Source organism: Gobius niger, assembly GCF_951799975.1.
Source record: "Gobius niger genome assembly, chromosome: 9".
NCBI lineage: Eukaryota > Metazoa > Chordata > Actinopteri > Gobiiformes > Gobiidae > Gobius > Gobius niger.
The window spans coordinates 27,127,915-27,200,003 of NC_136860.1; the positions used below are offsets into that span (position 1 = coordinate 27,127,915).

A 72,089-nucleotide genomic window follows, 5' to 3' on the forward strand; every position below is an offset into this window, starting at 1 on the left:
TCAGGTGGTTTTCAGATTTTCTTGGTTAAAGCTGAGATACCTGACTTTTTGTTGTTGTAAAGTAAATGTTTTTTTGCCGCCATTTTTATTGAGCGATAGAAGATAGAAGTAGAATCTAAATTATTAAATATATTATAATTCTATAATTTTTTTTAAAGGGGGGGTATTATGCAAAATCGACTTTTTCAAGCTTTACATTATGTTATTATGTCATTCCCTCAATAAAAACATGCCTGAAGTGTTGCCTTGGCACATTCACGTCTTTTTGAGTAATCTGTAAAAACTCTGATGGCGGCCATTTTAGGGATAGGTTTGCCTGAGTCCTCCTAGGAACGCCCCCACCTCCTGGAGACGCCTCCAGGTTGGTGACGACCTTTCGTCACCAGCCGAGTAACCAACCACTGCTCCTCAGCAGAACCCCCTCCCCACTGATGCCACAGACAGCGTGTGGAGGGGGCGTGTCAGAAAGTGTCAGAGGTTCTTAAAGAGACAGAGGCCTATTTCAAGACTTTCGCTACAGCCATTTTGAGAGAGCAATTTTATACAAGGCAGTTATTCTAATTTACTGCATTTACAGACCAACAGAAGGTTTCGTCATCATTCTAGTGTGCTATAGACTGGTGCTATGTGATTGAAAAAAGCATAATACCCCCTCTTTAAAGCCACACAGTGTAGAATTTTACTCCAAAAATAAAATAGAAATACAAGCGTTTATTTTATGACAGATATTTTCATCATTGAAAAATACCTCATAAATGTACAAACAAACATTTATGAGGCTCACCTCTCCTAAAACTTGAGTGGGTACATCTCTAGCTCATCTCTATAGAGATGTGACTAAAGCCAAGGCAGCAGAATTTGTGATTTAAACAGGTTATGTCCTCATCCAAATCTATTCTTTGATTACCCACTGCAGTTATAGCATTTTCTGTGTTGAGCTGGTCATTAGGAGCATGTTCTGTTTTGCCAGTAATGGTATCGTCCACAATGTTATGCAATGTACCTTTAATTTGGTTGGTTTCCCCTTCTTCACTTTGCCACCACCCAAAGCTGTACAATTTGGACATGCAGGAGGGATTGTGAGAGCTGTGCAGGAAAAATCAGGTCTTTTCAGTCTTCTGTCTTCTCTTGACGGGTCCTTGTTTAGAACTTGACCTCGGGTAGTATTAGTAGTATTATACCTGGGATAGATCTGGAAGTGCTGGAGGTTCTTGTGGACCTTGGTATGAAATGTTTGAAAACTACTAGATTGTGGCAAAACCCCATTTTTACTGTATTGAAATCCATCTTGAAAATAAACCCAAAGTCTGGTATGATTTTACAACAGTCCTAAAAATGTTGTTGCTGTAAGGTTACCAGTGATGCGTGTGCTGGCCGGGCAACTGAGAGAGTTTGGACGTTTTGCGGTGGGCTGTGACCAAAGGTCTTTGGCTGTGGCACTTTTGGATCAATAATTGACTCTCAGTTTGGCTATAGGTCCACAAGCATTTGGGTTTCCATCTATCCATCCATCCATCCATCCATCCATCCATCCATCCATCCATCCATCCATCCATCCATCCATCCATCCATCCATCCATCCATCCATCCATCTACCTTCTTCAACCTTTCCTTTCCGGGGGCGTGGGGGCAGCCGTTGGAGCTGCCCAAATCACATTGATTTGATTGATCACCCACATCACCCCCTCCTCCTGCAGGTGGTGGATCCACGGGAGGACGGCCTCACGATTAGCCGGGCCTGTTGGTCTCTCATAAGGGGCTTCTGAACCGCTCTTCACCTAGGACCTGTGTGCCCTGAGAAACCCTCCACCACGTTAAGGTGGCGGTTCCAGGAGGAGGCATTTGGGTTTGTAGGCCTAACAGCAGAGAGATGGTTAAAATTACAGAAACGTTGTTTTGTGTTAAAATAATAACTGAGGTATTGAAAGAACATCACGTTTCTCTTTTATTGGCCTGCAAATTCAAGACACCATTTGTCTCTGAACCCTCTGAACTCGTTTAAGTTAGAGTCCAATATGTATTCTTCAGGGAGAAGAACCTGCATGAGTAAAAAGCTGGATTGAAAAAGACCTTGTTAGTTTCCTTTATTAACGTCCCAGAGGAGAAATGTGTATTGGAACAGGGCAGCAGCTCAAAGTTACATCTACACAATGACCATACAACACCATTGTCACAAGTGCACATTAGTGAAAGCACAGAAAGTCATTTCCTTTGTCTCCTCTCCAACTCCCTATTTCGGAGGTTTACAGCGGTAGGAATGAAAGAATTCTTATACCTGTTACGTTTGCACAGCAATGTCTTGTACCTTCTTCCTGAGTGCATAAGTACAAAATCAGAATTTAGGATGTGTGTAGGGCTGGAAAAAAAAAGCTTGTGCAAAAAGTGGATGAATAAAATATATTTTATTTGTCTAACACGGTCTGCTGTCAGGCCCAGATTATTCGCGGGGCTGCTCCTGTGTAAAGAGAACATGTCATCAAGTGGATGCGACCTCAAAGCCAAGGATAAACAGCAGCTGCTAAGGTGAGCTAAACCTCCATCTGTGAAAAGGATTGGTCCAAATGATAAAACTGATGATGAAACGAGGTGCTAGCCACTGAATGATACAAGAACAGTTTACACATTTGTGTCCAAGACAGAAGGAAGGAGACACACACACTTTGAGTTAAATCCAAAATAGTCTTTATTATCACCAGGAGAAATTAGAATTCCACTCCTTTCCCACCTCCTAGACATTGACATATAGAAAACAGTAAAAAGTGAACCGCATCAGGTCTTCAAAGTGAGTTTGTCTGGTTCTCACAGACTGGGCATAATGAGGAACCGGCAACGACACACACATTATAAAGTTTATAGAAGAAAATAACACCCGTTGCGCCCCTGACAGACTCTGACCTTCCTCCGCCATGTTTCACCAATGTTCGTGATCAGATCTAGTTTACCGGTTTAGGGTTTTCAGTGTAAAAGTGTCCAGCAGGTTTTGGCTTCCCATTTTATGGCGTGTAGTAAAAACAAAAGAGGAAGAAAAAAAACCCAACACAGACTGGGAATGCGCACAGAGCCTCATATACTGGGCTTCGTGAAGTGGAGCATGACGCATAAAAGGCCACATCTGCTGCAGCAGTTTGTCGGCTCTCACCTCTGGATCCTGTCTACGCTCTGTCTACACTTAAACCCAATTTAAATCAGTGACATCAGAGGCACAGTTTAATCCACTGATCCTTTGTATTTGATGGGCTCCGCTCACATGAAATCATTACAAAGATACTGAAATTGAGGACAGCTCTGAATTTTGTCACAGAATTCGCCTCATTAGGAACAAGGCCACAATGTACCAGATTTTACTCTTGTAAAGGATTGAAATGTGTTTTGTCTATCAGTATGTTGTAAATGCTGACGTGACATAGAAAAGACCACTGCATGTTGCACGTTTCATTATAAAGCCTTTTTATAGATCGTGAATGAAAATGCATAGTTGTGGTTTACATTACTGTGACAGTAAAGCACTGAACGTTATGAAACATATTCATGAACTCAAGCCTGTGAAGAATTGGGATGTCAGAAATTATAAAGTAAGAAATTAGCTCCGACCACAACCAGGCCTAACAAACTAGCTCACTGCCTCTTTTGTTGTTTACTCAGGTACAGGACCTTATACTACATATGTAGATATGTTTTGACCTGGATAATATCTTTAGAATTACTGAGCCTACTCACATGAAACAAAAGCTTGTTGTCATGTCAAAAGGACTTTAAAGGAACAGGCCACCGTTTTTACACACTGAGATATGTTCTTACCTTAGCTTAGATGAGTTCATTTGTACCTGTCTGGTCTCCATGTGTGCCCTCAGTCACGTAAACCCAGCACAGACGCCTCTCCTCCTCTCCTCTATAGGTCCAAACGAGGTGAAGATAGAAGCTACCTTTAAGAAGAAGAAGCTACCTTTAAGAAGAAGAAGCTACCTTTAAGAAGAAGAAGCTACCTTTAAGAAGCTACTACTTTAAATATGGTTATGTGAAGTGTTACACGATAAAGTATAGTTACACATGTGGTTTTTCTAAGCAGATAAAAAGGGGAACTATTTTGCAAGGCGTACTAATACCAGGAGTAGTTCGACATTTACTGTGTGGATGCCTAGCTTCTATCTTCACCTCGTTTGGAGCTATAGAGGAGGAGAGGCTAAATGCTAACACTGTCTGTGCTGTGTCTACGTGACTGAGGGCACGCATGAAGACCAGACAGGTACAAATGAACTTGTCTAAGCTAAGGTAAGCTAATTTTACACCTGAGTTTTGGACACCGAATGTGCTTTAATCATTCCAATGTTTTACTATATTTGACTTGTTGAACCAACATCCGTGAGGCAAACAAGGTGGGATGTCCTGGGTCGTTTTTAGCTTACAGCGATCCCATTCACAAAGACCCATATTGTGTGTGTGCGAAAACCGAACACTCTGCTTTTGTAAGCCAACCTCATGTCGTGACCCGAGCTGCCGATTCTCTGGAGAAATAGTCCCATAAAAAAGTGCACTCTGCCTTTGGAAACAACACGATCTGCTTCTCTCCGGCGGCTCCGGGCCAGCCTCTCTTTGTGTGGTGCCGCAGCCAGGCCACAGACACACAGCGAGGGCAGAGCTGTGGTGAGACTGACCACAATGTCGTGAGGAGAGCTCCGACCAAACGCTCACTAAAACCCTACAAACACACGCCTCCCAAGAGTCAAGAGAAAATGCACATACCAGGTTGTGTGAGTAGTACATATTTTCATAATGGATCAGTTGGAAATGATTGGCTTGAATTACTGTGGTTTTATGTTGCATACAGCTAATAGGGAATAAAATCAGTCATTCTTCATCCATTGTTGAGTTTTTCTTTTCATGGTTTCCACGGCAAATCTGCAAGGGGTCATTGATTGCTAAATTCATTTGGCAAAGTTTCTCTGGCACTTGATATATCCAAACATTTTCTTCAGTAAAAAAGATAGAGCGTCATGTTTTGTTTCATTAATATAGCCTTGAGAAATGCTACATATTCAGCCCTGACTTCACAAGTGTACAAAACCCGGCAGCATGTTCCAATGGCTGAAGTCAAATAGTCGCTCAATAGGTCCTAAATCGTGACCTGGACTCGAATCAGACCCTAATAACGACTTGATTTGAGACTTGACTTAATAAAGTTGATGAAGACGTGAGAAGAGTTGATGCACATCCTCGTTAACAAATGTTATACAATAAACAATGAATATTTCTATAACTGCACTTCTCATTACCAATGTTACCTGCGCTATCAACAAAATTGTTGCATTAGCAGCAAGGCAAATTTAATGCTTTCTAATGCCATTTTAATGCCTTAATACAAGATTTCTAATGCCAAAAACGGCACAAACCTGTGCATATTTCATTTCTCAAGATTTTAGAGGGTAAATTTTGACACACCTTTGGAGCACAACACTGTGTTCAATTTCAGCTAAAATTGCAGCTATATGTAAATGGGACAGTGCCACCTCTGGTGATAAAATAAGAAGCTTGAGGGCCACCAAAAATTGGTCTGAGGGCCTGCATGGGACTGTAGAGGAGCTGAACAGCTCTCTCAGTGGCAGACTGAGGCACCTGCAGTGCAAGAAGCACTACCACAATGCCTTCATCCCCACTGCTGTCAGACTGTATAACAAGACTATAAGGTAACATGTGCAATAACCCCTTTGCAGAAAACATGCAATAATCCCTGTATTTAAATCACTTACCAGCGTCACTTTATCAACCACTTGCACTATAATGTAAACCTGCACTGCTAATACTGTCTTTAACACTTTTTGTTACAGTCTGTTTACTTAATTATTTACTGTTTATACATTTGTCCCCACAAAGTCCTTGGTAGTCTTTGTACATAAGATACCACTATTTTACTATTTAATACATTTCTGTTTATTTCTCACATTTTCTGCCTATTTACACACCCTGAGTGTTTCTAAGAGCTGAATGTAACATTTCTCCATTGTGAGATCAATGAAGACTATCTTATCTTATCTTATTTGGCCCCCGGGCCGCACCTTTGGGAACCCCAGATTAAGAGCAAACATGTTTAGTAAGAGGGAAAAGGATACACATCTTATTACATTTGCTATGTTTATAAAAACTTGACAAGACTTCAAAGCAAAGGACTTAGGACTTGAGTTGGACGAGTAAAACAAAGATCTGTTCCCACCTGAAGGCTGTTCGATGAGACACCACTTGGTCATTTATGTGCTCAAATAATAATAAGGGTAAATTATTTTTAGCGGTTTTCCCCACATGTACCTACACCTTTTAAAATGATAACCTGCAAAATACCAACAAATGATAGTCACAAATGAAGTCTGAGTGTCTCACCAGGGACACATTGCATTCCGGTGAAGCCACTGGAGGTCAGCAGAGAGTGAATCTCCTGGGGCAGTGGTTAACGCAACATTAGCATACAAAGAAAAGCTATCATGGCCGGCATAATTGCCTCCTACTTAAGTGCTCTGCCCTCCTTTTCGATCAGTACTTTTCCTCTAACAGGGAGTAGAGTGACACGGCCTGCAGGTTTGAGGAGTTCAATCAGTTGGGACCTCCCGGGGTTTCCTGCATCACAAAAACCATCATGGGACCAACAGGCATTACTGATGTGCTGCTGCTGGGGTGGCCTTCAAAGGCACCTAAGGGAACAGTCACATCAAGATTGTGTTATGCAGACAACAAGGGAGTAAAGAAGCAGCTAACTTTTAAGTCCAACATCTTCATTCAACTGGTTGTAAAAAATGCCACATATAACCCAGGAAGGAAGGAAGGAAGGAGGGAAAGAAGGAATGTAGGGAGGAAGGAAAAAAGGAATGAAGGGAAGAAGGAAGGAAAGAAAGAAGGGAAGAAGGAAAGAAGGGAAGTAGGAAGGAAAGAAGGAATGTAGGGGGGAAGGAAAAAGGGAATGAAGGGAAGAAGGAAGGAAAGAAAGAAAGTATGAAAGAAAGAAAGAAAGAAAGAAAGAAAGAAGGAAAGAAGGGAAAGAAAGGAGGAATGAAAGGAAGAAGGAAGGAAAGAGGGAGGAATAAAAGGAAGGAAGGAGGGAAAGAGGGAAGGAAAGAGGGAAGGAAAGAGGAAGAAAGAAAGAAAGAAAGAAAGAAAGAAAGAAAGAAAGAAAGAAAGAAAGAAAGAAAGAAAGAAAGAAAGAAAGAAAGAAAGAAAGAAAGAAAGAAAGAAAGAAAGAAAGAAAGAAAGAAGCCTATAAAGACAATGAAGCGGGGTAATTCAGATTAGCTTAAACTCTTGCCACTAAAAACAATAAGTTCCTGCATATCAAAGTTGTTACTGAGATGCCACATCAAACGCCGTCATGGAATGTTTCATCTCAGGACGCCACACATTTTACTGATGTGTCTTATTACGATCAATATTCATATTGTGAGGCCACATTGCCAGTGCTGAGTGCATTGTCATCTGAAGGAGACATAACCTCACTCGCCCTTGTCCTTAAGACTTGGGTGGAGTTTGACTTTACTATCAGACTCTGGCACTCGCAGTAATCTGTGTGCACTGTATTTAAAGTATATTGGAAACACATGTCGGCGGGCTAATAAAAACATTTTAGGCACTGGCTTATTTGGCGATATCTTTGCATAGACACGCACATGCTGCTGCTGCTGCTGGGTGGAGGAAGTCAGCAACCCTGGGAAAACATCTCTGAGAAGTACACCTTCCCTGAAATAACAAGTTAGGCTTAAGGACAAAGGGGAAAATTGGTCTAAAATTGAGTTGACTTTGTTAGTCTCGTTCACACTCCACTGCAAGACTTGCTGTCCTCCAGAGCGTATTGTAAAAGCGCAACGTGGAAGTGTGAAAAACACTTGTGTGCGTGGGCCCGGCCTGACAGAAACGTCCTAAAAGCAGGAGAGAGGGCCGCAGTGGCGACCATCTGGCCCGGGTCAATCCCCCGCTGAGAGGGATGATCACAGGGCAGCGCTGGTGTGCGTCGGTTTAGGCTGTAGTGTGTGTGAGTGTGTGAGTGAGTGTGGCAGAGCTAAAGGTGAGGACCACAGCTGTGAGACTGACCTCAGATCCACAGGACGCCTCCCTCCCTCCTCAAACCTCTTCCTTCTCCATGTTTTCATGTCTAACACATTTTTCTGGTCATATGCTCTTCCTCCTGGTTGTTTACAATAAAGGCCAGTGGTTCTCAACAGGTGGGTCTGGGCTGTTTTCAGTAGATCAGGCGCTTTTGCAAAAAATGTTGAGTTGTTTTGATGTTTTGGTTTTAATCATCAGATAAGATGCAATAAAAAAAACTTACTGGGGATATTGGGTTGTTGCGACAAGTAGCAAATGAGTAAACATCTTTAAAGGGACTATACAGAGTTTAAAATGTTAAAACTAAATCTTTTCCTCCCCCTACATGTTCCAGTAAGGTATAGAATGAGCTCAGACCTGTTCACCACAACTGCCTCTAAAATCCTGCACTGTCACTCAAAAAGTTGTTAATTTGGGTCTGAAGTGCCGTCATGCATGAGCGTAATATAGAAGCTGCAGTTACGCGTAAGACCTGAGGTGGCACTAGTGAGTACAAAATGGCCAACTTGTATCTAGTCTCTTCAACCCTTTAATAGTTTGCTCCACCGTTTGGTAGAGCACACTTTATCAAATCATGTGTTGTTTCTGATTCTGCCTATCGCTACCATTTGGTTTAAGTTTGTAATACTAAAAAAATCCAGTTTGGACTAGCATAGGTTGGGGTCGGACTAGTTTGGACTGGTTTATGCTGGTTTAGAGCAGATTTGGGCAGGTTGCCACCTAGTTTGGACTGAATTAGAGCCATTTTGGACTGGTTTGAACCGGTAAAGAGCAGTTTTGGATTGGTTTAGAGCAGTTTTAGACTGATTTAGACCTGGTTTGGACCAGTTTAGTCCAGGTTTGGACTGGTTTATGCTGGTTTAGAGCAGATTTGGGCAGGTTGCCACCTAGTTTGGACTGAATTAGAGCAGTTTAGACCTGGTTTGGACCAGTTTAGTCCAGGTTTGGACTGCTTTAGACCAGGTTTGGACTCGTTTATGCTGCTTTTGACAGGTTTTTACTGGTTTAGAGGAGGTTTTGGTTGGTTTCGACCAGGTTTAGATCAGGTCTGGCTGGACTGGTTTGTGCTGTTTTAGATCAGGTTTGGACTGGTTTAAGCAGGTAACTCAGAGGTCTATCAAAAAAAATAAAAATAAACATTAACTAATAACATTGATGTTTGTCCTCCAAATGCCTTGAAAATACAAAAAAAAGGTGCAGGGAGTATTACAGGGTTAAAGAAGTAACAAAAATATCAGATATTAAAATGAAAATCTGGATTGAAAACATAAAATAAGCTTTTGCTACTTTTCTAACTGTTTCAAACAATCAAGAAAATTATTTTGTTATAGGCTGAAAATGATATAGTATACTTGGTGGAAAGCATGAGACAATAATATTGGCATTAATCGACATCCGACCTGCACAACAGTAGCATTTCCCCGTTATAGTGTAATTATTGTACTTTTTACAGTGTCAGTATAAGTATAGCTGAGAGCTAACACAAACATACACAAACTTCTTATTTATTTGTTCTCGACTTTGAAAACTGCCTTTCCAGATATATTTCCAACATCCCTGAAAACAAATGAGATAAAGTTAAGCATCTGAGGCGAGGAAGAATAGACCTGGCAGCGCTGACACAAAGCCCGTGTTGGAAGCCACTGGCGGGGGCTCGCATTGTGACTTCACCCCCTCCATTACTTTGCATCAATTAGCACATCACTTCCAACTCCGGGGCGCGAGTGTGTGCCTTGGGGGAGGGTCTATGAAAGTGGGAACGCTCTATTGTGTGTGTGGTCGGAAGACAGCAAAACTATTTTCTTGATGAAGATTTATTGCTTCTGTTGGCGTCCTCTCATCAGAAGCATTAGTCGGTATTTAGCTAAAGCGAGAGCTACACCTGTCAGGCCAGGGCCAACAAAAATGTGCTTTAGAGAAGAACAACTTGTGCAATGTGAGGTCCTTAGAGACACATAATATTAAAGTTCACATTGAGGCATTAGTGTTACAGAGCCAGGAACCTGGGAGGAATTAATGAAGAGGTGAAGAAAAGGGCAGTTGTGTTGAAAATGGAAATAATAACTAAAATATTAACGCTACACACCCTTGAACTCACTGTAATTGTTTTCAGTTCTCTACACTGACACCATTTATTCCCAACCCTACTTTAACTCAAAGGAGAAAACACCCAGTTCAAGGATTAATTGATTCTGTGGGTGTTGATACAACTGACTGAAGACATAACCATTTAATATGTGAATTTCTCCATTGTGAGATCAATGAAGGATTATCTTATCTTAGCTTTTCAACATTCATCATCCTACAATCAGCCATTTTTCCATTATTATCTGCTTTCGACAAACTGCCGCAATAAAAGTCCTTTGGAAGTCCTCACAAAAGCACTTTTCCCCAAACTCTTTTGGCTCAGACAATTCAACCAACACTCCATTGTGCTGACTTTCACTGGGAAAGTTGAAGTCAGTGCTGCCCCTTATGACCAGAGGTGTCTGCAGTGAGATTCTCAAGAACTTGGGCAAACTCGTGTTCTGCTTTGATGTGGGGAATTGAAGTGGCCAAGAAGTATCCGACCTCACTCAGCCACTGCGCAGCTACTCGAGTGACGTAACTTGAGAATACTGGCGCTCAAGAACTGCGTTTGGTCGATGTAATCAGCGTAAAAACTATGCACCCTGATCTGGGCTGGCTGAAGGTGAAAGATCAAGCTTTAGCGTCACTGTTATTCTCTACTTGAAAATATTAAAACTCAATAATCCTTTGTTTTTATTGAGTCAATTTAAAAACAACAGAGTCACACGGCTATACCACTAGACATGCATCAGAAGGACGGTTTTTAATTCTCAAAGTAAATACACATTTTCTCAAAATCACTTTTGTCTATAGAGCTATGAAGGGATGGAACGTCTTGCCACCAAACCTGGTTCAAATAGACCACAAATCTGAAGAAGTAAATTACTGTTGATTATCTTTGAGGATTCAGAATGATGTCAAGTTTACATTGTACTCTGTGTTTTCTTTTGTTCAGATATCCATCCATCCATCCATTTTCTTCCACTTGTCCATTGCCGAGTCGTGGGGGCAGCTGTTGGAGCTGCCCAAATCACATTACACCAGCCCCTAATGGCTCCTCCTGCAGGTGGTGGGTCCACAGAAGGACGGCCTCATGGTTCTAACCGGGCCTGTTGGTCTCTCATAAGGGGCTTCTGAACCGCTCTTTGTCTGACCCGTCACCTAGGACCAGTTTGCCCTGGGAGACCCTACCAGGGGCTCGAAGTCCCCGACAACAGAGCTCCTAGGATCATTCGGGTGCTCAAACCCCTCCACCACGTTAAGGTGGCGGTTCCAGGAGGGGATTTTGTTCAGATAATTGAACTGTATTCATAATGTACTTATGGTAAATGGACTCTACTTATATAGAGCTTTTCTACCTTTATCAGGCCTAAAGGGCTTTACAGTAAGGAACCAGTCACCCATTCACTCTCTCATTCACACACCAATGACATTTTTTTTTATTAGACAAAACAAAAAACACAACAACCTATCACCACATAAGTGGATATATACAAAGCATAAAATAAATAAATAAAAGACAAAATAAAATGAAATACTTAAAGTAAAAAAGAAAAGAGACAAAAAACAAAAAGAGAGATAACTGTACACGTTAGAGTCAACTCAATTCCATTCATAGATCTAGATCATAAACATGCAGGTAAATGAGGATTAAGACAAACGGGTGATGAGAGAGTGTATTCAATTTTATATGTAAAAACACAGTCTTTCACAGCAGCAAACACACAAATGACATGTGTCAATATGACCTTGTTATAACACTGACAGAAGAACTGAATGTAATTCATAGGCAAGTGCACACGTGTTACTATGTGTCTACTTGCGTATGGAAACAAAACAAATTCCAAATTGATAGGCTGTTGAAGGACCTTCCGATCTAACAAGGACCCCTGGAAGACTAGCTGGCTGTAAAGCACATGTGAATTCTAATAATAACCTAAACTGAACTAAACTATACTAAGGACTCAGACGGCTCGTTGTCATTACAGTATGGTTCCACTGCAAAAAAAAAAATCTTGATAAATTCAGATCAATCAGCATAAGCGTAATCACTATAATATGATTACTTTTATGGCAGTTGTTAATTTCCCTTAAGATTTACTGACGTCTTGAGACAATCTATTAACAGTCAAATTAATCAAAGGGTTCTGTAACTGATAGTCTATATCCAGGGCCATAAACAGACTTGCTGGGGCCCGGGGCAAGAGGGTTTCTCATGGGCCCCCTCTGTAAAATGGATTCCTCGATGATGTAAAATACATGATTTATCAGACTTTTTTCTTCTTTTCTTCTTCTTCTTTTCATCTGTGTCTGGATTTGTATTGATAACGTAGCAAACCATACCACTTCTACAAAGATCACAATCAAGCAACGATCTGCATATAAATTAATGTTTAAATTATGCAGCCTACACCACTGGATTCTGCATTTAAAGCACTGAGCCTCAAGCCTGTTCTAGTGCGTCCTCATAAATGTACTTCTCAGTATGTCAGTAATGTATCTAGTTACTTTCCACATCTTGCATGTTTTGCTCCAGAGTTTTTCCCACCCTAAAGGGCTGGGTCCCCACATACCTCACGGGCAGATAAGGGAAAAGCGATGACCTAAAGTTTGGAGTTAGTCAGCTCAGAGGGAAATGGCCCATTGGAAATGTTTGATTTCGCCAATGCCGCCATAAATATGTACAGAGAGAGCATAAACACATTTTTGACAAGTGTACAAGAAACCGCACCCTGCCTTTGGGAAAGCAGATCGCATCACCTTTCGGAGATTCTTATCCACAAAACGCAAACTCGATACCAGACTCATCCAGTCACCCTAGAGCAGAAATTCCTTTCACTGTATACAATGTATCCGCTGCTCTACATTTATGTGTTGATGGAGGAAGAAAGTACAGAATGACCATGACAAACAAAGTGGAAGTGTACTGTAAAGAAACCTATGCGGTACAAAAGGTTCTCGGGTTCATTGATTCCTAATGAGATTGTTAGATAACTCTGGAGTTGTGCAGTCAAGTAGAAAATGGCCATTAAGTTAGATTAAAGATAGCGTAATGACATACCACAGCTTTCCGTTTGCTCTCGGGTAACTTCATAATCGTTAGCTCAATTACGTTTTGGAGAAAAGCAACAACGATATGTAAGAAATGGGCGGTGTACCTTGTTTATTTTAATTGCACATGCAAAGGTTAAAAAATTTACTTCAGCGCTGAGAATGTTTGACATTCTGGCAACGTGTAAACAAGCAGCAAACTTTCCTCACTCTTGATACTTAAGTGCTTTTTGCCTCTTTCTGCATTTGTAGTTTCTGTGTTCCACATTGTTTTACTGGATACTTTTGTATATCTTTGCAGTGTTTTTGTGAGGCTCAGTGGATTCAAACAGCTAGCTTATGAGCTACACATTTCTTCTGGAACACTGAAGAGGCACAAAGAGCCCCCCCACACCTGCAGCACAGTGGAGGCGCTACAGGAAACAAAAAAGGAGCAAACATGGAGGTATCCAGGTGTGGTGGATGCCTCACCACCATTTTGTGTTAGTATTGTTTGTTTTTTCATAATTTACCTTACTTACAAATGACACAACACATTATGTTAACTTGATTCATTTCTTTATTTTGAGGCTTCAGTTAATTTGGGTTGAATTGTTTACTTACACTTTTGTTGTTTTGAGGTGCTGCAGACAAAGACTGGCTGGAGGGGTTGGAGGCCATCTTGAAACCTTGGAGTGTACCAAGTCAATGATCTGAGGGGGAACACCAATTGTCACACATGTTATTTTTTTGGCTGAACTTACTTTATATGCACTTATCATTTTGAGCTAAGTTGTAGCTATGTTTGCTTTACTTGGTTGTTATGATAAGTTTGGATAAGTTTAGTATTTTGTGTTTCTTTGTGTTATACCTCCTTCTTATGATGATAATATGGTTTACTCCATCCCTTTTTAAGCACTGTGGTCCTTTGTTGCAGTCAGTTGGTTTTGAGTTCAGTTACTGTTAAGTTGGGCCCAAATTTTTGTAAGTTATGGTTTTGACTTATTTTTGTAAGCCTTTGTTAATGAATATTTTGAGTATTAAAGTAAATCTCCTATTTTTAAACACCTTTGTCCCTGCCTTTTACTTGGTCCATTACACCAGGCTAGACCCCCACACTCAAGCTTTCAATCCCTATTGTTGTTCTGGCTAATGTTTGTTCACTAGAGAATAAAATGGATTATATTGGTCTGCTACGCTCTTCCCAGCAGATGGAAGACTAGACTAGTTTTGGAGGGAGGGAGCTACTCAGGAGGAAGAGGAAGGAGGGGCAGGAGGAGCTGACCAGTGCAGGACACCATGCCCTGAAACAGGGACAAGCCCAGGAGACACTGCCCCGTTTCAGAGGAGCACTGAAGGCAGCCAACTGGGTTTCCTTTGGGTGCTATTGTTTCCTCTACAATCAAAAACATGCTGGTCCGGTTGGCCCACAATGGCGTCGAAGCAGCTTAATCCAACACCTGAATGAAATTTCGTCGTAGAATTGTACAATGGCAAACAAAGCATTTATTTACTTTCTTACTTACTTATATCATCAAATAATTGGGTTTGGCTGCATAGGGAACTTACGTGAAACACATTGCACTTAAAGGTACTTCAGAATGAACCTTTAAAAGTCCATTAAAGATGGTATTGTTTGCCCATGGAACCAAAGGTCGGTGGTTTGACTCCAACACTCTGTTGTGTCCTTGGACGAGACACTTCTTTACTCACCTTGCGTCTGTGTGCACTGGTGCCTGAACGTATGAGTGAATGGCTGAGTGCTTCCATGATGGAAAAGCACTATGACTGCCTATTGAAGGGGGAAAAGTGCTATATTAATTAAGACTACCTACCTTTTATCCAAGCTAAACATGTTCTGACTATTATGCGCCATGGGGAATAACGAATTACACTCACATACTTGCACTAAAAGTTGTTTTGGATGATTTCCATGTTAAATTGCTCATTTTACAGACTGAATTAAAATAGTTTTCTCTGCCATTGCTCCCATTTACTTCAGTGGTTCTCAACTTTGAGAACCACCTTCAACCTATGGACAAGTCATAATCCAAAAACAAATATTAATTTAAACTTTACTAACATAAACATTTATGAGTCTCATCTTTCATAGAGCACAATATCCAAACTCAGCATTTGTTCATGAATGTTTGTTTTTTTCAGGCATTATTTATTCATTTTAGTCAGAGATACTTTCATTTATGCTTTAGTGATGCATTTAAGTTTAATATTTTTGTTTCAGACATGGTTAGACCCGGTTCGGTCCTAATTTGATCTTGATCCAGCCCTGATACCTGCAAGCTGAAACATTTTTTGTGCTCGGTGTGAAAAGTTTAAAAGCCACTGATTTACAACAGTGGCTTCCATCATTTTTTCTCTCACATACCCTTGAGTCATTGATACTATATACTCCGAGTACCCCTTTCCTCGAGGATCTTGCCAATATTATGACAAAGTGACCAACTAAACTAAGATTATTCAGTATTTAATAGTATGTTGTGTTCAAAATGAAGCTAAAACACTCTTTTTAAACTAAAAAGCACAATTAAAACTAACTTTCCTTTGAAATAAATGCTCGGTTTTCTCTTTTTCCCCTCCGGCCCACTGTTATGTCCCGACCCAGCAGCTGAGAACCATTTTGCAATCCATTATGACCATTTTTCTTTCCCAAACAATGAGCCGCTCCTATAGAGACTCTTTCACAGCAATCCTGGACTTTCCCATAAACAAAAAGGCGCATTCACACTCACACATTGCTTGACTTAAAAGGCCAAAATGATCTTGTCTGAAGCCCTGCACCATCTGTCACTGCAGCCACAATCGTAGCTTACTTTAGCAACATTAACGCTTACATTACACACCCCATACCACTTGATGTATGTCCACTAACCTAAATATTATACTCTCCGACCTATAGGCCTGGGTTTACATGTCTGCGACGTCTTTTGATTAACCATTCAATTAGCTGTCTGTTATTTACCACCACGGACTCGCATCGTGACACTTTCTCCCTAAATTGTTGACATGTTACCCTTCACGTTTCCTGTTGCTCGCCCAAATAAATGTCCTTTTCTCCATCTGAGAGTTGCTCGGTTGTGTGTGTGTGTGTGTGTGTGTGTGTGTGTGTGCGTGCTTTTCGGGAGGCTAGCACTGTAGAGGCTCTGTGTTGGACTGACAGACACAAGCCAGCTGCCTGCATTCCTCTGCCTCTCCGCTGACTTCTTAAGGTCCGCCGCGCCCCTCCCCCCCTCCTCCCCAAAAAACAGGCCAGTGTCCGCGCATACTTTTTTTTTAATGCCATACATAACACAGAAGCCTGCGTCGGTGCCGCTCAAAGCCCGGAGACATTGTTTAAACAGGAGGTAGTGTTACAATGTAGGACAAGCTAATGTATTGTCACAGCTTGTAATGGTAAGGCTGCCGGAGGTGGGCAGAGTGTAGGATGTAATGTTGCTTTAAAGTGTTTTTTTTTTGTGTGAAAAGCAGTCATTCAGATATGCTTCATTTCTCAGATAAGAGCAAATAGGTATTTGGTGAGTATAAGCCCAACGTTTTTTAGCTTAAAACGGATTTATGTTGATGTGACCGAATACAGTATCCGTCAAAGGTTTGGAAACACTTTTTATGCATTGGCTTTTCTTTATTTACATTGTGTGATTCTCATTGAAGACATTAAACTATGAATGAACATGTGGGATTATGTCGGCTGAAATAACTCAAAATGTGTTTTATATTTTAAATTCTTTTTTCTTGGCATATTCTCAATGGGCTTCGTAAGGTCGTCTCCCGAAATGGTTCCAACAGTGTGTGAAGTCAAAACCATTTCTGGTGACAATGTTGTGAGAAAATGTCAAAAGTGTGCAAAGCAGTAATCAAAGCAAAAGGCGAAGAATTTATGTCCGCTTTTTTTTTTTTGTTTAAAACATAATTCCATATTCCACACAGTGAGAATCTACAATGTAAATAGTCTTGAAATAAAAGAAAAAACAATACATAAAAAAAGCGTTTCCAAACTTTTGACGATTACTGTGATATAATGTAAAAATTCCAGACATGATGACAATGTGTTTTATAATAAAAAATACCCCCAAAAAATGATAGTTATAGCAATAGCAAGAGCAACAAAAGGTTTTACTTCCATTACTTTTAAATGGTACCTCGAGGGTACCATTTGATGGCTATTACATTGTATTGTGTTTTATGTGTTATAAGGACTTACAGCCATGCACTCCATATATTTTCAGCACTTTAAAACATTGCACACAAATTGGTAATTTGCACTCCGTATTTGTATATTGCACTTTATTTGTAAACTGCCTTTTTATACTGTATTAACTGTCTTTTGTTATGTAACCTTTATATGTAATACCTTTATATTATTATTTTTTTACTTCTGTACTACAGATGGAAAATAGCATAGTGTTAAATCTGGTGCAGCCATCTTTTCAATGTAACTGCACATTGTCCTGACATAAATAAACTAAACTAAACTAAACTAAACATTAGGCCTTACAGTTAAATCAATCCTCCGTACAGCGTTCTGAGTGTCTTGAAAAGTGCTGTATAAATCAAATGTACTAGAAGTAAAACATCCGTTCATAAAATTAGTCTACAAGTACAATTTCTTAAGAAAAGAAGAAGATATTTGTGCTTATTTGACCTTGTAGTGACCCAGCAGCTGTATGACTTCTCAACGTGGCACCTTTACTGTCGATCACGGTGGCCTCTACAACGCTCCAGGATCAATTGTTTTGTAGGTTTTCTGGTGAGAGGGTCCGTCCGCAGTGAAAACCTTCCAAACAATTGATCCTGGAGCGTCCTAGAGACCAGTGTGACGGAAAGTAAAGGCGCCATGCTGACCACTCATACAGGCGGTCACTACAAGGTCAAATATTCCACATTACAACCCACACCTGAGGACTATAGATCTGTAGCTGCGATAAAGAGGCCACTGAGATGTATTTAAAAAGCTATAGCCAGCAGTCCTCCACATGACACTGTATCACTGCATTAGGTCGAATACAGCACAATGGAGTTCTTCCAGAGGACTGCCAGAAACAAGAGTCACAATCCAACAGGGAAATGTACGGGGAAAGAATGCGTTGAAAGATATGTAGGCGTGCTAGTTATCACAAAAGTCAATGCTCCAATAGTTACAAACGTTCAGGACGTGGCAAATTACGGTCGCTGTTGAGGGTGTAAGCTAGTTATGTTACGAATGAATCCAAAGGTGTGTCGACAAACTGTGGAAAAATCATGAAACTAAATGAAAAAAAAGATTTAAGTGTATTTTCACAACTACTACTATGCTAAAGCTGACAGAAAAAACAAAAAGGTAACTAAATGAGAAACCAGTCCATCCCCAGACCTCACCCTGTGCTCGGAGCGGGGCATCACCAGCTCGTCTCCATGGAGATGTTCCTGTTTTGCTTTAGCCGGAGTCAGCCAAACATGTGATTTAAAGCACTTATTTCAAATGCTTTAGTTTGAAGCAGAAAATACCATTGTCTTTGTCCAGCTGACCATTAGGAGCATGGTTGGTTTGGCTTGCATTCTTGTTTTGTCATCATTGTTATATAGCAACACATGCAGCTGTAAGGATCTAAATCAGGGGTAGGCAACATCAGGCCCGGGAGCACAAATCCGGCCCTCGAGCACAGAACCTCTGGCCCCCAAGATGATTATGTGAAATATTATTGTGCAAATAAGAGATCAAATACCTTAAAGTACTCTAAAAATGCGAGAAATAGTGTCAGTATTTTAAAAATGTCCTGTCAGAACATCCTACTTGGTCATAATGTTAAACCGTGATTCTCCAAAGTGGGTCACGGAACCATTTTCAGTGGGTCGGGAGAGTCTATAGGGAACTTTTCTACAATATTTTCCATCTGTATGGAAACACTGTGTCTGTTAAAATGAATGTTGTGATCATAATTCTAGTCTAAGTCTCAATGAGTATATACTGCTTGTTCAACAAAAACTTGTGTGGAAAATACAATATTTTATACAATATATGACAAATTACAGTTTTATTTGGCTTGTCATCCGAGAGTAATGGTGAGTCCCAAAGCCCTGCCATTTGGGAACCACTGATATAAAACATTGGCATTTGCAGAACTACTTCTTTAATACTTTACTTTAGGCTATAATGTTGAGGTTCGGCCCCTGGGTGTTTTGGCAATGATGAAAATCGGCCCTCCGCGACGCAAACTTGCCTACCCCCGATCTAAATAATACATTTAAATAAAATGCCTGTGTTAAGCCATGTGTGAAATGAGTATTAGAAAACATCCAAGTCGTCCCAAAAGAAATATGGTTTTCTTAATAAACTTAAGGTTAAGGTAGGCCAGTACATTTTAGTTTTTTTGGTTTGTATAAAAAAAAACTGCTTCAATGCCGCTGGGGGAATCTACTTTAGTGTCTTTACATTAATTCAAAACTTCTCTTAAGGCAAGTAGTGCTTTCGTTCCAACAACAAATAGTTGTTCAGTTTTGGCTTTCACACGAGGCTCACATATTTTGCATGTTGGTCACGCATTTGTCTGGCGTTAAACCGAGCGCGCCCAGTCTAAACCCATGAAAATAGTGTCTGATTTGTTTATTTCATCTCAGCCTACTGTAAATCTCCTTGTTGTTTGCCCAGGGCTTTTTCCTACAGCTGATGTGTAGTTGGGAGCCGACCGCAGAGCAAACAGTGACTGGCTGTCTGAGAGGGACCCGCCGCTGGCCTGCCTCCGAGGGCCTGACCAGTGCAGCCTCTGTCCACATAAATACAGTGGAGCACAAACAAACAGCTTCAGTTACACAGGCGGCCGCGGCGCATGGGGCCGGCTGCTGCGGTCACTAAGCGCTGCGTCTCGCACCACACACGAGGGGAACAGAGCTCCGGAGACAGACAGAGGAGCGCTACTGTCTGGATACACTCGCACCGTGCGCCGAAAAGATTTGGAGGAGAATATTCATTGACAAAGTATTACGTACACGCTGAATGTCCAGGAGCGCTCACATTTGAGAAAACACGGACAGACTTGTGGACAATATTGAAAATGTCACATTATATTGTAACAACACACTAAGGTCACCACCTGGATTTAACTGTTATGATCTGGGGTGAGCGCAGTTGGTCAGGTCTCGGCTTTGTGCCCAAAGAATGAGATCAGCTGACTACCTGAACATCCTGAATGACCAGGTTGTTCCATCAATGGATTCTTCTTCCCTGGTGGCACGGGTATTTTCCAAGATGACAATGCCAGGATTTATTGTGTAAAAGTGGTTCATGAGACATCATTTCCACACATGGATTGGCCACCACAGAGTCCAGATCTAAACCCCATTGAGAATCTTAGGGATGTGCTGGAGAAGATCTTGGTGAAACATCTATGAAACGCTGGTTCTTTTGACATTGCAGAAGCTTATTGAAACAACGCCACAGTTAATGTGTGCTGTAATCAAAGCTAAAGGTGATCCAATGAAATTATTTTTTATGTGGAAACTTTTCCACTCCCATAGTCAATATTTATTTAGGGTTCAGGCTCATTCGGCGGGATTTCACTTTTTAAAACCACTAGGATCTTTGTACCATCCATCCATCCATTTTTTTCCACTTTTCCATTGCTGGGTCGTAAGGGCCACCGTTGGAGCTGCCCAAATCCCATTGCACCAGCCCTTATGGCTCCTCCTTGCAGGTTGTGGGTCCACAGAAGGACGGCCTCACGATTCTAACCGGGCCTGTTGGTCTCTCATAGGGGGCTTCTGAAACGCTCTTTGTCTGACCTGTCACCTAGGACCTGTTTGCAATGGGAGACCCTACCAGGGGCACGAAGCCCCCGACAACAGAGCTCCCAGGATCATTCGTACATAATTTGTTAGGATTTTCTATTTGATGATTCATGTTTTCCATTTGTAAATAAACCTTACACTGTATGTGCAATTGCTTTGTCCCGTCACACAGTCTTTATAATCCACTGTTATACACTCGGAGCCTGTAGAGAAATCTAACGTTTAACTCCATCAAAGGTTAGGTCAACAATCGGGAGGTTTCGGACATAAAAATAGACTACACAATGGCCAGTCAAGGTCCTCACCAAGTCTAAACAAAGACCGCACGTGTGACATCGTCTGGCACCACAACTTGAAATAGACAACTACATACACGTGCATTTCTATCAATGGGAACAAGAACAAGAAAGAGGGGAAAATAATGAATGTGACAGGGGATTTTGGCATGAAATGAGGTGAGTGTCCAGACATGTCTCCATGGGTTGTCCAGAGGGGGCACTTTTATCCTATTGCGGCACCAGGGCAGTGTTTGTAAGAGCTTAAACTATAGTTGAATTGAACATGACACATTTTATTTCAGAATTCTGTTGAAATAAATCCTAATATTGGGTTTATGTGCAATTCCTCCATAAACGTTATTGATGTAAAATTGAATCAAACTTGTTACTGACTCCTACACTGTTTCAATCCCTCTGAGTGTGGTGGAAAATGAGGGTGGCCAATTAGTTTCCTGGGGTGGCCATGTGCTACCAGAGGCCACCCGCTGCTCGCCTCTGCAAGAAGTAAAGCACCGACATTGCCATCAGTCGCCACTTGACTGAACATATGGCGGACATCTCCGACTTTTCAACTTTCCGCCTCAAGAGTTGATCCAAAAACATTGATCAATATTTGATGAAAGAGCGAGTTTGACCTTCACATGCTGCGTCTGGACGGTTCTGGTTTCACACTTGGACCAACTGTTACATCAGCCGACAACTGCGGAGGAAACTGTTTGATATGATTTGTTTCATTCTCAACCTTTAGCCCAGCACCTCCATATGCACCCAGTTAAAATAACACAGAGCACCTGGCACAATGCACAATGGGGAGAACGGCCTTCGACAGCTTTTGTTTCAAGTTGGAGCCAAGCTTTGCGGAGATGGTCATCTTTTATTGTTTTTCTGGAGACAACCCCAAACAATTACAGTTTCTTTTTTCTCTATCATGGGGTTGGCGTTTCAAATGATGTTTCAATATATCCGTTTAATAGCCCATCTGCAACATGATAAAATACAACAAATTGAAAGGGGGCTGAAAACTTTCTGAAGTTGCAGTGGTAGCTTTCAGTGCATTGAACAACAAGCGGGACAAAAAAAAAGATTGTTTAAGTAGCTTGTTAACTTTAATAAATCCTCTGGGAGAAAGACAAGTGTTAATGGGATGATTGGGGAGTCTTTCATCTCCCCCTGGTGTCTGTGGCCTGAAAACCACAATTGCAACTTTCCCAGCACCGGGTTGGAGCCACCAATACACACTAATAGAATCATGAAGAAGAAGCAAACAGGCTAACGGGCAAAGCTAACTGCGGACTAGCGCCACTTAAACAGTATTTACAGACAAGTTTGAGTGACGATAATTGTCTCCATTGTGTAATTGGATGTACAATATCCCTTTCTCCCTATGTCTTTTCTGTCAGTGTAGTATTTACTCTCACGGACAATTAATGAGTAAAAAACCGTAACATGCTACGACACCTGCATCGGCGCTTATGGCCTCTAGAGGCATGAGTTACTTCGTTCTGCTTTCAAATTTGGGGTCAATGCTCTGACTGTAAAGCCACAAAACCCATTTAGTCTGAAAGGCACAAGCTTCTCTGACTAAACCTCTGACCACCCGCCTTAACCAAGCACATTTTCTCTAGAGTTCAGCTGTACTCAAATCTAAAAGCTTCTCGACTGGGGCTTACAGCCTATGAGCCAGTGTTACACCTCATCATTAGAAAACTAATTCAGTTGTCTTGTCTTTGTCTGTTTTCTTTTGTCGCTTTTTAGTCATGTTTTTGTCACTTTTTCATTGTCTTTTGTAGCATTTTTTCGTCTCCATTTTGACGCTTTTTTCAAGAACCCATTTGGACAATGTGCTTGGTTCAGATGGGGGTTAAGAGGTTTATAATATAAATGTCAGGAAGATACTTATATTTGTGGATACTTATGGGAAGTGTAGGCAGAGTACACCCTGGACAGTAAAGACTTCGGTTTCCTCTCAAAAACGCTTTCTAGTGACTCAAGCATTTGCGGCGCAGTGTGTTTATATGGGTCTGTGCCATACTATTGTCATACCATTAAACAAATGAATGAACAAATAAGAAAATAGACATAGCACAAAACTAAAGTGTTTCTAAAATGTGTATCCTCAAGCGAGACGTAGAAATTACAAATGTTTTAGAGAGATATATACTTTCTGCTATGTCACAACAAATCAATAATAACAATTCTTGGCCACTGTAAAGGATAAAATGGCCAGATCAAGATCAGGGGATGTGGCTGATCAAATGGACATTTTTTTGGGAAAAATCACAGTGTCAAGACTTATCAATAGTGTTAATGTAATCAGTACAATCAATAGTGTTCATATAATGGGCCTTTAATTAAGGAAAGACTCATAATAACCCCTAATCTTGAGAAGCACTGATTTCAGATAGGCTTAATGTCATCTCCCTTCTTTTTGCAAAAGTAAACCCTGCGACGATGCATGCTCTTCTGAACAGACTGCGAAGACAAGCTCTACTGATAGAAGAATTAATGAGGAGATAGCTCTAAATAGTGTAGATAACACACGCCAAAAGGTTGTTTTAAAGTTTCTTTTCGTGTGCCTGCGTTAAGATAAACATGCAGCTGAACTGATTAAGATAAGATAGACTGGGCTTTAACTTTGTAATAACATTTACAAAAGATATCGCATGTGGACCGGCCTCTCGGTGCTTTTAATCAATATCTTGCATTTGTAGTCGATGGGAACAAAACGATCAATCACACTGGGCAATTAGCTTCACTTCAAAGGATTGCGCCTTGTAGCTTGCGCGCAATAGTTTGAAACATTGACCTGTTTTTTTGGCACACTCAGAAAGAGACTTACGTGTGCATTTTACAGGCCAAACTAGCAGGGAACTCTACCCTCACACCCCCCACACGTACACACTTTGGTTCAGTTTCCCGTCCTGTTCTCTCTCCTTGTGTTTCTGCCTCTGCCCTCTTCGACCTTCTTACTTCTTCCTCTCCCTTCCCCCACTTAAAATGAAACCACCCCCACCCACACCCCCCATTCAGGCAAGAAACGCACCAAATGCAGCAAAAGAAGACCACCAAGAACAGCTAACACCTTCCACAGTTGGCCCAGACTGAAGTCATACCAATAATTACATTGACAGCTCCTTCCAGTTTAGCATTTTGAATAACCAATAAGTGGAGTTGGTGGGTGTGTGGCCCGGGCTTTTTAAGTTGGTATTTTTGGAAACTAAACCAAGACCTTCTAAAGAGGTAATAGTGGCCTGGTTAGATTCAAAATCACTTATTCTCTAATCCTCTTATCTGAATTATGCATGAATAGTTACTATTTTGGCAGATAAATTCGTGGACTTTGTTAGGACATTTTCTCCCCATTTCTCCCACTAACTATATAGTTTGAAATGCTCTACTTTTAAGCCACTTTTCCGAGAAACGTAACATGATAAATGTATTCAAGCTATGGGAACTAAGGCCACCGAGATCTGCTGCTCTTTCTCAGTTGGCCTGGCTAATATCTGACATCTAGTTCACCTGAAATTTGACCCCTTACGAACCAGAGTGTAGGGGGAAAATTGTGAATCCTCCTATAGAAAATAAAAAAAACATGGGGCTTTTAACTCAAAACTAAAACTAAAATGCTTCAATTAAGTATTTTCCTCCCCCTACATGTTCCAGCAATGTCCTAAGGTGTAGAATGAGCTCAGGCCTATTTACCACAACTGCTTCTAAAATCCTGAACTGTCACTCAAAGAGGTGTTAATTCGGGTCCGAGCTTAATATAGAACCTGCAGTTATGTGTAAGACCTGAGGTGGCAGTAGTGAGTATAAAATGACCAACTTGCATCTAGTCCCTTTAAATGATCTGATAGCTTTGGATACAGAACACCACATGACTTTTCTAAATCACTTTTGTTTACTTTAAATATGAGTCCAGGAACAAATTATAAATCAGATAATAGATTTACATTTACATTTAGATACTATCAGAATACTTAAATTTACTATTTTGCTTTGTCTCATCGCCATTAGTATTGGAGGTAATGTATTACAAAAGTAAGGAGTTACACAAATATATGACTTTTTTCAGTAACTAAGGAATATATAACATATTACTTACACAAAATACAGGACTATATTTGTCAGTTTAGTTAATACATTTCAAGTAGCTCGAGTTACAAGAGCATTTAAATGCAGGAACGAAAAAAAGCCAAACTCCCCCCAAATAAAATGCAGCACCAATTCAAGATGGGCACTGGTGTATACGATCTGCAGTCTGTAGTTAATGTCCTCAAAACAAAACATAGAATGGGGAAAGTGAAGGAAAAGGAAATCTCTGACTGCACTTCTGCTCCGTGGTGCTATTAGTATATTCAGTTTATGTTTTGCCAAAAGGAACTCAAAGTAGCTACATTTTTGAAACAGTGATATGCAATATAAACATATTATATTTTTAGAGCCGTACTCACTAATATAGAATACATTACCATTTTTAAGTAACTTGCCAAACACTGTTTGTTTAACATTATGCTAACTGAGAATATGATGTGGTTTTGACGACACAAACCCAATCTCTCTGTGCTCAAAAAGATTTGATAAATGTACTTTGACCTCAAAATACTGTCTGGTCTCGAAGCCCTGCTCTGACTGTCTGTATAGGAAATGGCTTTATAGACAGAGCATGTTTGGAATGAGATCCTCTAAGTAGTCGGCAGCAGCAGGCACTTGCCGTGGATGAGTGATCAAGGAGCAGGAATCCAGTGGGGCTTCATGAGGTTATTTTCATGATGTGCCCACATACTGCTCTGTTCGTACACACTGAGAGGCTGTGTGTGTACAGATCCTCAGAGGAGATAGAAATAACTTTACAGCTGCTAACCGAGATGGAGAGCATGAAGAAAGATTTGAACTAGCCCACTGTGTACAGAAGCAAACTCAACTAAGTGGGTTTTTGATGTTGCAAGTGGGCTGTGTCGAATGTGCCATTTCTGGTCTCGTAAAAGAAGAAATAGTTTGTTTCAAAAATACAGAATAAGTTTGATTTTTTTTCCCCTTTATGTGATATTATTCTGTTGGGTTGCTGCCCTTGTGTAAATAAGCGAAATACTCCCAGTGACACAATACATCGGCAGTAAATGGGGTGAAGATCTTGAACACCTTTTTGGTTGATTTTTAATTAAAGATCTTAGTGTTGTCTATAGCTTACCCAGACAAAGGCCCAATAGGGCTGAAATGCATAGGCAATGTTTTAATCAAATAGCCATCCTGCAAAAAAGGCCTTTTACCATAGTTTTTCTTTGAGTGCCTCAGTTTTGTATCTTTTTTGTTTGTAGCTCTGTTTTTATTATATCTTTTAAACCAATTACCCCTTAACCGAGCACATTTTCTCCAGTTCTTTACCCAAATCTTAAAGCTTTTCAACTGGAGCTTACAGCCTATAGCCCACTATATTACTATTTCATTGTTTTTTGTTTATTTTCTCACATTTTCATCCTATTTGCACACCCTGCGTGTTTCTAAGAGCTGTAACAAGTACATTTCTCCATTGTGAGATCAATAAAGGCTATCTTATCCTATCTTAACGCCTCATTTGAAAGCTAAGTAAAACCAATGACTTTTTTTTGTCGTGTTGTCGTCTCTTTGTATGTGACGTTTTTGTCATTTTTGTTCCTTTGCTCTTTTTCCTCGCTTTTAGACGCTTTTCTACAGTGTTTTCGTCACTTTTTAGTCGCTTTTTCATTGTGTTGTTGTCGCTTTTCTGGCACGATTTTGTTGCTCTTTTGTGGCTCTATTTTCGCTTTTTCATCACTTGTTAATTGAGTCCATGTTGCGTGTTTATTGTCTTTTTGTCGCTCTTTTATTGATCTTATTGTGGAGAAAACTGTGGAAAATGTGCTTGGTTCAGGTGGATGTTAAGAGGTTCAAATTCCCTAGTTGAAACATGACTTTGTAACTTTGCAGAAGCCGATTTGTCCGACTCTGAAAGTTTACAAAAAGTTGCAGTTTTAGCATTTTTTTTTTTTTCCTCTCCAATATCTGCCTTTAAATCTGCAATAAAAAAAACCCGGCATGACTCAGAAAACATCGGACACATTTTTACACACTCCGACGTCTGATGAATTAAAATCGCTGTAGCATATTTTCCAGCTACGTGGAGTCGGGGCCAATCAAAATGGAGTCCCGTAGGAAAACAAAGGCTGCGATTGGCTGAGACGCGGCCCCTGTTTTTAGGCCCCCCGCTCCGTCGGAGGGGCTGCTGAATGGACGGGGGCGCCTGGAAACCGCTGCCCATTGCACAGACGGAGAGAGAGAGAAGACCGCTCTGCGTGCGCTACAACGACGCTCCGCGAAGTCAAGCCTCGAAACGTGGATATATCGCCCCCCCGAACTGTTACAAAGTAGCCGTAAACTCAACGTCGCTTTTGCCGAGGGAGCACTTTCGAAAACGCGCTGGAAGTTTTTTTTCTTTTTCTATCTCGGAAAGGGGGGAGAAGAAGATCGCCGAGTCGCCCTATCACCGCTGCATTGGGATTTTTGGAGTGAGAGTGGACTGTGCTTCGGAGTCACTTACAAAGACCCATCAAGAAGAAGAAGAAGTCATGGCACGACGGAGGTTTCGCTTGGATTAATCCCCCCCTCCGGAAAGCGTGGAAAAAGTCGCCCGTTGTCGCGTGAGTACTGTTTCGTGCAAACTCTCGAGACATTTTGGAAAGAAGTGCGCTCACTTACACGCTTTTGCATCGTTTTCCAGTTGCCCTACTTGGATCAAAGTTTTTTTTCCTTCCCTCCCCCCCTCCTCCTCCTCCTCCTCGTCCTCAACTATGGCGGCCACTGCCTCTCACTATGCGCGGATCATGTGGCTGCTGTGCGGACTGAGCCCTGTGATTTTAGCCCAGCACTACAACAGCGAGTCGGGCATTTCCATCCCGGAGCACGGATTCTGCCAGCCCATCTCCATCCCCCTGTGCACCGACATCGCCTACAACCAGACCATCATGCCGAACCTTTTGGGGCACACGAACCAGGAGGACGCCGGGCTGGAGGTGCACCAGTTCTACCCTCTGGTGAAAGTCCAGTGCTCCGCGGATTTGAAGTTTTTCCTGTGCTCCATGTACGCGCCCGTCTGCACCGTCCTGGAGCAGGCGATCCCCCCGTGTCGGTCCCTGTGCGAGCGCGCCCGCCAGGGATGCGAGGCGCTCATGAACAAATTCGGCTTCCAGTGGCCGGAGAGGCTTCGCTGCGAGGCTTTCCCGGTCCACGGCGCGGGGGAGATCTGCGTGGGGCAGAACACGTCGGAGCCCAGCGGACCCCCCTCGTCTTCCTCCTCGCCCTACATGCCCGAGCCGGTCACCCTGCCCCCCAACATGGGCCGCCCGAACCAGCGTCCCGCGCCGCCCAACCAGTATCACCCGTTCGCCTGTCCCAACCAACTGGAGGTGCCGACCTACCTGGGGTACCGCTTCATGGGGGTGAAGGACTGCGGGGCGCCCTGTGAGCCCAACAAACCGGCCGGGATTATGTATTTCCGAGACGATGAGGTGAAGTTCGGCCGCCTCTGGGTCGGCATCTGGTCCATCCTGTGCTGTGTGAGCACTTTGTTCACAGTGCTCACGTATTTGGTGGATATGAGGCGCTTTCGTTACCCAGAGCGCCCCATCATCTTCCTGTCCGGGTGCTACTTCATGGTGGCTCTGGCCTACGCCGCCGGCTTCTTTCTGGAGGACCAAGTCGTCTGCGTGGATAAGTTCAAGGACGACGGCTACAGAACCGTGGCCCAGGGCACCAAGAAGGAGGGCTGCACCATCCTCTTCATGGTGCTGTACTTCTTTGGGATGGCCAGCTCCATTTGGTGGGTCATCCTGTCCCTCACCTGGTTCCTGTCCGCCGGCATGAAGTGGGGACACGAAGCCATCGAAGCCAACTCCCAGTATTTCCACCTAGCCGCTTGGGCAGTGCCGGCCATCAAGACCATCACCATCCTCGCCATGGGGCAGGTCGACGGAGACGTTTTGACGGGCGTGTGCTTCGTGGGCATCTTCAACGTCGACGCCCTCCGCGGGTTCGTCCTCGCCCCGCTGTTCGTCTACCTGTTCATCGGCACCTCCTTCCTCCTGGCCGGATTCGTGTCCCTCTTCCGGATCCGAACCATCATGAAGCACGACGGCACCAAGACGGAGAAGCTGGAGAAGCTCATGGTCCGGATCGGGGTCTTCAGCGTCCTCTACACCGTCCCGGCCACCATCGTGATCGCCTGCTACTTCTACGAGCAGGCCTTCCGGGAGCACTGGGAGCGCACGTGGCACATGCAGAACTGCAAGCGCTTCGCCGTGCAGTGTCCCACGCACAACTTCGCCAACATGACGCCCGACTTCACGGTTTTCATGATCAAGTACCTGATGACCATGATAGTCGGCATCACCTCCGGATTCTGGGTTTGGTCCGGGAAAACCCTCCAGTCTTGGCGGAGATTCTACAAGCGCCTAAGCAATAGCAATCACGGCGAAACAACAGTCTGAGCGACAAGGAGATACTTTTTCTTTTCTTTTTAAATTGTTTTTTGGTGGTTTCAGAAGGAGGTCAAATAGCTTTCATTTAAAATCTTGAACTTATTTTCGTTGTGTTTTGTCTGTTACCAGCAGTTTAGGGCGTTCGAACAAACCCAAACTTGATCATTGTTACAAGCAGGAGAAGTGGAAGCCTTTTTTTTTTATTGTGTACTTTAGGCCAATCAACAAATGCTGAGTCCGTGGACTGTTTCAAAAGCCGGACTTGTCAGGTTACTATGAAGCCAATTAGGTATTCTTATTTTTCTATGACACGATATTGTTGAATGTTCTTTCTTTTATATATATATATTCCAAGCAAGAGATTTTTCTGGCTCAAAAAAAGCAATAGGTCAAAGAACGTAACCTTAACTCGGAGCAATAAGGTCAGAGAGCCACCAGCCACACTCCTTTGAACTGTGAATGCACACTTTTAAGTCCACCAGCTGGCTGCTTTAATCGCAACTAAATCGCAAGTTACAGCTCTCTTCCCCCCGCCCCGTCCCCTCCCAACGCAGCCCAAAGCAACAAATATTGACTCTCGCCATGTTGTGCCAAGCGCAGGACAAACGATTTTCTGTCCCCCGTGTATCTTAGCCGTCACTCCTGTTTCGTTTTTTGATTGTTCACTCCAAAAGGTGAATGAAGTTTTGTATCGGTTTGCACAGCTACGCCAACAGTTTTTAAGTGTTACAAATGACCGACCTGGATCTAGCACGCAGGGACCACACACTCGCCCGGCCCTTTCCCTCCATCCCCTCCCCTCCCTCCCGCCCTTCCTCACTCACTCTCTCTCTCTCTCTTACTTTGCCTTTTATTCTTTGTAACTGAGACATAGCAGTTCATTGTTTATCCCGTGCGCGCGCGTGTGTGGTCCTCGGATCTCCATCTTAAAAGCAGCCTTTTAAGGTTTCGGGGTCTAATCTGCAAGGCGCAGCGAGCATCTATTTAATCTTTTTTTTTTTTTTTCCTTTCACGGTTGATTGTACTACACTACATGTGATCGCCAAAGCGTTTAAGTCCAAGTGTTCGCGATGGTTCGAAATGTTTTTTTTTATGTACATTTTAATCGGCGTTCTTCCTCTCACACAACGTCCGAATCTCTGTCTGCGATCTGTACTTTTGGAGACAGCAGCCACTTGTTGTGCGCGACATTTAAATTACAAAAACACCAGACAAGAAGGGTCAGAAGTCAGCACCTTGAGGAATGTAGCTATTTGAAGCGAGACAGACGCGTTTTTTTGTGTTGTTTTTTATCTGGGACTCGACCCTTTGGAGACAGTAGGAGCGAGTTATCAGCAGAGGCCTTGTTGCGCTCTACAGTCCTTGCATTTCAAACTGGAAAGAAAATCATTTAGGATTGCGCTATTGAAGTAAACTACCAAAATAAGCGACTGCAGTTATTTAGGTAGTACAATATCCTTCGCAAACGACAAAATGCTCCGTCTCCTTGCAGTCTGGCTACGTTTAAAACCTACTGACCCTGTAGTTTAGACTTAAAATTCTCTCTTCTCGCAAGGACCGACGCCCCTGGCCATGTTTAAGAAAAGAAACAAATCTAATTGCCAAATCCTTCTCATGCAAAATTATATCAACACTCAAACAGGGGAAGCGTATATTTCATTCGCCGCACGCCTCATGTACTTTAGTGTAACCAGGATTGTTTTGAGCGTAAGAGCTGGTTCTTTCAGCCCATTTTTACCCGTGTCATTGATGGATGAAGTGGCGACAGAAGCGCGTATGTTAAAATAGTCTTTACTACATGTTAAGGGGTACAATATAGCCTTACAATCTTTCTGGCAGAGCAGCTCGTTGATAATCCATGTCACACAGTTGCATGTGATGTACGACATACCTCAATCCATTGTTAAGTCTCCATTTTCAGGAGTCTACCCTCGCTGTGGATGTGTTTACCCAATAACAACGTGAGGTGTGAGCAATATCCAGTTTATAAAGAAGGACATGTCTGTTCAGTGGGACATATGCAAACCACCACAGACACTTATTTTTTGTTTTTTTTTAAGAAATAATGTATTTATGGGGATTTTTTTTGTGTTGACTTTTTAAACTTTTTTAATGATGTACTTGTACAGTTTGAATAAAAAGTACTAAAGTTTTTAAGAGCGTTGTCGAAGTTGCCGTTTGTTATGAGCGTAAAGAGCGGGTAGCCGCAGGTGAAGAAGCGAGTGACCCACATACAATCTCCGAGTTTTATGTCTAAACAAAGAGTGAGAAATGTGCCGATGGCTGGGTGTAACTTACACCTAAATGAGATACATCAGCTTGTGAATTTGAACGAGCGAAATGCATTGACATTTTATTGCACATCCTGAACTGTGCAATTTATGAATGATACTTGTACTAAATACCAATACTAAATGCTTTGTCAAATATTGGTTCGCAGTTGCATCTAGTATGGAGAATTATAGCAGTCAAATATCACTGGTAATTACCAGGGGCGGACTGGCCATATGTCCATTCTGGAAGAGCATAGAAGGGCCACCGGTCTGGCCTCTCAGTTTTCTCCTTGACCTCTTTCCCCCCTGATTTAACTGAGCTTTACCAAATCTAAGAGCTTAAAAGAAAAGCATCAAAATAGCGGAAATGAGGATGAAAGCGGGAAAAACATATGTGCCGGAAAAGCAACAAAAAAGACACAAAAAGTCACAAAAAATGTGATGAAAAAGCAACATAAAAACAACAAAAATGTGACAAAAATGCAGCGACAACGTGACAAAAAGCTACAATCACTTTTGTAGGTCTTAGCTTTCAACTGAGCCGTTACTCTGTTTCTCTCCAGTCAAGAAGCTTTTTGTTTTGGGTAAAGCCGAAGTGAAGAAAATGCACTTTGTTAAGGTGGATGGTAGAAGGTTCAAATATGTCTAAATAGAAGTGCTCTAATTTGGGCCAGGCAGGTCAGAGTCCAGGGCCGTTTTTCAGTCCCAGCCCCCCCCCCCCCCCCGGTGATTACACCTGATGATAACTGCAGGACTAATCGTATGTTTATGTGACTTACGTAGAAGATAGGAAATGCATGGTAGTAATGATAGGCTTTTAGTGATGGATATAAAACAAACGTTTTATCCTCTTTTACTTTTTCTGGACACTCAAAGACTGTTTACATTGCATTATTCCTTCAGTCCTAGTAGTAGAAGAAAATGTATTGTTCCCGTGAGGAAATTCATTTGCAGCGACTGCCTGGTCTGTTCATAGACAGGGCTGAGGGAAGCAGCTCTAAACAGAGGATGCTTTGAGTCCGATAATATTTGATCTGCTTTATAGTTATGTCGGGTAGAGTGACGGAAAGGAGGCTGCCAATCTGCGCCATTGGCCTCTTCGACCCCCACCAACCACTCCCTCCCTCCCTCACCGTACACATACATCAGTAAGATGGCTGAAGTGTCTTGCCCAACGAACCCCTAACCTTTCAGTCGTCTGACCCGCTCTGTCATCTGAGCCACTAATTCCTCTAGAGCAGAGTTTCCCCAGGGGTCGGGACCCCTGGGGGTTCGTGATGATTGCGAGACAATAAACTATTTTTGTACTTTTGATTGAAAACAGCATATTTTATTGAAATTAACCCAAATGTCAAATACAGTTTCCAAACGAACATCATTAAACCAGATTTTAAATGAATGTTTTGCTCCTTAAATTATTATTAATTCTAATTTCATTATACATAAAGGGGTCACCAGTTGTAATTTTGGGGGTCGCGGCCTGAAAAGTTTGGGAACCTCTTAGTGATGAATGGATGAAGTCACATAAACAGTAACAAAAGATTGGAAAATGTTTGAAGTTAGCATTTTACATGTGAACAGCTTCATCAAATATGGTTTCAATCGTTACAAGTTGGACGTGAGTGTAGTAAATATTAGAGGTCAAACTTAATGTGTCCAAGGTCATTTATTTGCAGGGTCTGGTTTGATTCATCAACAAAATCATTTACATAGTGCGATGCTGACCTCGTGTGGTTAGTTATAGACTTGCAGCATATAAAGTCATGTCATTTCGTTTTTGTTAAAACCCACACGTGCACATGGAGATCATGCAAACTCCACACAGAAAAGCTCCTTCCGGTCCGGGAATGAAACTCGGGACTCTCTGCTGTGAGGCAAGAGCGTTAAAGGCTGCACCACATTTGCATAGAAAGGTATTGGCGCTGTTGAGTGAACTGGAGGTCGTATAGTGGAGCAACATTGACATCTGGTGGCCAAAAGTGAGATTACATTTTGATCTCATTGTTTAGTGCCATTCTTTTCAAATAAGATCCCTGATGCCACTGTATTTTAGACAAATAATATGAATAATATGAATCCAGCTTTTCCAAGACAAATAACACAGTACACTGAGTTCAGACCCTATCCAAGGCTATAGACAATAACATTTTTGCTTTTTATTTTTGTGTGTGCATAAAACCACAAGTATTGACCTTGCTTATCATGCTGATTCAGAAGGATGTCTCATTTTTAACAGGAATCTTCCACAAGATTGTTTAACTTGGGGGAATTTGAAGCCATATAGATATGGAGTCAAAACAGGCTGACACACAAGCAGATAGACAGACAACAGGGCCCGCACTTCCCTTGGGATTCGAGTTGAACCAAACCTAGAATCTGCAAAGTGAAAAGCGGTGCCAATAAACATGTTGGACAGAGAGACAATCTGAGGAGTACACGTGGCAACAGCTTTCTGTCTGTTTTCCTTGGTTGCAGTAAGGCAAACTGCGAATATCTTTAGATAGGACACTGAAATCAGGCCGACTGGGATCACTAGAGTCACCACAGCAAAGACTAGATCTGACACTTGGATGATTGTTGAAGACGAACATGCTAATTTGATGACCAAATGGTGATCACAAAATACTTTATCAATGATGTTCCCACAAAACCTTAAACGAAGAATAATGAAAAACAAAAAAACACAGGCTGCTGCTGAATACGACCAAAGCAGAACAATGATGTGAACGGCTCTGCTGTTGGTGAAAATAACACTGTAGTACAAGGGCGTGCAGATGGCCACATATCGGTCATAAGCCATAGCGGCAAAAGTGCCATATTCCACTGAAGCAGATGTGTAGAGGTGAAACATTTGGAGGAAACACGCAGGGATTGAGACTTCGTGGGAGTCTGAAAACATCTGGGAGAGGAGCAGAGGGTAAATGGCTGTACTGCCGCTGATTTCACTCATGAATAGGTTACACATCAAAAAGTACATGGGCTCGTGCAGCTTCCTGTCAACAATTATTACCACTATAAGGAACAAGTTAGACACACAGATGCCCGAGTACCACATCAACAAAACAATGAAATACAGGTATTTTAGAGGGCCAATGTCGCCATAGGTACCAAGTATAAAGGACGTGACCTCACTGGAGTTCTCCATTTAACTATAAGATACTTTATCTCCGCACAGAGGCTTTAAACACTTCATGTAGTTTCCTTTTCACAAATGCACAAGTCCAGACTCACCTAAGTGTTCCAGCAATGAGCTTTAAAGAAAAACATATTTACTGTATTGTTTAGAACATTAGAATATGCATTTAACAAATCCCATTAGAAATATTTGTATTAGTATAACAATGTTTCTGAAATGTTATATCTGTAAGATTAATATAAGCAACATGAGAGAAAAACAATACACTCTCAAACAATCATCATGACGTCAATGGCGGATCTGAGAGGATCATTTGTGGTTTCCCAAAGTGGTGTGAGCAGGATGTGCCTCTAAACTTTATACTGTAGCCCAATGAAAAAACAGCATCATCGTCCCTAAGTATCATCAACAACATCACCGGCCCCCAGGAAGTCTCGAGGGTGAACACGAAGGCACACAGATTTACAGCAATAATAAAAGCAATATAAGTCACAAAAGTATGACCTTGTTGAATAAGGGATTCAGAAAATATTCATGATTCTATATTCTTACTTTGAAGTTTGTACAGAATGTGCTAAAAATGTTAATATTCTATTTTATAATGAGAAAGAGAGAGAGAGAGTATGAGGAATACACTCGGGCATATGAGGGTCAGTGCACTCTTCGCTCAGTCAGTTTTATTGTTGCAAAAGGAACCTTTCTCTATCATGAGGAATGAATGTGATTTCCATGAACCATATTTTTGGGGGGTTTGCCCTCAAAAACGAAAAACAAAAAACAAAAAAAAACAGATTGAGAGCAATAACATGGGTCTGCAGTAATGGCACAATGTGTTCCTATAATAAATATAATCTATAAAAATCATGCATAAACCAATGATGTGCACAACTGGCAACAGGTTGGAAAATCTTTCATCGTTAATTTATGGTTGCATCTTTGCACATTGGACTTTTAGTTAATATTCGTAAAAAATTGATCTGTATTAATTTACAGGTTCTGGTTTCATTCAAATGCCACCATTTTGAAAGTAATAGTTTTGAAATAGCCAAAAATCGTGTCGGATCAGGTTTGAATTTTGAAGTTACCCCAATTATTTTTTTTAAGTTTGCCATTTTTATGCGGCAAAACCGCAAACTGTGCAGAGAATTTTGTGAGAATTAAAATAATTTGGCAGAAAATTCCATCAGTCACACCCATGCCATATATTTTACTGAGTTGCCACATTTAGGACCAGAACTCCCCCTTTTATTCTAATGGGAAAATGTGCAAATCACATAATTCGGCACCTTTATCATCCCACGGTGCAGCAGCACAGCTGTTAGCATTTGGATGAGGCCTTTCTGTTACTGACCATCAGCCTGGACATGGGTCCCTGGATGCGGCACTGCCATTGCCCACCCGCTCCTTACAGGAGTGTCCAACTCATTTGGGTCATGGGCCAAAACCCGGCTTCCTCGGCGGGTCGCGGGCTGCATATAATGTTAACATGAAAGTACTATTGGGAAAACATGTTTCCAATAACGGCTTACACTTGTATTGCACTTTACAACCTTGTGCCACAAGTGTCTCAGAGTACACTCTAGTCATTATTCATTCAGTCCACACTGTGGTGGTAAGCTGGTATTGTAGCCACAGCCGCCCTATAGGGCAGACTGACCATTTACCACAAGGCTATAATGTGTTGTTCATATCCTGATCTCTTATTATGTGAGTGCCCTCTGCTGGACACGTGTGGTATTTCCCCCCCCCCTTTTTTAATTTAAGTTGCCCCCTAGTGGCTGGAATGAGCAAAGTGGTTATTTCATTTAAAAATTCAGAACTCTGCACAGGAATGGACTAGAGACTTACTTTTTTTTTTACATACTCAGGAATCTTTGCTCTACAAGTCAGGGACTGGATTACATCATCTGCGGGCCGCCAGCTTGACACGTCTGCCTTACAGGTTGCCCCAGCGACATCAAAGGATGGGTTAAATGCGGGGGACAGATTTCCCTACGAGGACAATAAAATACACCTTAACCTTAAAGTGCACATGGCACATTAAGCAGAATTTTTGATAAAACATAGATAACACAATTACATATTTCAAATGTTGCTAAAGATTGTACCCAGCTTTCTTTATTTTGGCCATTTTTGTGATGTTTATAGTTTCACTTCCTTATTGGACACAGACAGGAATTGACATAGAAGAAGGTAAACAATGTTAAGTCAATGGGAAATGAGGAAAACCGCTGTGGAACTTTACCTTTATCTACAGTGCCTCTCGAAAGTATTCATACACCTTGAACTTTTGCACATTTTGTCATGTTTACAACCATAAACATAAAGATTTGATTTTTATTTTTTTACTGAACGTTCACACACAAGTAACAGACAACTGTGAAGTGAAAGTGAAATGATACATGATTCTGTTATTTTTCAAAAAATAGAAAACCAAAAAGTGGGGCGTGCATAAGTATTCATACAGCATGAATGAATACTTTGTGGAACCCCCTTTTGCTTCAATAACAGCAGCAAGTCTTTTGGGGTCTGACTCTACGTCAGACTCAGACGTCAGTCTCTACATAGTAGAGACTGACGTCTGAGTGACGTCAGTCTCTACTATGTAGAGACTGACATTTTAGCCCATTCCTCTTTACAAAACAACCCAAGCTCTGTCAAATAAGAAGGAGAATGTTTGTGAACAGCAGTTTTCAGATTATTCCACAGATTTTCAATAGGATTTAGGTCAGGACTTTGACTGGGCCATTCTAACACATTAATATGTTTTTACTGAACCATTCCATTGTAGATTTAGCTTTGTGTTTAGGGTCATTGTCCTGCTGAAGGTGAATCTCCGCCCCAGTCTCAGTTCTCTTTCTGACTCCAGCAGGTTTTCCTCCAAAATGTCTCTGTATTTGGCTCCACCCATCTTCACAACTATTCTTACAATCTCCCCAGTCCCCCGCTGAGGAAAAGCAGCCCCACAGCATGAAGCGCCCCCCCGTATATTTGACACTGGGGATGGTGCACTTGGACGATGAGCAGTGTTAAGTTTGCTCCATACATAACGTTTTGCATTTGGGCCAAAAAGTTCAATTTTGTCTCATCTGACCAAAGCTCCTTCTTCCACATGGAGCTGTGTCCTCCATATGACTTCCAGCAAACTTCAAACAGGATTTCTTATGGCCTCCTTTCAATGATGGCTTTCTTCTTCCACTCGTTCATGAAGGCCAGATTTGTGTAGAGCACAACTTATAGTTGTCCCATGTACAGATTCCCCCAGCTCAGCGGCAGGACTTCACAGCTCCTCCAGAGTTATCTTGGGGCACTTGGGTGCATTTCTGACCAGTGTCTCCTTGTTCAGTTTGTTAGTTTACGTGAACAGCAGTGTCTTGGTAAGTCTGCAGTGGTGCTTTACTCTTTCCATTTCTGAATGATGGATTGAACAGTGCTCCGGGAGATGTTTAAATCTTTGTATAACTTAACGCTGCTTTAAACTTCTCCACAGCTTTATCCCTGACCTCTCAGGTGCTCCTTGGCCTTCATGATGCTGTTTAGTGACCAATACACTCCGACCACAGCTCTGAGGGCCTAAAAGAACAGCTGAAATTATACTGAGAGCAGATTACACACAGGTGGCCTCTATTTAATGGTTAGGCCAAGGCGTGAACATTCTGGAGTCATTAGAAATGTTATAAAGGCAATTTAATGCACTCAGAAAATGCTGTATGAATACTTATGCACGCCCCACTTTTCACTTTTATATATTTTTTGAAAAATAACAGAATCATGTATCATTTTGCTTTCACTTCACAGTTGTCTGTTACTTGTGTGTGAACGTTCAGTTAAAAAATCTAAATAAAATCTTTATGTTTAGGGTTGTAAACATGACAAAATGTGCAAAAGTTCAAGGTGTATGAATACTTTCGAGAGGCACTGTATGTCACTTCCTGTCAGCAGCTTAAAAAATCAAATAAAAATAACCTTTGTGCTCAACATTTCTTTATTAAAATGGCTGTTTCACTGAAATAAAATGAACTTGCAACTGATGTTATCCATCTAAATAAGTCATATTTTCAAAAGCATTAAAACCTGTCATATGCACTTTGACCATATCCCAGGGCCTTTATCAGAATGAGCTAAAACCTGGTGAATTGTGGTATCAAATGTTTTCCACATTACTTCCATAACTCTGATGTTTTTTGGGATTCTGAGATTTTAACATATTGAAATATGCTTCAATTTGCACTTGATTATTGTCTATATAAAATGTGCTCAGTCCTATAGGGCAGTGGTTCCCAACATTTTTTGTCTTTCGTACCCCTTTAACCTTTCACTGGTCAACTGTGTACCCTCTACCTCAAGGGTGTTACAGTTTATTTAGACAGTAATTACTTAAAAGTGGTATTTGTAAGAAACAGGACAATGTTGCAGTCAAAATCAACCTAAAATTCTCCCAAAGCAACACATTTTGCTGAAAAATATAGCTTTTCCTATAAGAATTATGTTACATGTTCCCCTTTTTTCAATCTGAAATAGTTCCAAGTACCCCCTGCTAGGTCCTCGAGTACCCCCAGGGGTCCCTGTACCCCGGTTGGGAAACACTGCTATAGGGGGCGCCAACATTCAATATGGCGGACGGCATTGCCCACATAAGAAAGATGCCTGTCAGTGACCCAAGACTCTCAGTCAATTACTTTTTTGAGGCTCTGTATAATCGCAATGTTATTTTTGCATTGCATATGTATGTGCACTGGATGCATGATGAGAGGAGCGCGTTAGTGGATGTTTAAGAGAAGGTAAGTGCTTGTGCTGTATGATTATAGAAGCCTCTTTGCCAGCCCTGATGTCACTCAGGCCTAATAGTGGCTTGCACTTTACACGTCTGTGCTACCAAGTTTCTCAAAACACTACACTGTAGTGCTGTACTGCTGCCCTTGGGGAGGACTGATGGAAACAAGGCTGCCAATCTCTGCCATCGGCCCCTCCAACCACCACTAACCTACACACACACTTTACATTCATTCTGGCCTATTGTTAATGTTTTGTGTTAGGGGAAACCGGAGTACCTGGAGGAAACCTACGCAGACACAGGGAGAACATGCACACTCCACACTCCTCTGGCTGGGGATCGAACACGGGGCCTTCTCTCTGTGAAGCACTAGCACTAATAGACAAAAAAGGTTAATAATGAGGGTAATTTATTTTCAGCTAAAAAGATTTCAAAACGAGGATAGGATAAGTAAAAGTTTATTGATTGATTTATCACTGATCATCAAGTTTTCGTCATATTAAAAAGAACATGTAATAGTGTAGATTGAACAAAGGCCAAAAGACAGCGTCAATAAAGTTTAAACAACTTCCCATAACAAAAATGATGTAACCTGGTCCACCCTTCGGGACTCCCCTGCGTCCACCTCACAGTAAACAGCTTCATTAAGACCAGGGCCATTACTCCACCGGCGCTCCCATGACTCTCTCCAGGACACGTCCCAAGACAGCAAATTAAACTGGACACAAAGCTCTGGGAATATTATTGTGTTGTTGCAAACTTCTCAGGACAAAACAAAGCATCTTTTCTTTTTTGCTTGTAGGGGAAGGCCTTGTGTCTAGCAACAAAGAAGGTTGAGTGATTCAGACTTTAACAAAATAATAATAATAAAAAACAATATTACAACACAGACATACTACAAACATCCACTTCTTATGCTGCACCATATAGATAGAAAATGTAAACACTCACTACAATGGGACTTGGATCTTTTCTTTCTGGACATGCTGAACACAATCTGCAAGCATTTGGGTCAATGTAGTAAAGTATAAGGACAAAACTGAGCAATTTTCTTTTAAATGTCATCTTGGCTTCAATTTCTCTGGGGTTGACTCCGGCTAAGTCATGTTTTAGTGTCTCTAAAACATACATTGTTCTCCAAGGTTTTTGCTGTGTAAAAGTAGCTCGCCAGATAGAAACGTTAGAAAAGACATAAAGGCCCTTTTTTTTTTTTCAATAAGTGGAACTAAATTAGTTTTTCTAGCTAATCTGAACTCAGACATTTGGGGAAATCCTACTTCATACATATCATACATAATCTTGAAGAATTAGTATACATTTCATTAACTTGCAGAGTCGTTTCCAGGCTAGTTTTCTTGCAAGTGACCCTGAAAAGTGGGGGTTAGAAGGGGGTTATGGTCATGGGTAAAAACATGGGTTTTAACATGTGCAATTCAAACATGTGCAAATAGACTGTTTTCCTCTAAACACAAAATAAAATGAATAACAGTAGATATGGATTACCTTTTTCCATGTCTATCTTTAAATATCGATTTTTAGCCAATGCATTTGAGGCTTGATCATGTTTGCGGGCCAGATGGAAGGGCCCTAGTTTGCCCTCTGAACCATCACACTCAGTCTAAAAACCCTAACTCAGTTTTTAAATGGCCTTTTGCCATATCCAATCTGCCATTGTTTTGCACACTTTGCCCCAATTCCATTTTTACTCTTTGTTATGGAACACATCCAAAATGGCATTGGTTCGATCGGCTTCTGAAATGCCTCAAGGTCTGGACTCTGCAGGGGCCAATCCACACTCCCTGATCCACACGTTAACAATTTGAACCCGGTGAATCCCAGGCATTATGATTTTCAAATATGGATGAGTCACCTGACCTCGTTCCTGGCCTCCTTCCATTGTTTCTGAACCTATAGGCCTGACCAACTGCAGCAACTCCAGATCCAGGTGGTAACTTTTTCTTTGACCAGGCAGTGAATTTCGAGATAATACTGTATATTCAGAAGCACAAAACAAACAGAAGCACCCAGGACACTCAAAAAGCCTAAATACAATGAAGAAATTAATAACACTTTTTTGCCTTATATATTATATTGTTATATATTAGCTAATGTCTAGATTTGACTCAAGTTTATGCATTAAGCCATTTATGGTCAAACAACTGAATTTGCTCTTTTTAAATCATAATGAAAAAGTAAACTTCCAAAAGGACCCTGATGAAAAGTTTACTTACCCTGGTGATCTTGGCCTGATTAAATGCAGGGGTTTGAATGGCTACTAAAGGCAAGCATCCTCACCTGTGGCCTGTGTTTGTAATTATTATGTGTGTATAAAAGGTCAGTGAGTTTTTGGCCTCCTGACAGACCCTTGTATCTGTCATCCAGTGCTGCACTGGCGTTTCTTCTTTCTGAGTCATGAGGAAAGCAAAAGAATGGTCGGAGAATCTGTGAGAATAGATAGTTGAACTGTATAAAACAGGAAAGGGATATACAAAGATATCCACAGCACTTAGAGTATCAATCAGCAGTGTCCAAACTCTAATTAAGTGGAAAATTAGGGATTCTGTTTAAACCAAACCACGGTCAGGTCGACCAACACAAATTTCAGCAACAACGGCCAGGAAAATTGTTCATGATGGAAAGAAAAACCCCACAAACAACTAAATAATAAAAATGTTATGTAGCGGTTTTAAGACGCACAATAAGGAGGCACTTGAAGAAACATGGGCTGCATGGTATAGTTGCCAGAAGAAAGCCATTACTTCGCAAATGCCACAAAGTATCCGCTTACAATATGCCAAACAGCACAGAGACAAGCCTCAACATTTCTGAAACAATGTCATTTGGAATGATGAAACCAAAACGTGACTTTTTGGCCATAATCATAAACGTTACATTTGGAGGAGTCAACAAGGCCTGTGATGAACAATGCACCATTCCTACAATGAAACACTGAGGTGGATCACTGATGTTTTGGGGATGTGTGAGCTACAGGGAACTTGAAAACAACTGATTTCAGGATGAATGCAGCATGTTAATAAAGAACACTGGAGGAAGTATCACTCTTCAGCCTGGAAGCTGTACGTGGGAAGCATTTGGAGGTTCCAACATGACAACGATCCAAAACACAAGGCCATATCGACCTCTCATTGGCCACAGGATAATAAAGTGAAGGTTCTGGAGTGGCCTTCTCAGTCTGACCTCAGTATCATCGAGCCACTCTGGTGAGATCTCAAATGTGAAGTTCATGCAAGACAGCCCCGGAACTTGCAGGACCTGGAGGATTTTTGCCAAAAAGAATAGCCAGTTTTACCATCCGAGGAAATAAAGAGGCCCATCCACAACTAGAAGACTCGAGGCTGTCACTGATGTTAAAGGGGGCAATACACAGTATAAGAACTGGGGTATGTAAACTTTTGCTCAGGCCATAAATGGCTTCACACAGCCATTAACTATGAGTGACATTTATTGATGTGTGCTATCTCTTAATTTCTTAAAAATGGCAACAACAAAAAAAAAAAAATCTGCCAGGGTATGTAAACGTTTGAGCACAACTATAATTGTCTTTTCATTCTTGAAATGCCCATGAGAAAAACCCAATGACGGCATGTTGGTGGCATTACAACATAAAAGAGCATGTCTGCTCCTGTCTCATACAAGAGTGCCAGCCTCCCTAACAGAGCAGTAAAGCCATATACGGTTGGCCGTTTTATGACTTTGACGAGACGACTATGCAAGACTTTCAAAGCTTATAATGTCTTTTTATAACTTCATGAACATCTGAGACAATAATGTTGATGTGAATTGTCATTGTGTTATGGAAAACAGCACTGTCGCGTCACATTTCAGCCTCACCATGTTCATTAATGTCGGATATTACCGCTACCCCGCCTTTATCTTCTGCCTTCTGCTCTACTGCTTCATCACATGTGCCAATGTGCTACTCATCGCTGTCATCTCTCGAGAGAAGTCTCTGCATGAGCCGATGTACATCCTCATCGCTTGCCTTTCTGCCAATGCTCTGTACGGTTCTGCTGGATTCTTCCCCAGGTTCTTGATGGACCTGCTGTCCGACACCCACCTCATCTCACGACCGGCCTGTTTCAGTCAGATTTACATCATCTACACCTTCGCTTCCTACGAGTTGACCTTGCTCGGCGTTATGGCGTACGACAGATACGCTGCTGTGTGCCATCCTTTGCTCTATCACAGAAAGATGACAGTGAAAAAGGTTTCCATTTTGACTGCACTGGCATTCATATACCCCGCGTTCTCCGTTTCGGCTTGCGTGTTTCTCTCAATGCAGCTTCCCCTGTGCGGCAACAAGATTCACAAAGTGTTCTGTGCAAACTGGAGCGTGGTGAAGTTGTCTTGCGTGCCAACGGTGGCCAATAACATACTAGGGATGTTTGTCTCGATAAGCACGGTGTTTTTCCCTCTTTTCTTTGTGCTGTACACCTACTTTCGAATCGTCTTAGTCTGCTGGAAAAGCTCGTCTGAATTCAAAGGGAAGGTTTTGCAAAACTGCTTCCCGCACATCGTGTCATTCGTGACGTACTCGACGACGGTGTTTTGTGACGTGGCGCTGAGCCGCTACGACCTGGAGAAGATCAATCCCATCGTAGCAGCGTTTCTGTCACTCGAGTTTGTTGTTATTACGCCGATTCTGAACCCACTGGTGTACGGACTGAAGTTGCCAGCGATAAGAAAGCCAATATCAAGGATTTTGTCAACTGGTAAAGCGTAAATGGAGGAACATGTTTTAATAATCCTTCGTTGGCCGAAACATGGTGTACAAACAGATGATGTATTGTAATGTATAAAGACCCATATAATATTTAAAGGCTTAACAGAATAGTTGGAATGAATGAAAGATAAGATAAGAAAGATGTGTTTTTTGTTACATCATGGTTCACGATAGCCCTCTCTATAGCTCACCAAAGACTATTTACATTACCCACATAAGCTTGATAATTTCCTTTTATGTTTATGTTTTCCTGCAAACATTTGAGTCTATATGATAAAGTATAAGGACAAAAACCCAAGTTTTCCTTGAAACGTCATCTTGGCAACAAACTCCTCTCCGTGAACTCCTCGTAAGTCTTCAAATCATGATAAGCTCGCTGACGTTTTTGTTGCATAAAAGTAGCTGGTTGGAGACACCTGGTTTACTATAAGCATCATTGATTTGTAATTTTAATAATTTTAATAATCTGGATGAAATTCTTTTATTTATATTATCACTTAAAGGCGTTTTTGCTTCGGCCTACTCTATTTGAGTTGTCATTTCTTTGTGTAATGATGTGATGATGTAAATGAAGAATGTAAATTGTTCAAATAAACTACTACAACTTTAATAATCTGTCGTTATTGTTTGTTACACATAATCTTTGAAACTATAGATTTCAAAGTTATTGATAGTCAGCCTTATGAAGTACTTCAGATCAACAGAACTGTGGATATACTGTATTTCAACATATATCAGAAGTCATGGGCAAAAATGTATCGAGATTCAATTTAAGGAAAATATTTCAATCCAAGGTCCAGAACCTGTGTACACGGTCTATTTACGCTTATTTAGAATAATACCTAATCAAAGAGAACTAGCTGTTGCTTTGAACAATTGAACAACAGTTGTACCCACTTCATTTCAACAACTATTACTGCTCCACAGCTTCATCTTATGTGCTCACCTCACACTGTCATTTTGCAGAAGGCATGAGCCGAAGTTCATATTCAGGGTTTATACAGAACCAAGTCAAATTCAAAGCCCAAATAGCCTACTATATTTTAATGCCATGATGTGCCAAATGTGGTCAATTTCAGCCCAAACTGCAACTGAATATGTTTTAATGCTTTTTAATGACATTTAAGGCCTTGATTTTGCCAAAATTAATTGAATGACTTGAAGGCTTTTCAAACCTGTACAAACATTGATAGCTTTGTCATTACGTCTCGTCTTATATCAGGCGGCTTTAGGCCTTACACCAGTGGGTAAAGAATGGGAGGAACAACAAGGAACCCTAGAGTGAAAAAGTTGATCAAATGGATTTGTGTCATTGGCGTCATAGAGAAGGGCCAAGAAAACACATTTAGAAAGAAACTACTATATATGGCAGGCATTTTTGTAATACTTTACCTTTAAATTGAGCTGATTTTTTTCGAGCATGTGACTATAATCCGAAGGTAGGTGTTAATAAAATGAAATATTGCTTTTGACGCGACATAAGACGCATTTCAGCACGTTCCAGTTTGCACAGCAGACTTTGTAGATCCTATTTCCACAGAAAAGAAAGCCTCACTGTCAAGTAAATCACTGGAATGATGAAACTGGGGGGACACAGCCAAGCAAAGGCGGTTATGGGAAAGAAAAAAACAGCATGTTTCTTGAAAGAGTGGCATCATTAGACATGATTCCGAGTACGGTTAGTTAGAAGAAGGAAATGTAAATATGAAAGACGCAAATTTGACTGAAGCAAGCGGGTCATGAGATGAAGTGAGTATAAGAAAGCCGGTCCATGAAAATAATCCAAAGCAACAAACAAACACGCATTGAAAGAAAGGCTAGCAATAGATATCAGGGTTCTGCCAAGGGGCTTTTTTAATCGTCGATTTTTAAGACAAAATAATATGAAATAAATACAGCTAACACTAATGGGCTCGAGGCAAGTGACACGTGAATTGTGAGTGAATGCCGCTCATGCGCTTGACTACTAAATGGTTAATGAAAAAGACATGTCAAAACAAATCTCACGTCAAACAGTGAACAAATACTTTTCACTCCAGTGCCATTTCACACAAAATATCCATTCAATCCTTCAAAATTCCAAGCTCCAATCTCCATATCTACAATATGTTTCAAATGCCACAGATTTGTTGATAAAAATGACCCACACAGGTCAAATTGATCCTACATTTAAAGCAGTTCTAAGAAACTCTTGCCCCTAGAGGCCACAAGCGCAACTGCAGGTGTCGTAGCAAGTTGCGATTTTTCTACTTATTAATTGTCCGTGAGAGTAAATACTACGCTGACAGAAAAGACACAAGGAGAGAGGGATGCACAATGGAGATACTTTCTTTCACTCAAACTTGGCTGTAAATACTGTTTAAAGTGACAATAGCCCGCAGCTAGCTATGCCCGTTAGCATGTTAGCTTCATCTTCGTGATTCCATTAGTGTGTATTGGTTTCTCCGACCCGGTGGCAGTCAAGTTGCAATTGTGGTTTTCTGGCCTGGACCTTTATTTTGAAATGTATGCACAAATATGACAATTTATGGCTAATTTTCAATACCTTCTACATTTTTCACTGTAGTGGCACCAAATTAGTACTAGTAACACTAGTAACTGTTGAACTAAACAGGGAAATCTCTGGGGGAACTTGGGAGGACACAAACAGATTTGGATCATAAAAGAGTCTACTCCCGCACTCTATTCTGTCTGTCTGTATGCTGTGATGTACAGTATCTGTAGTATGTCTCATGACTTTGTATTTTGCAATTACGAGAAAGAATGCGGTCGCTGTAGCGGTCTGTCGTGGTGAAGAGGGAGCTGAGTCGGAGGGCAAAGCTCTCGATTTACCGATCGATCTACGTTCCCACCCTCACCTATGGTCATGAGATTTGGGTCATGACCGAAAGGACAAGATCGCGAATACAAGCGGCCAAAATGAGTTTCCTTCGCAGGGTGGCTGGGCACACTCTCCGAGATCGGGTGAGGAGCTCAGTTACCCGGGAGGAGCTCGGAGTAGAGTCGCTGCTCCTTCACGTCGAAAGGAGCCAGCTGAGGTGGCTAGGGCATCTGTTCCGGATGCCTCCTGGTCGCCTCCCGCGGGAGGTGTTCCAGGCATGTCCTAGTGGGACAAGGCCTCGTGGAAGACCTAGGACACGGTGGTGGGACTATGTCTCCGAGCTGGCCTGGTGTCGCCTCGGGGTCCCCCCAGAACAGCTGGAGGAGGTGTGTGTGGACCGGGAAGTTTGGGCATCTCTGCTGAGACTGCTGCCCCCGCGACCCGGCCCCGGATAAAGCGGAAGAAAATGGATGGATGGATGGAGAAAGAATATTAGAATGATTGTATGACTCGAACAGCGTCTTGTTTTATGATCTATTGAAATGATTTTGTACGAGATAACAGGATTAAGGAAGGAATTCAGAAGCTACAAACCTTTTGTTTGTTTGTAGATTTCATTATTCAGGCTGTATGGGGGAAAACGCTACCTATTTCTCACACTTTCATTTCACAATGTTTGTAAAAATTCAACTTTACCGCTACCCTGCCTTTGTCTTCTGCCTTCTGCTGTACTGCTTCATCACGCTCGCCAATGTGGTACTGATCGCTGTCATCTCCCGTGAGAAGTCTCTACACGAGCCGATGTACATCCTCATCGCTTGCCTTTCTGCCAATGCTCTGTACGGTTCTGCTGGATTCTTCCCCAGGTTTTTGATGGACCTGCTGTCCGACACACACCTCATTTCAAGAGTGGCCTGTTTCAGTCAAGTTTATATCATTTATACCTTTGCTTCATATGAGTTTACGTTGCTTTGTGTTATGGCATACGACAGATATGCTGCTGTGTGTTATCCCTTGCACTATCACAGGAAAATGAACTTTAAAATGGTCATCATATTAGTAGTATTAGCCTTTACATTTCCAGTTGGTATCGTTTTAATTGTTATGTTGCCGGCTACCAGGCTCCCATTGTGCAACAACAGAATACAGAAAGCTTATTGTGCAAACTGGAGCATTGTTAGACTCTCTTGTGTGTCCACGGTGCTCAATAACATTGTAGGGATGCTTGCCACCGTATGCACTGTCTTTATCCCCCTTACATTTGTTTTGTTCATTTACTTGCAAATCCTCGTGGTTTGCTGGAAAACATCCTCAGAATATAAAGGAAAAATCTTTCAAAATTGCCTGCCACACATTGTGTCTTTTACAACCTTTTCCCTCACACTGTTTTGCGATATTGCACTAAGTCGCATTGACCTGGAGAAGATTAATCCAGTCTTGGCCTTCCTGTTTTCAGTGGAGTTTTTAGTGATCACTCCGATCCTTAACCCACTGGTGTACGGCCTAAAGTTACCAGAAATAAAGAAACACATATTGAGATTAAGAATGTTATTTTTAAGATCAATGTAGTTTCTATGAAACACAAAGTTGATTTAACAAAATAAAATAACACTCAAATATATGTTTAGTTATTTATGTCAACTACTTTTACTTGTATTTATTTGATGGTAGTGCAACATAGTCTAAACATGCTGATGTTTGTTGCATAAAAAGTTACAATATAGTACATGAATGTTCAATTATCTGCCTTTAATTCTTTATCTTTTATTGTACATTATAGACAATGAAACTAAATTGCACATGGTTTTTTTTATGTTTCACTCACATATAACACCAATCCTTGCATCTTTTCACTGATTCCCTTTTCATTTTAGAATTGATTTTAAGGTTATGTTGTTTGTTTTTAAAGCTTTGAATGGACTGGACACAATACATCACAGAGCTCATCCAAATTTACCGACCCCCATGCGTTCTGAGGGCCAAACTCCAGCTTGCGGTTCCTAAGACGAACCGTAAAACCAGGGGGCCTTAAGCTGTGGAAGCCCCTCCACGTCCGAACAGCCCCCACCGTGGAGTGTTTTAAATCTCATCTTAAAACTCACTTTTATTCTCTGGCTTTTTAATTCATTTTTTTTTTTTCATCTGTTTTCAGTTCTATTTATTCTGTTCATCTGTTTTATTCATATTCATTGTTTTTTAGTCTGTATTTATTTATATTTATTGTTTTATACTCATTTAGTGGTGGAGCTAATTCGTATCATTTTGGTTTTATTGTTTGTAATACTAAGCAACTCATGCCCCTAGAGGCCATAAGCGCCACTGCAGGTGTCGTAGCATGTTACGGTTTTTTACTTTTATTGTCAGTGAGACTTAATTCTACGCCGATAGAAAAGACAAAGGGAGAGAGGGATATTGTACATCCAATTACACAATGGAGATTATTTTATTCACTCAAACTTGGCTGTAAAAACTTGCCTGTTAACTTCTTCTTCATGATTCCATTAGTGCGGTGGCTCTGGGTCGGAACAGGAAAGCTGCAATTGTGGTTTTCTGGCCAGAGACACCAGGGGGAAATGAAAGACCCCCAATCATCCCATTAACACTTGTATTACTGTGGAAATATGTATCTTCTTGTTTGCAGTTTTCTAAATATAATATGTCCTTAGCTTAAGGGGAGACACTACAGGCAAAACTCAATTTTTTCAGTTTTCAGGTTTTGGGCAAATTGGTCTCTGAACATATAAGCTTTCACCCGGAAACAGAAAATATACCTGATCTTCACAATAACATATTTAAATATTGCGCTGATCCAATGTTCACCCATAGACTTACATGGGAGAATGCAATTTCAAGAGCCTTTTTCTCAAAACACATTTTTATGTCATTGTGGCGACACTATGTCCACGTCAGTCGGACCTAAAGACTTCAAATTTTCCAGCCTTGGACTGAACAATATTTGGAAGATTTTTCCGAGGGATTTTTTATTATCTAATCCCTAGCCCCATTTATTGAGTTTTGAATGTCAAAAAATAAGGCGAAAATTATTTTTTTACACATTTTTCCACTAAAAAACAGCTTATTTTAAAACTAAACAAGAAATCCTAAATCCCCTCTGAGAAAGTCTTGGTAACTCATTTATCAATAAAATGAAACCATAAATTTGAATGTAGCTCTATCCATTATTCAGATTTCGTCACCGAAAAGATGGGAAATTTGGGGCATTTTTAGGCATAAAACACCTTGTTCTTATATGAAAAGGCAAAATAACAGAAAACTTGCAATGTATTTTTTTCTCACATTTATGCCAGTGATCTACAGCAAAAGTCTCAAATTGATATCTGTAAATATACATTTTTTCCCTATTCACCTGCAGTGTCTCGCCTTAAAGTGAAAAACAGGTGTTTCTTTGTTATCTCCTGTGACCTCCTGCTGACCTGAGTGACCATGAAATAAAGTTAGATTGCAGTTGTCCACTTGTTGTATGTATGGCATCTGTTTAAGGACATCTATTTTGGTGTCCTGGTTAAGAATGTTCTGTTTTAGACCAAATAAGGCAGCTTCTGTGGTATATAAGCCAACTGCTTTGTTAAACCGGCAGACTCTCTGCGACTGTCTTCAGTCTGTCATCTTATGCTAATAAAGGCTCTAAGAACTACTTTGCTTTTAGCATTTTTCTTAGCATTTTTGTTAGCCACAACATCCACATTACCTCCAGAGGGACTATGGAAAGGATTTATTAAGGCAAACTTACTTAGTAGGCAATCAACAATCCACTTCATTTGTGCTAAGCAAATAAAGTGGATTGTATTTGATAACTGCCTCATACGACATCAAAACAATATTGCTTGGTTGTTACATTAAAAGTAATACATCAGTCAGATAACGCAGCAGTTTATACTTATAGTCCACTTCAGATATATTATTTTGAAGTATCTTTAGACTTACTTCAGTATTTACTCTTTCCACTTTTTTGACTCTCACTTGAACAGTTATTTGGATGGTTTCTTTTCACTTCTACTTGAACTGAAATGATTGAAACTAACAATAACATTACAGTACACATTTCAACCCCCCACATTAAAACAGTAATAATGTCGTTTTGTTAAGTTAAGTTATCCATATCTTTTTGAAGTTGTTAATGAACGTGTGACTAATCTGTTGACGTCACCACCACCGCTTTCTCTCAGTGTACATTGGATATCACAAGTTCCCGCCTTCACACTTTGAGAGCATAAAAACACGGCTCTGCAACCTCAAAGGGACAGACAACCCTTAAGGCCTCTGTGACTTCACCCTCTGTACTTTACTTGACCTGTATGGTAGCATGACTATGACAATATTAGACATCACTGACGGTACACTATGATTTATAATGCGTCAGCCGTCTTCACTCTGTCTGCTTTGAGTGGAGCGGAGCGGTACAGGATTCCTCTGTTCGTGGCGACGTTTCTGTGTTACTGTGTGATCTGGTTGGTGAATTTGACCATCATTGTGACCATTATCGTGGACAATAACCTCCATGAGCCTATGTATATCTTTCTGTGTAACTTGTGCATCAATGGACTGTATGGCACAGCAGGCTTTTACCCTAAGTTTCTCTCCGATCTCTTGTCCCACACTCACGTTATTTCATATGTTGGATGCCTCTTGCAGGGCTTTGTGATCCATTCCTCTATGTCGGCTGATTTCACTCTCCTGGCTCTCATGGCTCTTGACCGATACATGGCAATATGTCAGCCTCTGAAATACCATTCTGTAATGACAAGGCAACGGATCGCGATGCTGGTATTATGTGCTTGGATTATTCCACATTTCGCATTGATGCTAAGCACAATACCAACTTCAATGTTAACCCTATGCGGATCACGAATACCGAAGATCTACTGTATAAATTACTTGGTGGGAAGACTCGCTTGCACTCCATCTCTGTCAAATGTGATAGTTCCCGCAATCAATTACAGCTTCTTCGCTGGACATTTCCTCATTGTGATCTTGTCTTACATCTATTTAATCAGAACGTGTGTGAATTCCAAAGAGGGCAGGAGCAAATTCATGAAAACGTGTCTGCCTCACCTGATCTGTCTGATCACCTTCTTCGTGTCGTTGCTGTTTGACCTGGTCTTCATCAGGTTCGGCTCCGAAGCTGTTTCGCAGGATTTGTTAAATTTTATGGCCATTGAATTTTTCATCGTCCCCCCTATCGTGAACCCGCTGATTTACGGCTTCAAACTGACCAAAATAAGGAACAAAGTAGCACAGTTTCTTTGCAGCAAAACAAAAAAAAGTATCAAGCCATGAACCGCACTTCAACCCAGTTACATGGAAAGTTCAGTTTTTGCCAGCTGGAGCAACTCAAGTCCAAACCGAAACTTCAGCTAGAACGCAACCCATGTGTAGACGGCAATGGGACAGACCAATAACTACCCTGAAATGATGCTTTATGAATGTTCAGTGAGAGGTTGTAGAAAGTGCTTATTGCTGTGAGAGTGCACATGAAGAGCTGCTGCCAAAGGAAAGGGAGGGAGGGAGAGCCTGGGGGCCTAGCGCATCCAGCCCGCCGTAGGTCCTCGGTCTCAGCCATGAGCTGATGCTGTTGGGTTGGAACATCCATTACATTGTTAGTAGGCCATCATCCCACTTCCACTTCGTCGTATAATTAGAATATCATGAAAAAGTGCTGACTCTGTGGAGGAGGTGAGGGACAGGAGGGTTAGCCAAGCTCACCTCCATCATGGACAACACCTCCCACCCACTGCACGGGACTGTAGAAGAGCTGTGCAGCTCTCTCAGTGGCAGACTGAGACACCCTCAGTGCAGGACGGAGCGCTACCGCAAAGCCTTCATCCCCACTGCTGTCAGACTGTACAATAAGACTGAATTTCTCCTTTGTGAGATCAATAAAGGTTTATATCTTATCTTATCTTATCTTATCTTATCTTATCTTATCTTATCTTATCTTATCTTATCTTATCTTATCTTATCTTATCTTATCTTATCTTATCTTATCTTATCTTATCTTATCTTATCTTATCTTATCTTATCTTATCTTATCTTATCTTATCTTATCTTTTCTTATCTTATCTTATCTTATCTTATCTTATCTTATCTTATCTTATCTTATCTTATTAGTTTAGTTTAGTTTAGTTTAGTTTGCAATTTACATTCATTTTGTCTTCCAAAATTCATACAGGCTCCTCCTGCAGGTGGTGGGTCCACAGAAGGACGGCCTCCTGATTCTAACCGGGCCTATTGGTCTCTCATAAGGTGCTTCTGAACCGCTTTTTTTCTGACCTGTCGCCTTGGACCTGTTTGCCCTGGGAGACCCGACCAGGGGCACGAAGCCCCCGACAACAGAGCCCCTAGGATCATTCAGGCGCTCAAACCCCTCCACCACGTTAAGGTGGCGGTTCCAGGAGGGACAATGAACACAGACCTACAAAATTACTTCCCATCATTGTCTCATTGCTATGATGTTTTCTTGAACTATTTGTTCAATTGTGCTGGACATCGCTAATAGCAAGAGGATGAGCTGCGACCTCTGGAGATCGCCCCCGGGTCACGTGTCACTCACGTGCATAGAGCCTATTGTAATGTTGTTATTGCACAGTGGTTAACGCAAGAAGGTTCTGGGTTCAATCCCGGGCTGGACTCTATGGCTACAAACATGTACAATAGATTAATCGTCTTGCTTGGTGATACTGAACATTAGGCTGGCTCACACTGAACATTAGGCTGGCTCACACTGTTTTTGTTTGGGTTATAGATTTCTCTGCAAAGGATGAATAAGGTTCAATTTAAGGTTCAAGATTGCATTTGAGAGGTTTATTGGAACATTGTCTGAACTGGTTATTATTTTACATTTAGCTCAAGGGAAATATTGTATGATTGTGTGTGTTGTATCAGAACATGTGTAAAATAAATAAACTTTATTTTCATGTAAGGGAGTAAGGATCAGCATGTTTTGTTTGGAGGCGCTCTCAAAGTTTCAGGGTTTAGTGCTTCCCCGACAGGCTGGTGATTCTCCACCTTTTGGAGCCACGGCCCCCATTCTAACAATGAATGGGGTTTGTGACCCCCGTCCGCCCGTATGTATGAACTTTATTTATTCCCGCTGTTGGGTCACACCGTGGGAAACAAGGACATTAGCCCAAAAATCAAATCAAGAACAAATAATGACCCACTGGTAAAATAGAACACACATACGATAAAACAATAATACTGAAAATATATCATTTCATCTACATGATCTGGCGACCCCCAAATTTTTCTCACGACCCCGATGTGGGTCCCAACCCCCAGGTTGAGAATCAGTGGGTTAGAGTACAACAACGTGTGGCTTGTTTACATGCATTAGTCCCATGTGTATTTATCAACATGCACTGTCCTGACCGAGTATACAAACAAATACATACATACATTTCTCTTACAGATGGTGAGTTACTCTACATTCGCTACAGCTTTACCACTGAGCCACATGTTAACACTGGTGAATTCAGTAGGTGAAGTTTCAAAGTTAAGTGCAAGATAACTATACTTGATACTGTGTGTTTATTTGTCACACTTGAGCCTGTCCCTCTAGTTTATGTTTGTAGTACACAGGTATAAATATCAAAAAAAGTACAAAAGAAGATAGAAAAAAAAATAATGATTTTATGATTTTAAGCAAGAAAAGTCTCACAGTCTGCTCGAACTCATGACCTTTTTTGTTTTTGTTTTTTAAAGCTCCCCCAATAGTCCAGGTCCCTGAAGTTCTGTTGCCACAACACACACAGGTATAAATATGTGGGGCTATAGAGGAGGTCTGAGTAAAGATGTCTCTGCAGGGACAGTGTGTCGTCTGAACATGGATAATGCTTCCACTGTGCAACTTTTCACTCTGTCGGGGCTAAACGAGACAATGCCCTTCAGAGTCAGCATTTTTTCTCTCACTTTGGTTTATTACTGTTTGATTGTGTTTTTCAACACCTCTCTCATCATCATCATCATTTTAGACTCAAATCTCCATGAGCCCATGTACATTTTACTGTGTATTTTTTGTATGAATGCTCTGTATGGTACCAGTGGTTTCTACCCTAAGTTTCTGAAAGATTTACAAAGTGTATCTGCTGAAATCTCCTACAGCGGTTGTCTCTTACAGGCCTTTGTCATGTATTCGTCTGCCCTCTGTGATCTGTCCATTTTAGCAGTGATGGCGTATGACAGGTATGTGGCCATATGTCGGCCCTTGCATTACCACTCGGTCATCACTAAAAAGAGACTTTGTCAATTGATCAGTTTCTCTTGGCTCACACCACTTTGCATAATGGGCACCAATATTGCTCTTACGTCACAGCTGATAATATGTGGCTCCCATATTCCCAGGCTGTTTTGTGCTAACTGGATAATTGTTAAACTTGCTTGTCCTAAAAATGACACCTCAGTGCACAATGTTATCGCATACGCAACTATAATCATTTATGTCAGTCATGGCATTTTTATTGTTTGGACTTATCTGCACATGGTTAAAGTCTGTGTGAAGTCTCGGGAAGACAGAGTGAAGTTTGTGCAGACCTGTGTGCCACATTTGGCCTCGCTGCTCACCTTTCTCTTTGCAATAATGTTTGATGTGATGCAAATGCGATTTGGCTCAGATGATCTACCCGTGCATTTGAAAAACTTCATTGCAATTGAGTTCCTCCTTTTCCCTCCATTTGTCAATCCCTTAATATATGGGTTTAAGTTGACAAAAATCAGACACCGAATTGGAGTTTTGGCCTATGTTAAAAGAAAATAAACATGAGTGCAAGACTCTTCAGGTGAATATGAAAAAAGATTACTGACATACTATAACAATGCATTGCAAGTTTTCTTTCATTTAATATATTATGGAAGAAACACACTGTTATTGAAATGGACCAAACATACTCTTTACAGCAGCTCTTGTACATTCATTCATAAAGCACAACTTTTAAACAAATGTAACCAAACATGCGTTTATTGTTTTCCATGACGCCACTAAACGGGATTGTGTCAGCAGAAGAAATCCAATAAAAGTTTAAGTTTAATTTTAAGTTTAAGTTTAATGGTTTTGTATAGCCCAATATCACAACAGAAGTCGCCTCACAGGGCTGCACCAAACATTAAGGCAATAAAACAAAGCAATAAAGATGGCAATTTAAAGTTCAGGTGAATCCAGGCAAATATAATGTCCAATAAGCGTCGGCAGCAGGTAGCGACGAGCAGCGTGGGTGTCCCCCGTCCTTAGACTCTCCAGCACGGCAAGGAAAAACTCAAAAACCCGGCAGGAGAAAAGAGAAACCTTGGGGAGAACCACAGAAAGAGAGATCCACTCCCATGGACGGACAGGCTATAGAGACCCAGGGCCGAAGGATCCCTCAGCAGACGGGCCAAGATCACAGACCGTCCAGTCCTCAGATTCCAGAATGCAGGGTTCCTCCGTTCGATCTAGACAGGCACTCCCGAGGGGGAGTGGGACAGGAGACACCATGTGAATAGTGATGAACAGACTACAGATAAATTAAATAAACATTGTTTCATAATAAGACAAAGTCTGCAGTAAGAAGAAGAGGATAGCGCTCAGTTATTGCTAAAACTCTGACCCCCTGTTTGATGTTTGTGAATTATACTCATCTAAGAATAATATTGGACTGTTACTGGGACATGATGTTCTCTGAGATAACATGGTCAGTGCTTAGTCCATAAATGTGTATATCATGGCGTGTTTGTGATTTCACTATTGTTAACATGTTATAAAAGGAGGTAAAGTTGCCACTAGACGTGTATCTGACCCAAGAAAAAGCAGAAACTCAGCTGAATATGGTTTAGCATTTTGCTAAGAGGCCACATTTATAAAATCTTGAAAGGTCTGTACAAACATTAATGGTTACTATTGGCTTTGGCATCACCTAAATATGGTCAACAGTTAGTATTTTTCTGCAGAATACATTAGTCCTTGTTTGACTTAGTTAACATGCTTTTTGCAAACTGTTGCCATGTGATTGCTGGGCTGAAAAGTACAAAAGTAAATAGAAACATCAATTATAATTTACAATTTTAAGCAATACAGGTGTGTGGATGTTGTGGCTAACAAAAATGCAAAGAAAAATGCTAAAAGCAAAGCAGTTCTTAGGGCCTTTATTAGCACAAGATGACAGCGTGAAGACAGTCGCAGAGAGTCTGCAGGTTTAACAAAACACCAAGCTTTTATACCAAAGGGGCTGATCTGTAAGCTCTACATCAAAGCATTCTTTACCAGGACACGAAAATAGGTGTCCTTAAACAGATGTCGTAAATACAATTGTAACAACAATTGAACAACTGCAATCTAACTTTATTGCATGGTCAGCAGGAAGGCCAACTTAGGTCAACAGGAGGTCACAGGAAATAGCTGTTAAACAACTGTTATCTCACTTTAAGCTAAGAACATATTATATTATTTAGAAAACAAGAAGACACATATTTCCACAGGTGCTTGTCATATAACTAGAATATCATAAAAAAGTGCATTTACTTCTGTTATTCACCGTGAAATTAATAGATGATAGACCTATTACATGCAAAGTGAGATATGTAGCCTTTATTTGTTATCATTTTGATTATCATGGCTCACAGCTTGCAAAACCCCCAAATAAAAATGTCAGAAAATTAGAATATTTAGAAAATGGACTGTAAGCCATAATCATCAAAATTATATCTAGTCGAGTCTATCGAGTCTATATCATATAGTTGTTTCACATTTTAAGTTGAATAACAGAAGTAAAGGCACTTTTTTTTTTTTAAATCTCATCCAATAGTCCAAATCCCTGAAGGTCTGTTACCACAACACACACATGTATAAATATGTGAGGAGGCCTGAGTAAAGATGTCTCTGCAGGGACAGTGTGTCGTCTGAACATGGACAATGCTTCCACTGTGCAACTTTTCACTCTGTCGGGGCTAAACGAGACAATGCCCTTCAGAGTCAGCATTTTTTCTCTCACTTTGGTTTATTACTGTTTGATTGTGTTTTTCAACATCTCTCTCATCATCATCATCATTTTAGATTCAAATCTCCATGAGCCCATGTACATTTTACTGTGTATTTTTTGTATGAATGCTCTGTATGGCACCAGTGGTTTCTACCCTAAGTTTCTGAAAGATTTACAAAGTGTATCTGCTGAAATCTCCTACAATGGTTGTCTCTTACAGGCCTTTGTCATGTATTCCTTTGCCAGCAGTGATCTGTCCATTTTAGCGGTGATGGCGTATGACAGGTATGTGGCCATATGTCGGCCCTTGCATTACCACTCGGTCATGACTAAAAAGAAACTGTCTCTGTTGATCAGTTTCTCTTGGCTCACTCCTTTTTGCGTCATAGGCACCAATATTGCTCTCACGTCACAGCTGATAATATGTGACTCACATGTTCCTCGGCTGTTTTGCGTCAACTGGATAATTGTTAAACTTGCTTGTCCTAAAAATGACACCTCAGTTCACAATGTTATCGCATACGCAACTATAATATTTTACGCCAGCCATGGCATTTTTATTGTTTGGACTTATCTGCACATGGTTAGAGTCTCTGTAAAGTCTCGGGAAGACAGAGTGAAGTTTGTGCAGACCTGTGTGCCACATTTGGCCTCGCTGCTCACTTTTCTCTTTGCAATAGTGTTTGATGTGATGCAAATGCGATTTGGCTCAGATGATCTACCCGTGCATTTTAAAAACTTTATTGCAATTGAGTTCCTCCTTTTCCCTCCATTTGTCAATCCCTTAATATATGGGTTTAAGTTGACAAAAATCAGACACCGAATAGAAGTTTTGGTTTCTGTTAAAACAAACCAATCAAACATAATAGGGCAAAACACTTCAGGTGAATAGGAAGAAACAACAATTTAGAGTTGTCACTTTGATTTGACGGACACTCGCTCTGTCCAATGAAAACACGTGTATCAGACAGAGGGCGTTTGGGCAGGTGAGCCTGCGCTCTGATTGGCTGAAGGGTCTGCTACGTCATATCCATTTGTTTTTAATTATCATCATTATATTATAAACAATCTGAAATAAACTGCTGTAAAGCATTTCTTCTGATGCATGTGATTTATATGGACAATATTACATATTTTATTATTTTTCTATTCAAAATAAATGTCTTGGTCATAATAATCATTCTACCCATATGTGTTTCTATGCATGACATAATGGGCTAAACACATGAGTGCAGATTAAAGGTTATTAAAGGTCACTTATGTGTCACTACAAAATGTGTCTCTGCCTTTGGCCTCTCCTTTCAGATGTGGAGCCAGGCTGATGGTCAGAATCACTTGTTGGAGGATTCAGCTAATGCACATGTGCTCTGGGACATTTGTCATGTCTGATTGTATGTACTGTGTGTGTAGATGAGCAGCACTGTAGCACAAGACTAATCCCCTCTGGGGCTAATAATGTTTCTCTTATCTTATCTTATCTTATCTTATGTTGGGGTGCAGGTGAACTCCACACTGAAAGGGAATTGAACCCAGGACCCTCTTGCTGTGAGGCCAGAGCACAAACCACTCAGCCACATGTGCCGCCCATCATGTAAATCATACAGGCTACTGTCAAGTGTGTTTTACTAAAATACAGAAATGTAAACACGACTTTATCAAATAGTAGCATATGAGGAGGTTGCATTATTTCTGATCTGTTTTGTGCAGAGGAACATCATCATTATTGCCTATGATGTAAACATCTAATGAAGAGCTGCAGGGACAGATCCAATTTTGTCCAGTTCTTTGGGTTCCTTTGTGAGCCAGTCTACAACACTGAGATGGTCTATTTTAATGGTCAAATGTATAAACTCACTTTTGTGTTACATTGACTGACTTAATGCGTTCTGATCCACTGATTATATCCTCATGCGCCTGTGGCTTCTCCTGTGAGCTCCATTGACATCACATTTACTGTATATGCACCCACATGGATGTGCGACCTCACGGTCCAGATGAAACGTGACATGAATGAAAACTATGAGAATTATGTTTGTATTGATTTATGTTACTATTGTTAAAAATGCTACTTAACCCCTGAGTGAAAGTTTGTCTGATTAAGGTTTAGTGTTGATAAAGCAGAGACATAATATAATTCTGATATGTGTCAATAATACCCCAGAAAAAAATCTGGAAATACATAATTCTGATGATAAGACACAAGAAAATGAATACAGGTTTAGATTCATTGCGCTTTGATTCATTTTCATTTCTTTAATTCAGTTTGCCACTTGCAGATTAACTCAGTAAAAAGAGAACTATACACTCGAGATAAAACTGTGATAAAACTCAAATAAATAAGTTAAAAATACAAATAAATGGATCCCAGGAAGGTAGTTATTGCTGCAGTAAATACATAAATGCATAAATAAATAGTATATAATAAAACATGTATAAATAAATAAAATCAAATACATAAACCCATTTCTTTTTTCCTTCTTTTTTCTCCTCACCTGTGCACCTTTTGCTATTTTATAATTTTATTTTCTACAAAAATAATTGGATATGACGTAGCTGACCCTTGAGCCAATCAGAGCGCAGGCTCACCTGCCCAAACGCCCTCTGTCTGATACACGTGTTTTCATTGGACGGAGCGCGTGTCCGTCAAATCTAGTTAAAAAACCCGCGAGCTAAACACAGCTGTAATTTTTTATATTTTACTGCGGAAAATTAACTACATCAGTTTCATCACGGACATTTGGCACCACGTTCTCCAGAGGAACTCTGAAAGAGACGCAGGACTTTGTGGAGAACAGCAGCGGAGCTGAGGCCGAGAGGTGTTTCCCCGCATCATGCTCTCCGGAACCCGGCGCGGATATGAGGCTCGCCGCGGTCACCGGACAACCGGACGTACGGGTGACATGGAGTCTGACAACACGAGGACGTTTGAGGACAGCGATGGAAGCAGACAGATGAGCTTATATAGTTGGCAGTGATGCACATGGAGGAGAAGAAGGACTCACAGAGACATCAATGGTAAGTAGTGCTTTGGTATCGCTGTTGTGAGTAAAATGGCGATAACCTAGCCGTATAATATAATGAAAGTGGTGAACTGTGACCGCTGCTGCTGCGGTTGGGAAGGTGTGATGCGTAATAGCGCAGAGCACGCTTGGAGAGCCTTTGGCACAGCTGGACGTTCAGTTCCTCCACAGGTGTGCTAATTTTGCAAGTTTGTGATTTATTTCTTTGCGTTTGAGTTTTGGAATCTCATCGCAGGTGGTCAAATACACTACGTAAAATAAAGTAGTTTCTGAATCGGGTTAAATGTAATGTACATACCCTCAATGGGAGCTTGAGCTCGCCTGATGATTTCTGAATGATCACATGTTGACCCAATGACTATGGAGTCTACCTGTGTGTGATCTAATATCAGTTCACATACAGCTGCTCTGTGATGGTCTCAGAGGTCTGTCTCATGAAGTCCAAGAACATACCAGACAGGTCCAGGATAAAGTTAATTAGAAGTATAAAGCTGGGTAAGGTTATAAAAAGCTTTGAACATCTCTTGGAGAACTGTTATATACACCATTCAGAAATGGAAAGAGTATGGCATCACTGAAAACCTAAGACCCGGCCGTCCTCCTCAACTTACTGACCGGACAAGCTACAGCTCAGGTGGGAGAAACTTTACACAGGACAACTATTAGTCGTACACTGCACAAATATGGCCTTTATGGAAGAGGGGCATTTTTAAAAGAAAACCATGAGAAGTCCTGTTTGCTGTTTGCCAGAAGCCGCGATACAGCAAACATGTGGAAGAAGGTGCTTTGTCAGATGAGACCAAAATAGAACTTTTGCAAAACACTGTTTGGTGTAAAAATAAAACTGCAGATCACCCTAAAAACACAATCCCCTCTGTCAAACATGGTGGTGGGAGCATCATGCCCTGGGGGTGCTTTTTTTCAGAAGGGACAGGGAAGATGGTTCAAGTTGATGGGAAGGTGGGGCCAACCGCACAGACGCGGTTAACGTGACCTCGCTCCAAAAACACCATTGACAAATTTTGAAAAGAGAGCCTAGTATTATCTTCTGTTTTGACGATAGCCATTCTTATTTATTGCATGTTTGTGATTGTTTGTCGTAAACGCTACACGGATGTGTGCACTCAGATGAAACGCCTTTACTCAAAACGTCCTGTCAGTCCAGGGTGCAAAGATCTGGAACAGAATATCCTGTCAGTGAGGGAACGCACAAACCTCCACTGATTTAGGAATCAGTTAAAACTGTGGCTGAGAGAGTCACAAACATGTGGGACATAAGGAAAATGCATGCGCAATAACCAGCATTTTAGTATGTTCACTCTGTCCAAGCACATGGTCATGGTTCAATAGAGATGTGGTCAGTAGAAGTCAGTGCAATAATGATCAGTGCAATAAGGATCCGTAAAATAATGATCAGTGCAATAATGATCAGTGCAATAATTATCAGTGCAATAAGGATCAGTGCAATAAGGATCAATGCAATAAGGATCAGTGCAATAATAATCAGTGCAATAATGATCAGTGCAATAAGGATCCGTAAAATAATGATCAGTGCAATAATGATCAGTGCAATAATAATCAGTGCAATAAGGATCAGTGCATTAGGGATCAGTGCAATAATAATCAGTGCAATAGGGATCAGTGCAATAATTATCAGTGCAATAAGGATCAGTGCAATAATAATCAGTGCAATAATGATCAGTGCAATAGAGATCAGTGCAATAATAATCAGTGCAATAATAATCAGTGCAATAGGGATCAGTGCAATAATAATCAGTGCAATAAGGATCAGTGCAATAATAATCAGTGCAATAGGGATCAGTGCAATAAGGATCAGTGCAATAAGGATCAGTGCAATAAGGATCAGTGCAATAGAGATCAGTGCAATAAGGATCAGTGTAATAGGGATCAGTGAAATAATAATCAGTGCAATAGAGATCAGTGCAATAAGGATCAGTGCAATAGAGATCAGTGCAATAATAATCAGTGCAATAAGGATCAGTGCAATAATGATCAGTGCAATAGGGATCAGTGCAATAAGGATCAGTGTAATAGGGATCAGTGCAATAAGGATCAGTGCAATAAGGATCAGTGCAATGGGGATCAGTGCAATAAGGATCAGTGCAATAAGGATCAGTGTAATAGGGATCAGTGCAATAATAATCAGTGCAATAGAGATCAGTGCAATAAGGATCAGTGCAATAGAGATCAGTGCAATAATAATCAGTGCAATAGAGATCAGTGCAATAATAATCAGTGCAATAGGGATCAGTGCAATAATTATCAGTGCAATAAGGATCAGTGCAATAATAATCAGTGCAATAATGATCAGTGCAATAGAGATCAGTGCAATAATAATCAGTGCAATAGGGATCAGTGCAATAATTATCAGTGCAATAAGGATCAGTGCAATAATAATCAGTGCAATAAGGATCAGTGCAATAATGATCAGTGCAATAGAGATCAGTGCAATAATAATCAGTGCAATAATAATCAGTGCAATAGGGATCAGTGCAATAATAATCAGTGCAATAATGATCAGTGCAATAGAGATCAGTGCAATAATAATCAGTGCAATAATAATCAGTGCAATAGGGATCAGTGCAATAATAATCAGTGCAATAAGGATCAGTGCAATAATAATCAGTGCAATAGGGATCAGTGCAATAAGGATCAGTGCAATAAGGATCAGTGCAATAAGGATCAGTGCAATAGAGATCAGTGCAATAAGGATCAGTGTAATAGGGATCAGTGAAATAATAATCAGTGCAATAGAGATCAGTGCAATAAGGATCAGTGCAATAGAGATCAGTGCAATAATAATCAGTGCAATAAGGATCAGTGCAATAATGATCAGTGCAATAGGGATCAGTGCAATAAGGATCAGTGTAATAGGGATCAGTGCAAAAAGGATCAGTGCAATAAGGATCAGTGCAATGGGGATCAGTGCAATAAGGATCAGTGCAATAAGGATCAGTGTAATAGGGATCAGTGCAATAATAATCAGTGCAATAGAGATCAGTGCAATAAGGATCAGTGCAATAGAGATCAGTGCAATAATAATCAGTGCAATAGAGATCAGTGCAATAATAATCAGTGCAATAGGGATCAGTGCAATAATTATCAGTGCAATAAGGATCAGTGCAATAATAATCAGTGCAATAATGATCAGTGCAATAGAGATCAGTGCAATAATAATCAGTGCAATAGGGATCAGTGCAATAATTATCAGTGCAATAAGGATCAGTGCAATAATAATCAGTGCAATAAGGATCAGTGCAATAATAATCAGTGCAATAAGGATCAGTGCAATAAGGATCAGTGCAATAATAATCAGTGCAATAAGGATCCGCAAAATAATGATCAGTGCAATAATGATCAGTGCAATAATAATCAGTGCAATAAGGATCAGTGCAATAGAGATCAGTGCAATAAGGATCAGTGTAATAGGGATCAGTGAAATAATAATCAGTGCAATAGAGATCAGTGCAATAAGGATCAGTGCAATAGAGATCAGTGCAATAATAATCAGTGCAATAGAGATCAGTGCAATAAGGATCAGTGCAATAAGGATCAGTGTAATAGGGATCAGTGCAATAAGGATCAGTGCAATAAGGATCAGTGCAATGGGGATCAGTGCAATAAGGATCAGTGCAATAAGGATCAATGTAATAGGGATCAGTGCAATAATAATCAGTGCAATAGAGATCAGTGCAATAAGGATCAGTGCAATAGAGATCAGTGCAATAAGGATCAGTGCAATAGAGATCAGTGCAATAATAATCAGTGCAATAGAGATCAGTGCAATAAGGATCAGTGCAATAAGGATCAGTGTAATAGGGATCAGTGCAATAAGGATCAGTGCAATAAGGATCAGTGCAATGGGGATCAGTGCAATAAGGATCAGTGCAATAAGGATCAATGTAATAGGGATCAGTGCAATAATAATCAGTGCAATAGAGATCAGTGCAATAAGGATCAGTGCAATAGAGATCAGTGCAATAAGGATCAGTGCAATAGAGATCAGTGCAATAATAATCAGTGCAATAGAGATCAGTGCAATAAGGATCAGTGCAATAAGGATCAGTGTAATAGAGATCAGTGCAATAAGGATCAGTGCAATAGAGATCAGTGCAATAAGGATCAGTGCAATAGAGATCAGTGCAATAATAATCAGTGCAATAGAGATCAGTGCAATAAGGATCAGTGCAATAAGGATCAGTGTAATAGGGATCAGTGCAATAAGGATCAGTGCAATAAGGATCAGTGCAATGGGGATCAGTGCAATAAGGATCAGTGCAATAAGGATCAATGTAATAGGGATCAGTGCAATAATAATCAGTGCAATAGAGATCAGTGCAATAAGGATCAGTGCAATAGAGATCAGTGCAATAAGGATCAGTGCAATAGAGATCAGTGCAATAATAATCAGTGCAATAGAGATCAGTGCAATAAGGATCAGTGCAATAAGGATCAGTGTAATAGGGATCAGTGCAATAAGGATCAGTGCAATAAGGATCAGTGCAATGGGGATCAGTGCAATAAGGATCAGTGCAATAAGGATCAATGTAATAGGGATCAGTGCAATAATAATCAGTGCAATAGAGATCAGTGCAATAAGGATCAGTGCAATAGAGATCAGTGCAATAAGGATCAGTGCAATAGAGATCAGTGCAATAATAATCAGTGCAATAGAGATCAGTGCAATAAGGATCAGTGCAATAAGGATCAGTGTAATAGAGATCAGTGCAATAAGGATCAGTGCAATAGAGATCAGTGCAATAAGGATCAGTGTAATAGAGATCAGTGCAATAAGGATCAGTGTAATAGGGATCAGTGCAATAAGGATCAGTGCAATAGAGATCAGTGCAATAAGGATCAGTGTAATAGGTGTAACAGTAAAATTATTGTATTCCACTTGATACTGGTGTTAATCGTGGGGCAGCGCCCTCTAGTGGCGGCAAACTCTATAAATAGTGGGGGCGACGTGAGCTCGGCACCATTCTGTCAATGCGCAGCCGAGGTAAGGTCACGGTTGTTGGGGTGTCTGTTTAAGTTGTATTTTTACATTTAATCATCATTTGTATGAATGTCGTATGATTGTAGAAATATTAAGGACATGTTTTAGTTATATAATTTCTACATTTTTATTTGATTACTTGTTAAACCACCACTAACGGTTTATAACGTGTACCCCCCCCCACTAGCTGCTATGAGTGTTGGTGTTCCAGGTTCAAGGCTGACCAGCCGTTTTTGTCTGTTGCACAGGTACATTTATTTATTTTTACATTTATTGTATTTATTTTACCATTCTGTCAATGCGCAGCCGAGCTGCTATGAGTGTTGGTGTTCCAGGTTCAAGGCTGACCAGCCGTTTTTGTCTGTTGCACAGATAAAGAACCCTTGTAAAACAACCCCGTCTCCTGACCGTTACTAACTAACACAACGCAGAGTCATCCACGTTACACTGGTGCCGTGACCGTTTTCTGTGACAACATCGAGCGGAGGTTAGCCTGTGGACACCGCGACGCAAAAGCCGCCCGGCAGTTACATCCAGGATCCAGCGGGACTTGCCAGCGCCAACTGCCCGCCCTCCACGCATCAAACTCGGGGCCGCTCGAGCTGCTCGCTTCGGCCAACGTCTGGATCGTGCGTCAACTGGAGCGCGCGCCCTCGGAGCTACGCAGTACGCACCCGCCCTCCACGCATCAACCCGGTGCCGCTCGCGCTGCTCGCTTCGGCCAACGTCTGGGCAGCGCGTCAACTGGAGCCAACTGGAGCGCGCGCCCACGGAGCTACGCAGTACGCACGGACTCGTTGCAGCTCAGAGGAGGTGTCAGTGATCTGCATCGGTCCTTGATGCTCTCAGGTTTTACCATTGATGAGGTTAAATAGTATTTGCGCTAATACTGAATGACTTTATTTTACATGTGGCTTTGATACAATGAACTTTTTTTTTTCCTTCTCCCCTACAATTCTGAGTGTGATTTGGGCCAATTTTGACAACTATTTTAGTTTCACCTCAAGTTTTGTTTTGTGAAGTTTTATATCGAATCATGGAGAGTACTCCTGTTGGAAGAGGGAGGGGGCTTCCAGTCTACACCTCTAAGCCTTTAGCTAGTCTAGGCAGAGGTGCTCTTTTATTTTATCCAGAAGCATCCACACCAAAGCTGAGCTATGGTTTAAAACAACCTGGTAATGTTTCTTCTGTGAACCCAAACTGTAATGTGCGCCCTGATGCACAGGTAAATGAGGGTGTAAGTGAAAAGCTGCTAACTGATATAGCATCACATATTGGGCTTTCAATTGGTGAGAGTATTGCATCCTGCATTGAGTCACGTCTGAGTACTGCGCCTAGTGCAGTTGGGGCATCGTTAAATGACCCCTCTCTACTGAATGTCATTGTGCGCCAGGACGTTAAAGAGCCTGTGAGTTTTAAAGGGGATGGTAATGACACATGTTCTGTTCAGGAGTGGGAGGTTATGATGCTGTCATATATGAAGAAAAGGGGCATCCCTGTGTCTGATCAAGCTGATGAGGTGCTGTTAAAGCTCACGGGGAGGGCGCGTGAAGTGGTTAAAGTGGGCATACGTTGTAAGCGTGTGTTGACCCTGACTGACGGCCCAGAGCCCATTTTTGAGATGTTAAAGCAGCACTTCAGTGACACACTGACCTCTAGTTTACCACTCAACGTTCATGAGGATGATGTTGAGCATCTTTGGCGACCAGAACTTTATGAGTCTTTTATGCTATCTGGATGATGTTTTAGTGTTCGCCCCAAATGAAGATCTGGCCCTCGAACGTTTGCAAATGGTGTTTGATAGGCTCCAGTGCCACAACCTTAAACTCGCACCAAAGAAATGCAACTTCATGCGACGCTCCGTTAAGTTCCTTGGTCATATCATTAGTGCCAATGGTATCCAGTCTGACCATGATAAAGTTGCTGCCATAACCTCCTTAAAAGAGTCAGACCTTATGGAGGATGGCACTTCAGTCCCCTCACAGCGTAAAGTCCGCTCCTTTCTTGGTATGGTTGTATATTACCAGCAGTTTATTGAGAATTGTTCAGCCATAGCCAAGCCGCTGTTCCGACTCACGTCAGGGTCCAAAGGTCCACGTGGAGCTGGTAGAAAACGCCACCGGACTCGTAAAAAGTTAAGAACTGACGACTGGACTGATGAATGTAAGCTGGCTTTTCACAAACTGAAACAGGCCTTATTAGACCAAGTCGTTCTGGCACATCCAAACTTTAACGACCACTTTTTGCTCTCAGTTGACGCCTCCACAGATGGTTTAGGTGCTGTCTTGTCGCAAGTTCCTCCTGGTGGCACAACAGCAAGGCCAATCGCATTCGCAAGTAAATCCCTCACTTACGCCCAGTCAAAGTATCCTGCGCACAGATTAGAGTTTTTCGCATTAAAGTGGGCAGTGTGCGATAAATTCCACCACTGGCTGAGAGGTCATAAGTTTACCGTGTGGACGGACAATAATCCATTGACATACATTTTGTCCAAAGCTCGTCTAGATGCGTGTGAGCAGCGGTGGATTGCTAAACTTGCGCCTTTCCAGTTCGATATAAAGTACATCCCTGGTCCCCGAAATGTAGTAGCTGACGCCTTAAGCAGAGAGCCGTTCGTACAGTCTAGTGCATCCCACCGTTTAACAAGGGTACCGTATAATGAGTTGCTTGCTGAGGCTGCTGCTGTCGGTGCTAATGGCGTTCAAGATGCTTTTCGGTGGTCTGCTAACCCACCTGACATGACATCCGAGTGTGGCCAACCTGTTGTTCAAGGTGTGGCAGTTGCTAGGTCTGGCTCGTTATCATCGCTAGAGGTCACTGCTGTGCTTAATGAACTTAAAAGCCGCGATTCAGACTTGTGCTCACACGCGTTGCTCCTGCCCCAGTTCACGCAATCAGTCCTGTTGCCCCCACAAATTGACTCTCAGGTTCTCTCCCACAATGAATTAAAGGACAAACAGAGAAATGATACAGATCTGAGCAAAGTCATTTTCTATGTGGAAAGAGGAAGGAGACCATCAAGGAGGGAACGTGCAAAGGAATCTGCTGGTGCAAACAAAATATTGCGGGACTGGGAGAAACTAACTATGAGAGATGGAGTACTATACCGTGTGACAAAGGATCCAGTCAATAAAAGAAAAACATACCTGTTTGTTGTCCCCCTCTCATTACGCCACAAAGTGCTAAAAGGTGTTCATGATGAGGCTGGCCACCAGGGGCAGCAAAGGACTTTGTACTTACAAGACAGAGGTTTCACTGGCTAGGGCTCTCTCGGGATGTTATGGACTATGTTAAACACTGCAGGCGCTGTGTAGTAAGCAAAACCCCTGAGCCTGAAGCCAGAGCGCCTTTAGAAAATATTAGAACCTCTGAGCCCCTTGAACTTGTCAGTATTGATTTCTGGACAGCTGAAGATTCTGCTAATAGGTCCCTTGATGTGCTTGTTGCAACAGACCATTTCACTAAAATGGCGCACGCCTTCTTGTGTCCTAACCAGTCAGCCAAAGCAGTCGCCCATCAGCTGTGGAACAACTACTTCAGTGTCTATGGATTTCCAAAACGTTTGCATTCTGATCAGGGAGCCAATTTCGAGAGTGCTCTGATAGCGGAATTACTACATGTTGCAGGCGTGCAAAAATCGCACACTACTCCCTATCATCCAATGGGTAACGGCTCGTGCGAAAGGATGAACCGTACTATTGGCAACATGATTCGAGCACTTCCACCAAGAGCAAAACATCGTTGGCCCCAAGCTTTAAAATCACTGACGTTTGCATACAACTGTACTATACACGAGACAACAGGCTATGCCCCATTCCTGCTCATGTTTGGGAGAGTTCCGCGCCTTCCAGTGGACGTTATGTTTGGCTCTGTGCTCAATGATCCGGAGGTTGTGGACTATGACTGCTATGTTGAATCCTTGCGTCAAAACATGAGAGAGGCTATGGCAGTAGCACAGTCGACAGCAACAAAACAACTTCAGCGCCACACTGAACTGTACAATAAGAAAGTGCGTGGTGCTCCTGTTGAGGTGGATGATCGTGTGTTATTGGCCAACAAAGGTGAACGTGGCAAAAGAAAGCTCGCTGATCGCTGGGAGAATAAAATCTATGTGGTGGTGGAGAAAAATGATGAGAGCCACACATTTAAGATTCAAAACCCAACAAATGGACAGATGAAAGTCGTACATCGCAATCTGATAATGCCAGTGAACTTTTTGCCCTTACCCGAAACCGAACAAAATAACCAAGAGGAACAAATATTGTCCCCCGTATCGAGTTCAGTGGACCTCAGTAGGTCTACAGTCACTGATGCATCCTCAGAATCGGCAGAGTTTAGAACCAGAGCATGGGTGTCGGAGTTGCCATCAAATACGGGCAGTGTGACAAATGTGGAGGATGCTGTCCCGGACAATGTCCCTTTGAATGAGCCAGAGAGTGGTTCTGTGGACTCTAGCCTCGCACAAACCCCTGTCCCACACCCTGACCCAGAGACTACTGTGACCCCTGACTCTGACATGCCTAGCGTCCCCACTGTGACTTCAGCTAACGCAGTAACTGACCATAGGTCTAGAGCTGGACGTTTACTGAGACCAGTGACTCGACTTATTCAGATGATGCACCAAAAATCTGTTTCAGTCCTGTAAGTTTTTTTTTTCCGGACTTCAGTACCCATTTTTTTGGGGAGAGTTTTGCAACATTTTGGTGATGTTGCCATTTTGAGTTTGTACTGTTTGTTGTACAAGCGTGATTTTTGTTTTATGTACTTTGAGGTGTACCTGCAGTTACATTTTAACAGAATATGTAAGTGGGCATATTCTATTTACCCTATGTGTGTAGATGGGTTTTGGCCATTCCGGTCTCACACTGATCCCTCGGGGATAGTTATTTTGCTGGGTTTTGTAGCTGTGTCAGGTGCTCGACATAACCTCGCTAGTACGGTTGGGAACTAGAGTGCTTTATATGTTTCCTATACACATAAGTATGGATTTTACACGCTGTATTTTTTTTTGTACCCTGTGCAGTGCTGGTCTATTTTTTTGTTATGGGTCAAGTGGAATTCAGCAGAGGGGAATGTAACAGTAAAATTATTGTATTCCACTTGATACTGGTGTTAATCGTGGGGCAGCGCCCTCTAGTGGCGGCAAACTCTATAAATAGTGGGGGCGACGTGAGCTCGGCACCATTCTGTCAATGCGCAGCCGAGGTAAGGTCACGGTTGTTGGGGTGTCTGTTTAAGTTGTATTTTTACATTTAATCATCATTTGTATGAATGTCGTATGATTGTAGAAATATTAAGGACATGTTTTAGTTATATAATTTCTACATTTTTATTTGATTACTTGTTAAACCACCACTAACGGTTTATAACGTGTACCCCCCCCCACTAGCTGCTATGAGTGTTGGTGTTCCAGGTTCAAGGCTGACCAGCCGTTTTTGTCTGTTGCACAGGTACATTTATTTATTTTTACATTTATTGTATTTATTTTACCATTCTGTCAATGCGCAGCCGAGCTGCTATGAGTGTTGGTGTTCCAGGTTCAAGGCTGACCAGCCGTTTTTGTCTGTTGCACAGATAAAGAACCCTTGTAAAACAACCCCGTCTCC

The 72,089-nt window shown here is 41.4% G+C and overlaps 7 protein-coding genes across 7 annotated transcripts; 6 read left to right on the plus strand and 1 right to left on the minus strand.

Annotated features, from left to right (window-relative positions):
- The first annotated feature begins 27,739 nt into the window (after positions 1–27,739).
- LOC306968010 (frizzled-7-A-like) lies at positions 27,740–30,805 on the plus strand. The gene is made up of 2 exons (XM_079563249.1): positions 27,740–27,892; positions 27,973–30,805. The coding sequence occupies exon 2, from the start codon at positions 28,043–28,045 to the stop codon at positions 29,735–29,737; it is 1,695 nt and encodes a 564-aa protein (XP_079419375.1). The 5' UTR covers positions 27,740–27,892; positions 27,973–28,042; the 3' UTR covers positions 29,738–30,805.
- A 3,488-nt stretch (positions 30,806–34,293) lies between these two features.
- On the minus strand, positions 34,294–35,146 carry LOC306968302 (olfactory receptor 11A1-like; the record flags this gene model as incomplete). The annotated part of the gene is made up of 2 exons (XM_079563645.1): positions 34,294–34,303; positions 34,371–35,146. 2 exons carry the CDS (start codon positions 35,144–35,146, stop codon positions 34,294–34,296), a joined length of 786 nt encoding a protein of 261 aa, XP_079419771.1.
- Positions 35,147–43,725: 8,579 nt separating this feature from the next.
- On the plus strand, positions 43,726–44,655 carry LOC306968303 (olfactory receptor 6N2-like; the record flags this gene model as incomplete). The annotated part of the gene is made up of 1 exon (XM_079563646.1): positions 43,726–44,655. The coding sequence occupies one exon, from the start codon at positions 43,726–43,728 to the stop codon at positions 44,653–44,655; it is 930 nt and encodes a 309-aa protein (XP_079419772.1).
- Positions 44,656–48,148: 3,493 nt separating this feature from the next.
- LOC306968304 (olfactory receptor 10A3-like) lies at positions 48,149–49,045 on the plus strand (the record flags this gene model as incomplete). The annotated part of the gene is made up of 1 exon (XM_079563647.1): positions 48,149–49,045. One exon carries the CDS (start codon positions 48,149–48,151, stop codon positions 49,043–49,045), a length of 897 nt encoding a protein of 298 aa, XP_079419773.1.
- A 2,793-nt stretch (positions 49,046–51,838) lies between these two features.
- Positions 51,839–52,774, plus strand: LOC306968305 (olfactory receptor 13D1-like; the record flags this gene model as incomplete). The annotated part of the gene is made up of 1 exon (XM_079563648.1): positions 51,839–52,774. One exon carries the CDS (start codon positions 51,839–51,841, stop codon positions 52,772–52,774), a length of 936 nt encoding a protein of 311 aa, XP_079419774.1.
- A 2,545-nt stretch (positions 52,775–55,319) lies between these two features.
- Positions 55,320–56,249, plus strand: LOC306968164 (olfactory receptor 6N1-like; the record flags this gene model as incomplete). Its single annotated transcript, XM_079563477.1, has 1 exon — positions 55,320–56,249. One exon carries the CDS (start codon positions 55,320–55,322, stop codon positions 56,247–56,249), a length of 930 nt encoding a protein of 309 aa, XP_079419603.1.
- A 2,120-nt stretch (positions 56,250–58,369) lies between these two features.
- LOC306968306 (olfactory receptor 2G3-like) lies at positions 58,370–59,335 on the plus strand (the record flags this gene model as incomplete). The annotated part of the gene is made up of 1 exon (XM_079563649.1): positions 58,370–59,335. One exon carries the CDS (start codon positions 58,370–58,372, stop codon positions 59,333–59,335), a length of 966 nt encoding a protein of 321 aa, XP_079419775.1.
- Between the last annotated feature and the right edge of the window lie 12,754 nt (positions 59,336–72,089).

Coding starts and splice junctions, on each gene's coding strand:
- LOC306968010 (XM_079563249.1), top strand. CDS start 28,043: ATGGCGGCCACTGCCTCTCACTATGCGCGGATCATGTGGCTGCTGTGC.